We start from the raw sequence: 72,089 nt of genomic DNA, 5'->3' as shown, positions 1-72,089 counted from the left end.
ATCTCCCTGTGCTGCGAGGAGTTGTTGCACTTTCTTTTGTGATTATCTTGCCTTTTTGTCTGGGTTCTAGGTCTTCTCTCCTGTAGGAAGACCGTCCCTGATTAGGTGACAGCCCGGGGATGTCACTGTTAGTCCGTGTGTCAGCTGGTGATCTGGGGATATGTCTCACATAGCTTTGGCTAACATTTGGAGCTGGGTCTGCCTGGTTGTTTCTGAAATTTGAGGCAGAGATGATTTCATGGATTTCATTGATTTTTTCATTCTCTTCCCTTTTGAAGACACTCTGACTCCAAACTTCCAGATCTTTCTTTACAGACATAGTATCTTTGAGGGTTTGTGTGAGCCCTTTCAGACCTATTTCAGATTTCTCCAGGAGCATGCTGGTGTCTTGGGTAGCTTTTGACAGATTTTTCAGTAGATCTGCGCCACTTGAGCATTTTGTTGCTACCTGGCAGCTCCCGGTTGATTTGGTTGCAGGGGTCATCTCAGTTATCGTGAGTTTTAGCTCTTTAATCTCGGTTTTTATTTCGGTAAGAATAGAGCTGATTGACACATTAGACCTTTCCATCACTTCCAGTCTATTCTGCACATCACTGAGTTGCTCAGATGTAGCAGCGGAGAGATTATTAGGGTTCTTCAGGTGTTGAGTGATTCTCTTTTTCCTGATTTTTGAGCTTCCTTCACTACTCAGTTTGAGGAATCCGAGTTCCTTTGTGAGTTCGTTTTCTGTAACTGATTCGAGTGATTTGATGTAAGTTTCAAGTCCTTGAAAACTTAATCCAGAGGTGGTGTCAGGTGGTCCTCTTTTCCTCTTAGCTTTGGATTTCTGCTGGGTAGAGGAGTTTTTGTCCAGCTGCGATCTTAGGAAGTCCTTAGCGTTGGGCAGTGAGCTAGTAAAACAGAATTCGTTAGGAGACACAGCGTTGTTTGGAACTGGGGCAGTTTCGGAGAGTGGTGGTTCAGGGGAGTAAGAGAAGAGATCTCCACTTGTGTCCCGTGACTGTTCGGTGTCCCTAGTTAGGTATCTACCTAGTCTCTGTCTTAATAGAGCTACAGCACCATTGTTTTCCTGGTTGCATGCAGCCAGCTCCTCCTTCGCGTCTTTCAGTTTCATCTTAGTTAATATCACACTTACAGCAGCATAGCTGGGGGGTGAGTAAGGGTCTGCTAAGAGAGTTTCTGTTCTAGTTTTCATATCATTCAGAGAGTCGCTACTAGATGTGGGTTGATCCATGGCATCCAGTATCAGAGTAAAGTCAGCTAGGGTAAGCTTATCCAATATTTGTTGGTATATATGTACTTGGCCCATTCTGAAGCTTAGAGTATTACAGAATCTGGATGCTCTGATGCTCTCATTGGGAATGTCTTCACTGTCCCATGACAACGTGCCGTTAGGGTCTATTTTTGAGCGAAAGAAGACAAGTCTGAAAGAAGTTCTTGCATCGGTTCTTTTAGAGTTATCAAGTCCAACCCCTGACCGGACCTGGTGACGTTTGAGTGCATCTTTCGACAAGAATACCGCTGCCCCATGATCCGGAGAAAGCCTCCCTGCTTCAACTTTATCAAGCAAAGTTCCGGAGTGTGCCTTGGGTATGACATCAATAGCATTCTGTTCACCCAGACAGAGGATTGCCAGTGCGGAGTTTTCCTCTGCATATGAATCGAGCTCGGGGGGAAAGACTGTTGACTCTGGTGTGTGTTCATTCATTTTGATCTTTTCGACCAGACAGCTGTTGAGAGAGGGGTTCTCATCGATGCGATGATCGCTTATGATTTGGTTCATGCACTGAAGTAAGATAGGTACTTCTTTGAATTCCTTGGCATCATATGTGTCCCATGATTTGTTCGGGTAGTAGCGAGAGCTGAATAGACAGAACTCACGCTGGTGAATTCCATATTTCCTGAAGGATACTGTACTGTCTGTCGACCAGTAAAGGATGTTCGCAGGCTGAGTTGGGAAGAGAGCTTTGCAGTGGAATATGTCTCGAGGGGGCTCAGCAGAATGATTTCCTGAGCTGACCGAGGTGTATCCTGGAGATGATGAGAGGTTTCTCAGTCTGATGATAGGGTCGTTTAGCCCTGTTATGATTGGTAGCGTATTTAACCGTCTTACAGTTGTTATTTCATCACAAAAGCTGAGATTATCCTCCGTTGGTGTTAATCTGCAGCGTAGGTCCTCTTCAGACTCTTCAGGTCCAAAGTTGAGTTCTAGCTTTCCGGAGCAAGCCAAGGTACTCGTGAGAGAGTTCTTATCTTGACTCTGGATTTGGTTTGAAGTGTAGCCATCATGTTCACTGTTGTTGTTAGTAGGATGATTGGAGCTTTCGGGCTCCGTTTCCTCATCCTTGTTATCCTGATCGGGTGAGAGGCTGGTATCTTTAAAGGATTCTCTACCAGATTTTTTCGGGTCATCGTCGTCATCATCACTGTCCCCTTTGTCCTGGGGGCCGCTTGACGAAGAGTCCTGTCCTACACTGTTGGGAGAGTTTCCACTTCCGTTTTCACCTTCCTGACTTGAAGGTTCCCTAGAATCATCTTTGTTAGTTGGTGTTGAGGCGCAGGAGCCCTTTCCATCTGCATGAGATTTACCATCTGGTACCAGGAAGCATACTGTGCTAGCAATTGATTTCCGAAGAGGAAAACTAGTGTTAGAACAGGGAGAAGAGAGGACAAACGGAGATGGTACGCTGGCACTGTACACGGGCTTACAGACATTGGTTTTTAACTGCTTTGCGCGAGCGTGATGCTCACTTGAGCTGTCAAGGTCAGATTGTTCGTGACGGTTGTTAGTTATGCGGTATTGATCTGACTTGACCTGTCGGCGGTGATCGAAAATCGCAATCCAAAGTTGGCGCGGGTGTGCACTAGACTTTACCAGCTGGCACTTAAGAGATGTTTCTAAAAGTGTTGTGAGAAGATGACGATAAATGGTAACTAAATCGGTGTTAAGACACGTGATGTGGAGAAAGTATGAGTTGTTTGGATCGTGGAGCATGTCATACTGATCAAGAAAAATGTTGTCCAAGTAAAATAGTGAGTAATCTACAAAGATCGGCACCAGGTGACTTAACAAAAGAGGACGAAATCTTAAAAACACTAACATCATAAAACTTAATCTCTCGTCACACAAAAGTTTCAGATTGTTGAGGTGGCCTGATTGTCTTAGCATCGATAGATAGTTCAATAACATACGTTTGGTAGCTGAGAATGTCCACTTGAGCGAAGAATGTCCTAGCAGTAAAACTATGTAGGCCAACAAGCACATGGGTGCTGACACGAGGAGTGCAAGACACACAAAGTCCAGAAAGTGGAGACATGCAGTAAAATGTTCAACATGCAGCGTGGTCTCAAAATGTACTGTTACGTTGTAGCTATACATAGATAAGGGGTCCGATAAGCATTCACTGATTGTAGTTTGCATTAGTTGTTTCGGATTAGTTGTTTCGATTGAGTTGTTGTTGAGCCTGGTAGTAGGAGACAAAATTGGGCCCTGACTGGCCACCATGGCCACCAGGGCAACCGTTGTAAATAGTTGATGAGCCAGTCTTATCACGAGTAGAAATACGAGATAAGAGAGCTAAGCAAATGTAAACGTATTCGAGAAATATTTACAATAATGCGATGACTGCATTTTTAATAACATTTCTGGTTCTGTTTATCGGAAATATTGTTTTGTAATAATATAAGCTGTACAGTTAGCCGGTGTTAGCAGTTCGTAATTTAGTTTTAGTTTAAACATAAATCCCTCAATAAACACAACATATTCGTAATTTAGTTTTAGTTTAAACATAAATCCCTCAATAAACACAACATATTTGTAATTTAGTTTTAGTTTAAATCCCTTAATAAACACAACAAATTTCTTTAATCTGCCGTTAACGTAATTTGATAGCAAGCAAAGGATTGCTAGCTAAGGTACGTACGGAATATCGCACGTACGGAATATCGTCACCGTTAAAGCTTTAGACATCCGCACGTTTATATAAGTATGTTTTTAGCACCCAAATATTTGTTTGACGAGTTATATTTCTTGACGCTTTTGTAGTTTGTGAGCTTTTCTTGTTACCTGGTTACCTGGTTACCTGGTTACCTGGTTACCTGGTTACCTGGTTACCTGGTTACCTGGTTACCTGGTTATCTGGTTACCTGGTTACCTGGTTACGCTTATTTGATATTTAGTAGTTTGTGAGTTTTTCTTGTTACCTGGTAACCAGGTAACCAGGTAACCATGTGACCATTTGAGGAAGAAGGTTATGTGAGAAGAGGTTTGTTTTGATTTAATATAGGTAAAGTTTGAAACGTGTGTGCAGCCACAGATAATGGCAAATGCGGGCTAATGAAGATGTACCATCTATAGGCTTGTTACCATGACAACTACACTAGTTATAGGCTTGATCAGCATTTTGGATAGTACAAAAAAATCAAAAGCATTCCTTTTAATTATCAAGTATCCATTATATGTTCTGTAGTTGTGTACGTGTGAAACAAAGAGAACATCTGGTCAAGTTGAACAATGTTTATACTTTTCATTCTTTACTCCTTCATTGTAACAGCTTATTTATAAACTGGTCCTACCGTTTTTTACTTTAAAAGTTAACTGGAAATATTAATTGTAATTAAAGAGTCACAGAAGTCACGTGACCACAGAAGTCACGTGACCCCACAATGAACCACATGTTACTCAACTCTCAAACTTTTTACGTCGAATATATTGTATAAAGTATAGTCTATGTACTCCTACATAAAGGGAAACGTTTGTATAAACCCCTCTACATAACATAATATATATGTAACCATTAAACTAATTAGTGCAGATAAAACGTTAAAACGGTGAACAGCCCCACACATCTGGTCAAAGTCACGTGATTACCTCAGATCACGTGACTTCTGACAGTCTTCATTCATTGGTTGGTGGGGTGAAATACTGCAGCCTGATTGGCTGAGCGGGGCCCTCAATGGTGTCTTCTGTAAACTAAGTTAATGGAGGTTGTGTTATAGATATGACACAGTTTTATATTGGTAACACTAACTCATCCATAGAGAGAGAGAACGCATCCAAAACCCCCTCTTTGTCTCCTCCTCAAACGCTTCAAAGTTAATATTTGTTTCTGTTTAAAGGGTAGAAAAGAGACTGGTACATAGTAAAGGCAGAGGACAGTACCGGACAGTACCGGACAGTACCGGAGCAGCTGCGAGTCGTGGTGTTGATAATGACCCGGGCGGTGTATTAAACTTACCATAACTCCTCTCTCAGTCTCTCCCTCTCTCTCTCTCCCTCTCCCTCTCCCTCTCCCTCTCCCTCTCCCTCTCCCTCTCCCTCTCCCTCTCCCTCTCCCTCCCTCTCCCTCTCCCTCTCCCTCTCCCTCTCCCTCTCTCTCTCCCTCTCCCTCTCCCTCTCCCTCTCCCTCTCCCTCTCCCTCTCCCTCTCCCTCTCCCTCTCCCTCTCCCTCTCCCTCTCCCTCTCCCTCTCCCTCTCCCTCTCCCTCTCCCTCTCCCTCTCCCTCTCCCTCTCCCTCTCCCTCTCCCTCTCCCTCTCCCTCTCCCTCTCCCTCTCCCTCTCCCTCTCCCTCTCCCTCTCCCTCTCCCTCTCCCTCTCCCTCTCCCTCTCCCTCTCCCTCTCCCTCTCCCTCTCCCTCTCCCTCTCCCTCTCCCTCTCCCTCTCCCTCTCCCTCTCCCTCTCCCTCTCCCTCTCCCTCTCCCTCTCCCTCTCCCTCTCCCTCTCCCTCTCCCTCTCCCTCTCCCTCTCCCTCTCCCTCTCCCTCTCCCTCTCCCTCTCCCTCTCCCTCTCCCTCTCCCTCTCCCTCTCCCTCTCCCTCTCCCTCTCCCTCTCCCTCTCCCTCTCCCTCTCCCTCTCCCTCTCCCTCTCCCTCTCCCTCTCCCTCTCCCTCTCCCTCTCCCTCTCCTCTCCTCTCTCTCTCTCTCTCTCTCTCTCTCTCTCTCTCTCTCTCTCTCTCTCTCTCTCTCTCTCTCTCTCTCTCTCTCTCTCTCTCTCTCTCTCTCTCTCTCTCTCTCTCTCTCTCTCTCTCTCTCTCTCTCTCTCTCTTTCTATTTCTCGTGTAGCATACTCTCTCTAGTATGCTATGATCCTACATATGTTTAGTTATTTGCATTAATGTGCTGTTAGGTTTTTATTGGTTTGATCCAGGGGTAGTGTTTAGGTGTTAAAATGTTAACTTGATCTGGTTATATTGGCGACAAGGCCTGGGTTAGATCTGGCTAAATCTCAATGAGTGATAGGGGGGGGGGAGAGGGGAGGGGGCGTAGTGGGGGGAGTGGGGGGAGAGGGGAGGAGGCGTAGTTGGGGTATCGGGGGTAGTGGGGAGGGGCGTATTGGGGGTAGTGGTGGTAGTGGGGGTAGTGGGGGTATTGGGGGTAGTGGGGAGGGGCGTATTGGGGGTATTGGGGGTATTGGGGGTAGTGGGGAGGGGGCGTATTGGGGTAGTTGGGGTATTGGGGGTAGTGGGGAGGGGGCGTAGTGGGGGTATTGGGGGTATTGGGGGTATTGGGGGTAGTGGGGAGGGGGCGTATTGGGGGTAGTTGGGGTATTGGGGGTAGTGGGGAGGGGGCGTAGTGGGGGTAGTTGGGGTATTGGGGGTAGTGGGGAGGGGGCGTATTGGTGGTAGTGGGGGTATTGGGGGTAGTGGGGAGGGGGCGTATTGGGGGTAGTGGGGGTAGTGGGGGTAGTGGGGAGGGGGCGTAGTGGGGGTAGTGGGGGTATTGGGGAGTGGTTGTCGTTAACATTTTTGTATGATTATTGCTTGTTGGATCAGCTTGGATTTGATGTTAAGTTTGTCGATTTTAGCACGGGCGGATTTATTTATCGTTTTTGTATTTCACAGTTACTGTAACCATGGCAACAGTCGGTGTTTGAAGCGCAGCTGATACCCCATACCCCTTTTGTTAAGTTGAAACCATACTTTTATAAACTGGAGATAAAAGGTAACAATTATAAAGGTTAATAACACTCGGTATTCCAAGTGATCGGGTGCATAATATGCGCTTAATATGTGCTGGGTTACATCTAAGGTTTGATTAATTTATAACTAGACATATTTCTACTCCTTCTTAATTCGTATGATATATTTTCAAGACTGTTCCTCATTCACTGGAATCAATGGGCCGGAAAATATCTGACCTAAAATTCTTTAGGAAGCTTTTAAGTTTTTCCCCAACTCGGCTGTTCTACTTTATTGAACTTATAGTTGTTAATAACAGTTACTGGAGTTACCTTAGTTTAAGGTATGATGTGGCTTTAGAGTCTACCACTGCAGTAACCAGATAGACGAGAAAATGTGTGGTTTCTATAGCAATCTATAGTTTCTATACATATGTGGGGCAACCCATAGTTTCTATAAATATGTGGGGCACCCCATAGTTTCTATAAATATGAATTTGTGGAGCAACCCATAGTTTCTATAAATATGTGGGGCACCCCATGGTTTCTATAAATATGAATTTGTGGAGCAACCCATAGTTTCCATAAATATGTGGGGCACCCCATGGTTTCTATAAATATGAATTTGTGGGGCACCCCATAGTTTCTATAAATATGAGGGGCACCCCATGGTTTCTATAAATATGAATTTGTGGGGCAACCCATGGTTTCTATAAATATGAATTTGTGGGGCAACCCATAGTTTCTATAAATATGTGGGGCAACCCATAGTTTCTATAAATATGTGGGGCACCCCATGGTTTCTATAAATATGAATTTGTGGGGCAACCCATAGTTTCTATAAATATGTGGGGCACCCCATGGTTTCTATAAATATGAATTTGTGGAGCAACCCATAGTTTCCATAAATATGTGGGGCACCCCATGGTTTCTATAAATATGAATTTGTGGGGCACCCCATAGTTTCTATAAATATGTGGGGCACCCCATGGTTTCTATAAATATGAATTTGTGGGGCAACCCATGGTTTCTATAAATATGAATTTGTTGGGCAACCCATAGTTTCTATAAATATGTGGGGCACCCCATGGTTTCTATAAATATGAATTTGTGGGGCACCCCATAGTTTCTAAAATAAATTCAGTTGGGGGATTGAGTAGGTCACTGTGAGTAGGTATATTGCTGAGGGTTGCACTGCCTTGTCCAACCGCAACTATCGTCTAACCGCCGCCAGGACAAATTCACGGTTTTCTAAACGACTTAATTTCCTGAAGTTTATTTACTTACCAGGTTTACAGTAACGAGCCTCATGTTGCCATGGTTACAGTAACGAGCCTCATGTTGCCATGGTTACAGTAACAAGCCTCATGTTGCCATGGTTACAGTAACGAGCCTCTTGTTGCCATGGTTACAGTTACGAGCCCCTATGTTGCCATGGTTGCAGTAACGAGCCTCTTGTTGCCATGGTTACAGTTACGAGCCCCTATGTTGCCATGGTTACAGTAACGAGCCTAATGTTGCCATGGTTACAGTAACGAGCCTCATGTTGCCATGGTTACAGTAACGAGCCTCATGTTGCCATGGTTACAGTAAAAAGCCTCATGTTGCCATGGTTACAGTAAGAAGCCTCATGTTGCCATGGTTACAGTAACAAGCCTCATGTTGCCATGGTTACAGTAACGAGCCTCATGTTGCCATGGTTACAGTAACGAGCCTCATGTTGCCATGGTTACAGTAACAAGCCTCATGTTGCCATGGTTACAGTAACAAGCCTCTTGTTGCCATGACAACCGCGACATCAAGTAATCCTGGTCTATAAACCTGAGTAAGCTCAGTCTTCAAACGGAAATATTTAAGTCTATCAACTTTTCCTTTACATCACTAAAAATATCTTTTATAGTTGTCAAATAGTTGTCGATGAGACAACGGAAAACGTTTTTGACATAATTTGAAAGCTTTCAGCGGCTATTAAAAATACTGAGATACCATTACAAAGCGACCAAATATATATGAATATTATATATACATACATATTATATATATATATGCAGTTTCGTCATCATACTTTGATAATGACGAACTATAACGGAGACAGGTTCAAATACGTTCCTCTTATTACAAAAGTAATAGTTTATTAACAGTTATAGCGTGAACACTCAACACCTAGCTAGTAGTTACTAGTTAGTGACAATAGCTGTGGATTCTGGTGGTGAGCTGTGACTGTGAGGCATGTTTTGTCATGACACGTGACATGTTTTGTTTTGACACGTGGCATGTTTTGTCATGACACGTGGCATGTTTTGCCATGACACGTGGCATGTTTTGCCATGACACGTGGCATGTTTTGTCATGACACGTGGCATGTTTTGTCATGACACGTGGCATGTTTTGTCATGACACGTGGCATGTTTTGTCATGACACGTGGCATGTTTTGTCATGACACGTGACATGTTTTGCCATGACACGTGACATTGATTCTGGGATTTGATTGGTCAATGGCGGAAGCGGGATTGTTATTTGTGTTGTACGTGTCGAGGTGATAGGTGCGGCCTAAAATCCGGATAAAGTATGTCTCATCTATCTCCTCTACAGGGTTTCATTCCAGGACAACTGAAGATATCAGTTTCATGTTAACTTCCGTGTTAACTTTACCTAATGCACCTACTTAAAACTGGATAGTTTTGGTATCTCAAATTATCCCGGAACTGTGAAACACAGCTCAACACCACTCCCTAGTAACACCCTAGCAACACCACTCCCTACTCCCTAGTAACACCCTAGCAACACCACTCCCTACTCCCTAGTAACACCCTAGCAACACCACCCCAACAATGCACTTCCAGAATCACCTACCATTCAGCTCTACATGAGCACTAAAAGATAATCTACCCTCAATTGTTGAGGGAAGCCCCTAAAACCCTCCATAAATCACGGAACCCCTACGAAGTGCCTAACAAGAGTGCTGCAGCAATGTTTTATGTTGCGTAGCAACGCCAACACGCGACATCAACAGCCCCGACTCTTGCGACAGATTAACCCCCCGTGTATATATAAGGGGACCACGACTCTACCGTTCTGTTTATTTATCATGAGTCCATTTATTGAGTTATTTAATTTATTGAGTTATTTAATCCCGGTGATTGAGTTATTTAATTTATTGAGTTATTTAATCCCGGTGATGAAGAGCCCGATAATTATTATTAGTGTTTCCTAGTTGAACGGAACAAGTAACTGTAACCATGGCAACAAGGCGCATCTTCTTTTAACAATTTGCAGTTTTTCCTTTGATCTGTCCCTATCTGCAGTAGAGGAAATGTTTTAAATTCTCTGCTGTCGTTTTAGCGTTAAAGGATGGTATGTGCGGTAATTCTTTTTGACTGTTTTATTACCTTTTACCTGTTACCTTTACCTCTTTACGGTATTTTTAAAGAATTTGTTTCCTGTTTTTACTTTTTTACATCCATCGTCATTAATCTATTAATCAATGAAATTTAACACAGTTGTGTTATATAATTTGTGCCTTTATCAGGTATTAAAGTTTTTCAATGTCTATAATGTGTGAGCATTACTGGGCATGATATTCGACACCAATATATAACAGGGAACACTAACTTATAGATTATGTCCAGAACTCCAAACTATTACTGATCTATTACTGATCTATTACTGATCTATTACTGATCTATTACTGATCTATTGCTGATCTATTACTGATCTATTACTGATCTATTACTGATCTATTACTGATCTATTGCTGATCTATTACTGATCTATTACTGGTTTATTACTGATCTATTACTGATCTATTACTGATCTATTACTGATCTATTACTGATCTATTACTGATCAGTAATAGATCATTAATAGATCAATAATAGATCAGTAATAGATCCGTAATAGATCAGCAATAGATCAGCAATAGATCAGTAATAGATCAGTAATATATCATTAATAGATCAGTAATAGATCAGCAATAGATCAGTAATAGATCAGTAATAGATCAGCAAAAGATCAGTAATAGATCAGTAATAGATCAGTAATAGATCAGCAATAGATCAGTAATATATCATTAATAGATCAGTAATAGATCAGCAATAGATCAGTAATAGATCAGTAATAGATCAGTAATAGATCAGCAATAGATCAGTAATAGATCAGTAATAGATCAGTAATAGATCAGTAATATATCAGTAATAGATCAGTAATAGATCAGTAATAGATCAGTAATAGATCAGCAATAGATCAGCAATAGATCAGCAATAGATCAGTAATAGATCCGTATACCAGTCTCACCTAACTTTGTACTTGTGCTGTCACTCTCAACATGACGTCTAACTGTATAGCGAATAGTGTATGCAGTATGGCAGAATAATCTAATAATGTTTATATTGGTAATTGTAAAGTTAGAGAGGTCATAGTTACTAATCGTTACTAATAGTTACTAACCGCGGTGGTTCAATATTCCCAGCTAGTTGTCAGTTATTTTAGTAGCATTAACTTTGGAGTTTAAACTCTATAAAGCTATTTCATAGTTATTATAAGACATATGTATTCGTTATGCTCCCACTGCAAAGTTGTATTTACTCTGCAAAGTTATATTAACTCTGCAAAGTTGTATTTACTCTGCAAAGTTATATTAACTCTGCAAAGTTATATTAACTCTGCAAAGTTATATTTACTCTGCAAAGTTATATTTACTCTGCAAAGTTATATTTACTCTGCAAAGTTATATTTACTCACCATCTTGGGAAACTCTCCGGATAGTAATCAGATCTGAAAGCTTTTGTAATCTTTGAGGGTACTTTGGTACGATACATTGTCCAGTTTTCAGTTCTGATTAAGCTTGTATAATTTAATTATTATTATCAAGATATATAAAAGCTCATAAACGTAGTTTATAAACATTTATATTTGAAGGCACCACAAGTAATAACAGAATTATAACCGCCATCTTGTTTATAGGTACCACAAGTAATAACAGAATTATAACTGCCATCTTGTTTATAGGTACCACAAGTAATAACAGAATTATAACCGCCATCTTGTTTATAGGCACCACAAGTAATAACAGAATTATAACCGCCATCTTGTTTATAGGTACCACAAGTAATAACAAAATTATAACCGCCATCTTGTTTATAGGCACCACAAGTAATAACAGAATTATAACATAACCGCCATCTTGTTTATAGGTACCACAAGTAATAACAGAATTATAACCGCCATCTTGTTTATAGGTACCACAAGTAATAACAGAATTATAACCGCCATCTTGTTTATAGGTACCACAAGTAATAACAGAATTATAACCGCCATCTTGTTTATAGGTACCACAAGTAATAACAGAATTATAACCGCCATCTTGTTTATAGGCACCACAAGTAATAACAGAATTATAACCGCCATCTTGTTTATAGGCACCACAAGTAATAACAGAATTATAACCGCCATCTTGTTTATAGGTACCACAAGTAATAACAGAATTATAACCGCCATCTTGTTTATAGGTATTATGATCGATAACCCAGTAGGTAACCATAGTAACCCAGTCACTATGGACGATAACTCTTCCTGGGAGAGGAGCTTGTTCACTGTGCTCGTCGGAATCATCACAGTCCTCTGCATCCTCCTCAACGCCATGGGTCAGTTTCTTATCTTATATTTAGTTACCTGGTTACCTGGTTACCTGGTTACCTGGTTACCTGGTTACCTGGTTACCTGGTTACCTGGTTACCTGGTTACCTGGTTACCTGGTTACCTGGTTACCTGGTTACCTGGTTACCTGGTTACCTGGTTACCTGGTTACCAGGTTACCTGGTTACCTGGTTACCTGGTTACCTGGAAGTTTGGGTCAGTTTGTTATCTTATATTTAGTAATCTTAATTAAAGTATGGGTCAGTTTGTTATCTTATATTTAGTAATCTTAATTAAAGTTTGGGTCAGTTTGTTATCTTATCATTAATAGTCTGGAGTTTTTCGCCAAATGGACATGGACAATAGTGGACACGATTGATTTTTCACGCCAAGCAATTCCCTAGTCCCTAGTCCCCTACACACTTTTAAAATTGATTGAATATAGAGCCTGCTGATAAGGGACTTGGTCATCGGGGAAATAAACACATTTCTTTACCATATTGCAATTGCATAATATATTGTATCATGAACGTTCGTTTAGTCGCGGAATGAGCCTCACAAGGGTATTCCGTATCCGTCATACATCGGGTAACCAGATAACCAGGTAACCAGGTAACCAGGTAACCAGGTAACCAGGTAACCAGGTTACCAGGTTACCAGGTTACCAGGTTACCAGGTAACTATTAGTCGCGGAATGAGCCTCACAAGGGTATTTCGTATCCGTCATACATCGGGTAACCAGGTAACCAGGTAACCAGGTAACCAGGTTACCAGGTTACCAGGTTACCAGGTAACTATTAGTCGCGGAATGAGCCTCACAACGGTATTCCGTATCCGTCATACATCGGCATTTGTTGTTGAATTTTTGGCTCTCATATTTTAAACTCAACACATGAGACTAAGAAATTTCAAAGTGGGTATCAAACCGGTAGGCAATGATCTAAACACCCTGAATAAAAACGGTGTAAGTGTTAAAATAATGCTAAAACAATATAACTGTTGGAAAGTTACAACTAAAACATGGTCTCGTTGTTAAACGTTAGTAGCATATAACATAACGCTCGATTCCACTGTTTCATGGTAACTAGTAGTGTTACTATGGTAACTAGTGGGGTAGCTATGGTAACATGGCGCACTTAGTAGCATAACTCTGTGGTCACAAGTCCCTGCTGAATTCCACCTACCATTATACACCCAAACAGTGGCGTAACGATGCCTGTTTGCCCCCCTTTTGGCGCCCTTCCCTAAAATTGAACAAATTAGGTGATACGCCGGTAAAATCTCTAAAAAAGTGTGTTTCTAGAGCAAAACGCGCAGTTTTGCTAGTACCTCAGTTAAGTTTTTCAAATTTGTCCCACATTCAAACGACGATTTTTCGTTACGCCACTGCACCCAAACTGCAGTGGTGTAACCATGGTAACACTGCACCCAAACGTTGTCAGCTTTAGTTAAACAGTTCATCAGGCAGGCTTTAGTTATCAGGTAGGTGGGACTTAATGAGATCAAACAATGTTCCAGATCCGCAATTAATCACTTAAATTATCAATTAACAATGTCACATCTGGTACTCTAAATATAGCAGACTCAGGTATATATTTTACACCTGTGGACAGTGTCAAAACTAAAAACAGAGAGTACTCTACTTTCTCCTTTATACGTCCCTTTATCATCCGCCCTGTCAGCCATGTGTCACTATGGCAACTCATGTGTCACTATGGCAACTCAACTTTCAGTATCCAAAGTGGTCACTCACCCTTACAACCTCTTTTAAGAAACCTCCCTCTTCCTAATATCTAATATCACTCACCCTTACAACCAGGTAACCAGGTAACCAGGTAACCAGGTAACCAGGTAACCAGGTAACCAGGTAACCAGGTAACCAGGTAACCAGGTAACCAGGTAACCAGGTAACCAGGTAACCAGGTAACCAGGTAACCAGGTAACCAGGTAGCTAGGTAACCAGGTAACCAGGTAACCAGGTAACCAGGTAGCCAGGTAACCAGGTAACCTCCCTCTTCAAATCCTCTTCCTCTCCCCTGAATCTGATGATCCCTGTGGAGGTAACCAGGTAACCAAGTAGACAGGTAACCAGGTAACCTCCCTCTTCCTATCCTCTTCCTCTCCCTGAATTTGTCCATATATCCCTTAAAATGTTATCGAAAGAATTGTTTATATTAGGTATTATTCCTCAAATATGTACATCCAGCTGAGTAGAAAACGTTTCCAAAACGTTTGTATAGAGACTTGGGCGGCGGCATAAAATTCGCCAAAGTTCGTAAATAATTTTTAGATGAATAGGAAGCCACTAGTTACCATAGTAACACTACTAGTTACCATAGTAACCCCAAAAAAATAAAAAATAACTCCAAAGTCATTGGGCCGTTACGGCCGTAGTAAATTATTTCTAACAAAATTCTTCCCGCGCCTTGCCACAAGCCTATAAAGTTCCCTTCTTCTATCTGATCCCTGTTTAACCTTTAAACACACATTGTTTGGAAATACTTTTGTGGCCTTGTCAGAGGGGCCCATATCGGGATTTATAGACTAACAAATTGAAGGATACCATAGTCTAGCTGGTGATCTCGGGTCAGAAGTTGTTACCATAGTAACGTCATTAGCCTCAGAAGTTGTTACCATAGTAACGTCATTAGCCTCAGATAGTTGACGTCTCCCCCACCTCAGCCTCAAAGAGGTCGGCTCAATTTTGTTTCAACTATGCCAGGATTGTCTCTTAATTTACGATTGAATTCTTTTAACAACGTCAAATATCACCATAGTAACACTACTAGTTACCATAGTAACACTACTAGTTACCATAGTAACACCAGCTCGCCGAATGCTAGGTCCTAATTAACTTTCATGACTTAAAGTGTCCAAATCTTGCGGGATTCCTCATTTATACTCGTGGAGAGCAGCCACTAGACCAGTCAATACTTTGTCACATGACTTTAGGTCTGATTCAGCGGCGGGGGAGGAAATATCAGGCTTTGAATCAAACCCTATGTCGGGCGAGAGAGGGAGAGAGAGGGAGGGAGGGCGGCTCTCTGACAAACCTTTTCAAGAGTGCGGGTTGTAAGTCTTGGAATGTAGTGTTACCATGGTAATTAGTACTGGGAATGTAGTGTTACCATGGTAACTAGTACTTGGAATGTAGTGTTACCATGGTAACTAGTACTTGGAATGTAGTGTTACCATGGTAAGTAGTACTTGGAATGTAGTGTTACCATGGTAACTAGTACTTGGAATGTAGTGTTACCATGGTAACTAGTACTTGGAATGTAGTGTTACCATGGTAACTAGTACTTGGAATGTAGTGTCACCATGGTAACTAGTACTTGGAATGTAGTGTTACCATGGTAACTAGTACTTGGAATGTAGTGTTACCATGGTAACTAGTACTTGGAATGTAGTGTTACCATGGTAACTAGTACTTGGAATGTAGTGTTACCATGGTAACTAGTACTTGGAATGTAGTGTTACCATGGTAATTAGTACTTGGTATGTAGTGTTACCATGGTAACTAGTACTGGAAATGCTGTTTCATTGCGCGGTTTAAGTCGTAGGAGGGAGACAGAGAGCGACAGTTTCTAACATTAGTCACAATGTTAATGAGGGAGGAGAGTGTTTGTGAAACGTATTTAAGTTAGTCACGTGATACTGATAAGTTTGCCCGCTGTTTTTACTGACATAATATGTAGACAGTGAACATATAACTATTATATTGTAACCAGGTAACCAGGTAACCGGGTAACTGACATATTATGTAGACAGTGAACATATAACTATTATATTGTAACCAGGTAACCAGGTAACCGGGTAACTGACATAATATGTAGACAGTGAACATATAACTATTATATTGTAACCAGGTAACCAGGTAACCGGGTAACCGGGTAACCGGGTTACCAGGTAACCGGGTAACCAGGTAACCGGGTAATCGGGTAACCAGGTAACCAGGTAACCAGGTAACCAGTTAACCAGGTAACCGGGTAATCGGGTAACCAGGTAACCAGGTTACTATTGTTACCGCACACGCCCTAAACCCCTTCTTAATGGTTCTCAGCTTTAAATATTAGCTCTCTTCACAGACTACAGACCTTTAATTGTACCTGGTATAGGTATAGTAACACTACTAGTTACCATAGTAACACTACTAGTTACCATAGTAACACTACTAGTTACCATAGTAACACTACTAGTTACCATAGTAACACTACTAGTTACCATAGTAACACTACTAGTTACCATAGTAGCACTACTAGTTACCATAGTAACACTACTAGTTACCATAGTAACACCTGGTATAGGGTCATTACGTTTAGTTGAACACCAGATATAATTAATTATAATTATGGGGTGAGAAAAGGTAGTCGGGCAACTGGAAAATAGGGACAATTCAGTGTCATTAATATCACTGTCTTGATGGAGGAAGAGTCTTTGTTTTTGCGTTATTGGTAGCCCCTAACTGCTCAGTAGTTCGCAATGAAACAGTTCTTGTCTGGTAACCAGGTAACCGGGTAACCAGGTAACCGGGTAACCAGGTAACCGGGTAACCGGGTAACCAGGTAACCAGGTGACAGTTCTTGTCTGCAACTCACAAGACGTCTGTCAAACGTGGAACTGATATTGTGAGTGAAACACTGGGTGAAATTGAAAGAAATTGAAAGTGAAAGTGAAATAATAATATCGGTATAGTTTAATGGATCTATGTCTTCATAGTAACACTACTAGTTACCATAGTAACACTACTAGTTACCATAGTAACACTACTAGTTACCATAGTAACACTACTAGTTACCATAGTAACACTACTAGTTACCATAGTAACACTACTAGTTACCATAGTAACACTACTAGTTACCATAGTAACACTACTAGTTACCATAGTAACACTACTAGTAACGGTATATTTTCAGGGATCTATGTGTTCATGAGGCTACCCCGCACCCCTTCAAACCTCGTGTATCTCCACCTCTGCGTAACAGACCTCATAGTGGGCCTCTTCGTCACTCCTTACAGCATTGTCATTCTTATGCAGGTTAATAATTGAAATTACCCCTATTAATATCTGTTTAACTTTCTTTTTATATTTTCTGTTTATCTTTTTCTTCAGACTTGTATTGGTTTTATCTGTTGCCTCACTGTAAGGTACCGATGTCGTCAAATCAAATTGTATCGCATTACTAATGGAGTGAAGTGAAGTTACTGTAATGGGATTATATAATATTATAAATAGTTATACTAAAGTTCTGATCGCCATATTATAGTGTAGGTGGCATTTAGAATCCTTAAAGGGGGGGGGGGGGGGGTTCCTTAAAGGACACACATTTTATTTTATCGCGTTATTAGTGAACACTACTAGTTACCATAGTAACACTAGTGAGCAGGAGTAATACACTAGTTAATAAGGATGTGGTTAAAGCTATTATCAATTATATCATATACTGTTACATTCAATTTACCATATATATCGCAATCTACCATATATGTCGCATCAAACGGATCAATAGAGATTTACCCAAGAAAACATATATTATATAACCTTTATATGACAACCTTATCGGACAATGCGTGAACGGACATTAAAATAAACGCTCAAAAGCATTTCAAAATCTTTTTTTTTGGGATTTCAGAGTAACTCAGAAAAATGAACGAGGAAGCCAAAAAAGTCTTGCTGTGATGTAGCTAAAACTTGCTACTTATAATTAAAGCACAACAAAAACCATTATAATTTTCAAACACAAGGAAAAGTTTGAAAGCTTACAATACCCCAGCATATACACACCTCCCAGGGTAACCAGGTAACCAGGTAACCAGGTAACCAGGTACCAGGTAACCAGGTAACCAGGTAACCAGGTAACCAGGTAACCAGGTAACTAGGTAACCAGGTAACTAGGTAACCAGGTAACCAGGTACCGGGTACAATCCCCCCCCCCCCCCCCCCCCCCCCAGCAAATACACACCTCCCAGGGTCTTGAAGCCAAGAACGATGTGTACTGCATACTACAGGGGATCATGTTCGAGATCAGTTACACTACCACCCTCTTCATCCTAACTTACATCAGTCTGGATAGGCTGCTCGCTCTTTATCAGTGAGTTAACCAGGTAACCAGGTAACCAGGTAACCAGGGTAACCAGGTAACCAGGTAACCAGTTACACTACCACCCTCTTTATCCTAACTTACATCAGTCTGGATAGGCTGCTCGCTCTTTATCAGTGAGTTAACCAGGTAACCAGGTAACCAGGTAACCAGGTAACCAGGGTAACCAGGTAACCAGGTAACCAGTTACACTACCACCCTCTTCATCCTAACTTACATCAGTATGGATAGGCTGCTCGCTCTTTATCAGTGAGTTAACCAGGTAACCAGGTAACCAGGTAACCAGTTACACTACCACCCTCTTCATCCTAACTTACATCAGTCTGGATAGGCTGCTCGCTCTTTATCAGTGAGTTATTCAGGTAACCAGGTAACCAGGGTAACCAGGGTAACCAGGTAACCAGGTAACCAGTTACACTACCACCCTCTTTATCCTAACTTACATCAGTCTGGATAGGCTGCTCGCTCTTTATCAGTGAGTTAACCAGGTAACCAGGTAACCAGGGTAACCAGGTAACCAGTTACACTACCACCCTCTTCATCCTAACTTACATCAGTCTGGATAGGCTGCTCGCTCTTTATCAGTGAGTTATTCAGGTAACCAGGGTAACCAGGTAACCAGGGTAACCAGGTAACCAGGTAACCAGGTAACCAGGGTAACCAGGTAACCAGGTAACCAGGTAACCAGGTAACCAGGTAACCAGTTACACTACCACCCTCTTCATCCTAACTTACATCAGTCTGGATAGGCTGCTCGCTCTTTATCAGTGAGTTATTCAGGTAACCAGGTAACCAGGTAACCAGGGTAACCAGGTAACCAGGTAACCAGGTAACCAGGGTAACCAGGTAACCAGGTAACCAGGTAACCAGTTACACTACCACCCTCTTCATCCTAACTTACATCAGTCTGGATAGGCTTCTCGCTCTTTATCAGTGAGTTATTTCTGTGCTTTTTGTTATCCTAACTTACATAAAAGTACGCAAGCACCTGTTTATTTAAAACTGAGGAACTGAGAAATATTTCAGTTTGAAATTTTAATGATGTTGTGTTGTTCCAGGCCGCTAAAGTACAAGGAGCTCATGTCGGCACGTGCTGTGTTCTGGATTAACATCGGAACTTGGATTGTTCCTGTGATCAGACCAATCATTCGATACATCATGAGGTAAGTAATTGCTAATTATGACTAATTATTAATTGCTAATTATGACTAATTATCAATTTCTAATTATGACTGCTACTTTAATAAGTATTAAGGTCCATTATTGATAATCAGTAGTACAAAAAATGCAGTAAAACATAATGATCATTACTTTGGTTAACATTTGCAACTGTCCCCTTAGCAACGTTGGATGCCCATTATACATTGGATGCCCATTATCTAGAAGTTTCCAGCGTACGGAACACTGTTCTATCGCTAGTTTTGCGACTATAATTAGTAATAGTAGTAGTTTTGTAACACGTAATCATAGGTCCGTGGAATTAGTCGCCAGAACTGTTCAGAACTTTACTGGAAATTTCTAGAATTAGTTACAGTTCGAGTTTAAAACTAGTTTTGGATTGACGCGCTTTGCTTGTATGGTCTCATGTCCGGTTGTTCATACCCAAGTTACCAGTAACCATAGTTACCTGGTTACCTGGTTACCAGTTACCATAGTTACCTGGTTACCTGGTTACCAGTTACCATAGTTACCTGGTTACCTGGTTACCTGGTTACCTGGTTACCAGTTACCATAGTTACCTGGTTACCTGGTTACCTGGTTACCAGTTACCATAGTTACCTGGTTACCTGGTTACCTGGTTACCTGGTTACCAGTTACCATAGTTACCTGGTTACCTGGTTACCTGGTTACCTGGTTACCAGTGACCATAGTTACCTGGTTACCAGTTACCAGTAACCATAGTTACCTGGTTACCTGGTTACCAGTTGAACTTTGTCAACTGATAGTAGCACGGCCTCAGTCTACAACTTGCTGGTCTATTTTAAATCGTATAAATTTAATTACTGCGTCCTGTGATGTCTGTTTGAAACGTCAAAATATAATCCCTCTCAGAATTTGAAACCTTTTAATCGTAATAATTCATGATTCAGTAATCTTCGCCAATTCATCGCATATCATAGATCAAAATTTGAAGTGATCTTGCCACTGCCCTTCGTAAACCAGACAAAGCAATGTAGTAACCATAGTAACCATAGTAACCATAGTAACCATAATAACAAGTCAATGCCTTGTCTCATATTTAGACAGGGTTAGATATACCAGTTACCATAGTTACCTGGTTATTTCGCTCTCGTTCATAATCAACTGAGGTATAATTATGGAATTAGCAATTAGCGGGGGTGACATAATTAGCATGGTCACGGAACAAGATCTAGGACAATTGTTTCTTACAAGTTAGTCCCCCCCCCCCCCCCTAATTACAAGTTAGTTACCCCCCCCTAATTACAAGTTAGTTACCCCCCCCCCCCCCCTAATTACAAGTTAGTTACCCCCCCCCCCTAATTACAAGTTAGTTACCCCCCCCCCCCTAATTACAAGTTAGTTACCCCCCCCCCCTAATTACAAGTTAGTTACCCCCCCCCTAATTACAAGTTAGTTACCCCCCCCCCCCTAATTACAAGTTAGTTACCCCCCCCCCCCCTAATTACAAGTTAGTTACCCCCCCCCCTAATTACAAGTTAGTTACCCCCCCCCCCCCCTAATTACAAGTTAGTTACCCCCCCCCCTAATTACAAGTTAGTTACCCCCCCCCCCCTAATTACAAGTTAGTTACCCCCCCCCCCCCTAATTACAAGTTAGTTACCCCCCCCCCCTAATTACAAGTTAGTTACCCCCCCCCCTAATTACAAGTTAGTTACCCCCCCCCCCCCCTAATTACAAGTTAGTTACCCCCCCCCCTAATTACAAGTTAGTTACCCCCCCCCCTAATTACAAGTTAGTTACCCCCCCCCCCTAATTACAAGTTAGTTACCCCCCCCCCCCCCTAATTACAAGTTAGTTACCCCCCCCCCCCTAATTACAAGTTAGTTACCCCCCCCCTAATTACAAGTTAGTTACCCCCCCCCCCCTAATTACAAGTTAGTTACCCCCCCCTAATTACAAGTTAGTTACCCCCCCCCCCCCCCTAATTACAAGTTAGTTACCCCCCCCCCCCCCCCCCCCCCCCTAATTACAAGTTAGTTACCCCCCCCCCCCCCCCCCCCCTAATTACAAGTTAGTTACCCCCCCCCCCCCCTAATTACAAGTTAGAGAAATGTTTATAAGAAAACCAACCCGCTTAAAGGAGCAGATTTTAATAAAACTTCTATTGTTCTCAATTTATTTGACTAAGCGTTTAATAAATAGGACTCCATTTTGGGAGGGGGTAGCGTACCCCTATAATATGGGGGGGGGGTAGTGTTCCCCTATAATATGGGGGGGTAATGTACCCCTATAATATGGGGGGGGGGGGGGGTGGTTTTTAGGGTACCCCAGCCCTCATATTATAGCTGGAAGCATTACCAGGAGGAAACTAAACCTTCAGTACTAACCACTGTATGATATCACTACAAACTCATGATAAAGCTTACCTAGGAAGTATCAATATTATTCATTAATGTTATTATTTAATGTTATTAATTAATGCTATTAATTAATGTTATTAATTAATGTTATTAATTAATGTTATTAATTAATGTTATTAATTAATGTTATTAATTAATAAAATGTTGACTCCATCTTACTTTCAGAGTCTTCGGCCACTCGTTATGGACGAATGATGGGCTTCCTCAAAAGTATGGGTATTCTAATGACAAGTACCTCATGGTCTGCTACAACACGGACTACATTAATTTTGCCAAGGTATTAATTTATAAAGGAGCAGTACCTAGGGACCCCCCAATATATTGTTCATTACCTGGGGACCCCCAGTATATTGTTCATCACCTGGGGACCCCCCAGTATATTGTTCATTATCTGGGGACCCCCCAGTATATTGTTCATTACCTGGGGATCGGGACCCCCCAATATATTGTTCATTACCTGGGGGACCCCCAGTATATTGTTCATTACCTGGGGACCCCCCAGTATATTGTTCATTACCTGGGGACCCCCCAATATATTGTTCATTACCTGGGGACCCCCCAGTATATTGTTCATTACCTGGGGACCCCCCAATATATTGTTCATTACCTGGGGACCCCCCAGTATATTGTTCATTACCTGGGGACCCCCCAGTATATTGTTCATTACCTGGGGACCCCCCAATATATTGTTCATTACCTGGGGACCCCCAGTATATTGTTCATTACCTGGGGACCCTCCAGTATATTGTTCATTACCTGGGGACCCCCCAGTACATTGTTCATTACCTGGGGACCCCCCAGTATATTGTTCATTACCTGGGGACCCCCCAGTATATTGTTCATTACCTGGGGACCCCCCAGTATATTGTTCATTACCTGGGGACCCCCCAGTATATTGTTCATTACCTGGGGACCCCCCAGTATATTGTTCATTACCTGGGGACCCCCAGTATATTGTTCATTACCTGGGGACCCCCCAGTATATTGTTCATTACCTGGGGACCCCCCAGTATATTGTTCATTACCTGGGGACCCCCCAGTATATTGTTCATTACCTGGGGACCCCCCAGTATATTGTTTAGTACAAAGTAAAACAGTGATTCCAAGTTCCAAAGTAACCAAGTCAAAACATCCTGAATGATAACAGTTAATAACATCACATTATAACATCCCCCTATTTAAAATATGAACTCGTCAAACATTGAAATTCAATAAATAATAAATAAACATACGTGCTCAATGCGCGGCATGGCACGCTTAAAATCTATGCATACTGCAGCGCGAAAAACTTTCTATAAAATTAACTTTCATTTTGCTAGTAGAAAAAGATACGTTACAGTAATTTGTCCCACACATGGCGCAAAGTGCCTCACTTGACTCCAAAATTCGAGTCGAACCATAAATTATCGGAAAATTCCAATTTGTCAACGTTCTAAAATCTTAGTACTACTGATACAAATAAATAAATCTGAAATGTAATAATAAAACATCCTCAAAAAACACGTTTCCTTTGTTCAATTCGATTTGGTAGTAAAAATTCATTCACGGTATAAATTAAATAACATACGGTAAATCAGTTTTCAGTCCTGTCTCTTACAACATTAATTCAATAGTTAAAATCGGCAATACATTACAAGTAAAATATGATGTGAGTCCTGTCTCTTACAACGTTCAGTCTTAAAATTTATAGTGATTCTGTGACATTACAATATAACCTTAAAGGTTATTTCCCTCCTAACTTATCATAACTTAGCCGGTCAGGTGCAGTAACGTGGCGTCTGGGACGTGGTTCATGCTCTACTGCAATACCGTCAGGTTTAGTTTGCTCTTGTTCAACTACTTCAGTACTAGTCTGTCCCAGACTGTGGTCTACACTATCAGGCTTGCCATTATGTAATGCCATTTCTAAACTGTCAGGTTTACCATTATTTAATGCAACTATAGGAGGCTGTACGGGTTTACTCTCGCTTTCTACCCGCTTTACCACATGGTCGAGATGCTTTCGGACTAAAGACCCCTGTCCTTCTGCTTCAATAATCACAATCTTTGATCCTTCAAGTGACTGAACGACACCTTCATTCCACTTATTGTGGCGAACATCCCGATAATACACTTTATCTCCGACGTCAAAAGATCTTAAGGGTTGACTCCGGAGTTTCTCTCGCTGTTCAGCAACTTTTTCCTCATATTTAGAATCGTTTGTGCACGGATTCAACAAACTTAACGCAGTTCTAGGTCGACGTCCAAACATAAGAACGGCAGGCTCTATCCCGGTGGTGCTGTGCGGAGTGTTTCGGTACTGAAACAACCATTGTGAGAGTTTGGTTGTGATATCCCCCGGATGATCAGCTGTCATTTTCTTAATAGCACGTTTAAATTGAAGTACCTGATTCTCAGCTTGGCCATTACTACTGGGATGGTAACTGGGAATAGGGACGCACTTGATTCCGTTCTTCGACAGAAACGTTACAAACTCCGTAGAGCGAGATAACTGCGGACCATTATCCATTACACAAACCTTTGGGAGTCCAAAACAGGCAAATAACTCCCTCAATTTCTTAATCAGATTTGCAGCCGTCGTATTTTGCTTCATGTCTTTCACTTCCAACCACTTGGAATACGCACACACGACAATTAACCACATAGAACCCTGGAAGGGACCAGCAAAATCCAAATGCAGTCGTTGCCATGGTTGATCTGGAACGTCCCACGGGTGTGGAAGAGCTTTCTTCGGCAGTGGCTGTACACTTTGGCAACTCTTACACGTCTTAGACACTTTCTCTATCTCAGCATCCATCAGCGGCCACCACATGTACCTCCTGGCCATGTTCTTCATAGCTGATGAACCCATGTGGGTGCTGTGTAATAGCTCCAGAACGTCCGGTCTCATTTTAGTTGGAATGATAACCCGTCCACCCCACATCAAGCATCCTTTATCCACAGAGAGTTCCGTCTGTTTCTCATAATACGGTTTAAAAGCAGCCTCGAAAGAATCTCCCGAAATTGTCTTGTTCTTAACAACTTTCGGTCTTTTAGTCCATCCCTCCAGAGTAAACATTATAACTTTAGCAAGTAACGGATCTGTTCTCGACATCTTAGAGATCAGTGCAGAGTTCAACAACGGCTTATCCTCTCCAACAAAGACAGTGTAAATTTCATCTTTACACGTTTCACACTCATTTACACCGTCACAAACTAGACTGTCCGGGTGTGTACTAGCAGGTGTGTCTTTGATTTTCAATGGGAAACGAGAGCATACATCAGCATTTGCATGCTTTCCAGTCGGACGGTATGATATGGTGTAATCATAATTAGCTAGAATCAAAGCCCATCTTTGTAATCGGCTAATCACCATCTCTGGAATACCCTTGTTTTGATGCAGAATATATTGGAGAGGTTTATTGTCCGTCACCAACTGGAAGTGGACCGCGTAAACATACTTGTGGAACTTCTTTAGGGACCAAATAATCGCTAACGCCTCTCTGTCCAATTGAGAATACCTCCTCTCCGCATCAGTCAATGTCCTACTCACGAATTCAATCGGTTTTTCTGTACCATCAGAATACTTATGCGATATCACCCCACCAAGACCAACTGAACTTGCATCACAATCTACTTTTAGAGGAACAGAAGGATCGTAAAACGCAAGTACTCTCTCAGACGTTAGCATTTCCTTCAATTTGTTGAACGCTTCTTTCTGTTCTTTCCCAAATACCCACTTTGTCTGTGCCGATCTGAGCTGGTTGAGAGGTTCAATTACAGTCGACATGTTAGGTAGATACCTGGCGTAGTACTGCACGGCTCCGAGGAACGAAACCAGCTGTTCTCTCGTTTCGGGAAATGGAGCTTTCACCAGAGTCTCCACTTTTGAGCTGACAGGCTTTATCCCTTGGGCAGACACCACGTGACCCAAGTAAATCACCGAAGGTTGCATGAATTCAGATTTGTCTAATCGGCAGCGAAATCCAGCGTCCTCCAGTCTCTTTATCACCTGTCTGACATTTGACATGTGTTCCTCGTCATTAAATCCCGTTATCAGAATGTCATCCACCCGGCAACAGGTTTGACGAATCCCTGTCAGTACTTCATCGATTGTAGCTTGAAATTGAGCTCCAGCTGAGTTGATGCCAAAAGGAAGGCGTGTCCACATTAGTAAACCAAGCTGAGTATTCAGAGTCGTCAGAGCTTGATCACATTTCCTTAAGAGTAAGCTGTTGTAGGCACTCTTAATATCAATCTTCGAGAACAGTTTTCCTCCAACCATGCCAGCAAAGCATTCATCAACTGTCGGAAGAGGGTAAGTCTTGGTATCTAGTGCAGGGTTGAGTGTGGACTTGTAGTCTCCACACACACTGATCGTTTTATCTGGCTTGGCCACCGGCACAATGGGAGAAGCCCACTCTGAATTGTCAACAGGAACCAGCAGGCCCTCTGCTATCATCTGTTTCAATGTATCTTCTGTTTTCCCCCTAATCGAGAAAGCTGTCACTCTAGCTTTGCAGAACTTCGGCCTAGCTCCTTCTTTCAGGTTTAAACGGGCCTCGTACCCTTTCACAACTCCTACTCCAGGCATGAAAATGGGACTTTTCTTCATCTCTTCTGCAAATTTCTCATGACATTCACTAGTAGATACAGTTGCCGCATTAACCAGCCTACCGAACCACTCTGGCCCGAAAAGTCTCTCGATCCAGTCCCGACCCAGCAAGGTAGGAAAGCAAGAGTCCACCACATGCAAATTCATCTCTCCATGAGATGTGCCATTAAATTTGACGGATGTTTTGGCAATCATGCAAACGTTAACTGTTTGACCATTGGCTACACAAAGAGTTTTAACACTATCTATCAACTTGCAATCATTCAAATTTAGCTGTGAAAACTTAGGTTTAGAAATACATGTTAAAGCAGCACCAGTGTCTAATTCAAACTCGACTGGTTTCCCATTTAGTAATAACAAAATCATGGGTTTTCTACTTCGAAAATGACAAACCATATCACGGGATTCACAAACAGAAATTTGATTTTCAGAACAAACTCTACTCGACACAGTCGACATACATTCTACTGTACAATCATAACTTACAGCAGATTCAGCTTCACTCAAACTCGAACTCCCCATGGAGTTGGATGAGTCATTCTCGTCATGAGAATGTTGGAAATCAGGAGCAGAGTTCCCCTTGAGGGGATAGTTGACTGGATCAACAGGTAGATAGATGCAAGGTTCAGGTGACAGATCAGGATTACATATAACTGGAGAATCCTCCGATAAAACATCCACTTTCATCATATACTCATGTTCCTGATCCCCGTAAACATGTTCCTGATCCCCGTAAACATCATCATCATCTGCTTCACCCACATTGTTCTGTTTTGGGCGTTTCCCCTTTAAACAGTTTGCTCTGATATGACCGGTCTGGTGACAGTTTCTACATTTCACTTTGCAATCCGGAGCCTTATGGCCCTTCAATGTACATTTTGAGCAAACCAGTCCTTTATCACCAGGGCGATAACCTTTCATCTGACCTTGTTCCGATTGTCCCCCATAATGGTGTTTTTTATGGACAAAATGAGCAGATGGTGCTGACCCGTAACCTGACATGGCTGAATTAGCTGTCATCGCGTTTTCTTTTGCTATAGCTGCTGTTAGGACTTTTGCAGATGTGTCCAAGTTTGCTTTAGTTAGCAAATAAGATCTGATATTCGAATCTCTCAATCCATACAGAAAACGGTCCTTGACCATACGGTCGTAAAAAGTTCCGAAGTTGCACACATTTGCCTTTTCCTTGACTCGTGACATGTAAAGGCTTAGCCCCTCTCCAGATTCCTGCTTCATCAGGTTAAAACGATACCCTTCTGATACTGCATCTAACGCTGGAGCCAGATTTTCGGTCAGCAGTTTTACAAGATCATTGTATGTTTTCTTGGCAGGTTTGTCCGGTGCACAATATGATTTCAACACCTTGTACCCCATTTGTCCAATGTTCGACAACAACAACGATACTGAGTAACTGTTTTTGGCCTCTTCTTCTGTCAGTTTTTCTTGGACTATGCAACATGAAATTGCTTGGTCCAACCGCTCAAGCCAATCCTCTACGTTGTCCAGTTGCATGGGTTCTATAATCCTCGTCGCCATTTAGTACAAAGTAAAACAGTGATTCCAAGTTCCAAAGTAACCAAGTCAAAACATCCTGAATGATAACAGTTAATAACATCACATTATAACATTGTTCATTACCTGGGGACCCCCCAATATATTGTTCATTACCTGGGGACCCCCAGTATATTGTTCATTACCTGGGGACCCCCCAGTATATTGTTCATTACCTGGGGACCCTCCAATATATTGTTCATTACCTGGGGGACCCCCAGTATATTGTTCATTACCTGGGGACCCTCCAGTATATTGTTCATTACCTGGGGACCCCCCAGTACATTGTTCATTACCTGGGGACCCCCCAGTATATTGTTCATTACCTGGGGACCCCCCAGTATATTGTTCATTACCTGGGGACCCCCCAGTATATTGTTCATTACCTGGGGACCCCCCAGTATATTGTTCATTACCTGGGGACCCTCCAATATATTGTTCATTACCTGGGGGACCCCCAGTATATTGTTCATTACCTGGGGACCCTCCAGTATATTGTTCATTACCTGGGGACCCCCCAGTACATTGTTCATTACCTGGGGACCCCCCAGTATATTGTTCATTACCTGGGGACCCCCCAGTATATTGTTCATTACCTGGGGACCCCCCAGTATATTGTTCATTACCTGGGGACCCCCCAGTATATTGTTCATTACCTGGGGACCCCCCCAGTATATTGTTCATTACCTGGGGACCCGACAGTACATTGTACCTACTATTCAAATGTTCTAAAACATGATAATTGTTATTTTGTTCAAAAATGAACCTAATTCATAACAACAATAACAGAAAATTTGTACAAAATTTAGCTAAATGTTTCTAAATTTAACTAAATTTAACTTAATGTTACCAAACTCTCAGAACGCAGACAACAGTTTCTTCCCGATGATTGACATGTGCATAGTGGTGGTGGTGTGCCAGCTCACAACCCTCATCAGCTCTATTCTCGTTGTTGCGCGGGTACGTTATTTATTAGCTCACAACCCTCATCAGCTCTATTCTCGTTGTAGCGCGGGTACGTTATTTATTAGCTCACAACCCTCATCAGCTCTATTCTCGTTGTAGCGCGGGTACGTTATTTATTAGCTCACAACCCTCATCAGCTCTATTCTCGTTGTAGCGCGGGTACGTTATTTATTAGCTCACAACCCTCATCAGCTCTATTCTCGTTGTAGCGCGGGTACGTTATTTATTAGCTCACAACCCTCATCAGCTCTATTCTCGTTGTTGCGCGGGTACGTTATTTATTAGCTCACAACCCTCATCAGCTCTATTCTCGTTGTAGCGCGGGTACGTTATTTATTAGCTCACAACCCTCATCAGCTCTATTCTCGTTGTTGCGCGGGTACGTTATTTATTAGCTCACAACCCTCATCAGCTCTATTCTCGTTGTAGCGCGGGTACGTTATTTATTAGCTCACAACCCTCATCAGCTCTATTCTCGTTGTAGCGCGGGTACGTTATTTATTAGCTCACAACCCTCATCAGCTCTATTCTCGTTGTTGCGCGGGTACGTTATTTATTAGCTCACAACCCTCATCAGCTCTATTCTCGTTGTAGCGCGGGTACGTTATTTATTAGCTCACAACCCTCATCAGCTCTATTCTCGTTGTAGCGCGGGTACGTTATTTATTAGCTCACAACCCTCATCAGCTCTATTCTCGTTGTAGCGCGGGTACGTTATTTATTAGCTCACAACCCTCATCAGCTCTATTCTCGTTGTAGCGCGGGTACGTTATTTATTAGCTCACAACCCTCATCAGCTCTATTCTCGTTGTAGCGCGGGTACGTTATTTATTAGCTCACAACCCTCATCAGCTCTATTCTCGTTGTAGCGCGGGTACGTTATTTATTAGCTCACAACCCTCATCAGCTCTATTCTCGTTGTAGCGCGGGTACGTTATTTATTAGCTCACAACCCTCATCAGCTCTATTCTCGTTGTAGCGCGGGTACGTTATTTATTAGCTCACAACCCTCATCAGCTCTATTCTCGTTGTTGCGCGGGTACGTTATTTATTAGCTCACAACCCTCATCAGCTCTATTCTCGTTGTTGCGCGGGTACGTTATTTATTAGCTCACAACCCTCATCAGCTCTATTCTCGTTGTGGCGCGGGTACGTTATTTATTAGCTCACAACCCTCATCAGCTCTATTCTCGTTGTAGCGCGGGTACGTTATTTATTAGCTCACAACCCTCATCAGCTCTATTCTCGTTGTAGCGCGGGTACGTTATTTATTAGCTCACAACCCTCATCAGCTCTATTCTCGTTGTTGCGCGGGTACGTTATTTATTAGCTCACAACCCTCATCAGCTCTATTCTCGTTGTTGCGCGGGTACGTTATTTATTAGCTCACAACCCTCATCAGCTCTATTCTCGTTGTAGCGCGGGTACGTTATTTATTAGCTCACAACCCTCATCAGCTCTATTCTCTTTGTTGCGCGGGTACGTTATTTATTAGCTCACAACCCTCATCAGCTCTATTCTCGTTGTTGCGCGGGTACGTTATTTATTAGCTCACAACCCTCATCAGCTCTATTCTCGTTGTAGCGCGGGTACGTTATTTATTAGCTCACAACCCTCATCAGCTCTATTCTCGTTGTTGCGCGGGTACGTTATTTATTAGCTCACAACCCTCATCAGCTCTATTCTCGTTGTTGCGCGGGTACGTTATTTATCAGCTCACAACCCTCATCAGCTCTATTCTCGTTGTTGCGCGGGTACGTTATTTATTAGCTCACAACCCTCATCAGCTCTATTCTCGTTGTTGCGCGGGTACGTTATTTATTAGCTCACAACCCTCATCAGCTCTATTGTCGTTGTTGCGCGGGTACGTTATTTATTAGCTCACAACCCTCATCAGCTCTATTCTCGTTGTTGCGCGGGTACGTTATTTATTAGCTCACAACCCTCATCAGCTCTATTCTCGTTGTTGCGCGGGTACGTTATTTATTAGCTCACAACCCTCATCAGCTCTATTCTCGTTGTTGCGCGGGTACGTTATTTATTAGCTCACAACCCTCATCAGCTCTATTCTCGTTGTAGTGCGGGTACGTTATTTATTAGCTCACAACCCTCATCAGCTCTATTCTCGTTGTAGCGCGGGTACGTTATTTATTAGCTCACAACCCTCATCAGCTCTATTCTCGTTGTAGCGCGGGTACGTTATTTATTAGCTCACAACCCTCATCAGCTCTATTCTCGTTGTAGCGCGGGTACGTTATTTATTAGCTCACAACCCTCATCAGCTCTATTCTCGTTGTAGCGCGGGTACGTTATTTATTAGCTCACAACCCTCATCAGCTCTATTCTCGTTGTAGCGCGGGTACGTTGTTTATTAGCTCACAACCCTCATCAGCTCTATTCTCGTTGTTGCGCGGGTACGTTATTTATTAGCTCACAACCCTCATCAGCTCTATTCTCGTTGTTGCCCGGGTACGTTATTTATTAGCCGCATTGTTGTAATGTTTCTGGGGCACACATGTAATGTCCACGTTTATTGCGACAAGGATGAGAGCCTTTTTCTTGTCGGAATAAACGAAAATAAACGAAAATTTTGCCCCAGAAACATTGCGCAGTTACGTTAGCTTCTTAAAATGTTTTGTAGGTACTCTTTGATAAATATAGACCGCATAAAGCGGTACACCCTGTACATAAAGTGGTACACCCTGTACATAAAGTGGTACATACATTGGCGCTTGTTAAGACTTAGCCCAGACATGACATGACAAATTATCTAAATTTGGTTGTCTTGATCCACAATACTTGCTGGACAGTGTAGAATTACCATCCTGGCTATAGCCAGTTTATAAACTGACACTCATACCTACCTGTTCAGTTGTCTCATCGTCTTCATCTGAAGAAGACGAGTGAAAATGGAGCAAAACGACAGTCAACCTTGAGGAAATCAACTAAAGATACCACCAACATGACCTCCGTATCAGGGTTAGTGAGGCTACTGAATTTTTCCATTCACACCCTTTTGTAAAAAAGCAATAGTGAAAGGTTACGAATGGTCGTTTTTGCAGAAAAACGTTGATTTTGGCGATAGCGGTAGGTGGGTCTGAATATGTTGTGATTCCTTCCTTCCTTTCGTTAGTTACCATGTCAACTAGCCGCTTGCAGCGCGCAATTTTTGTACATTAGGGCTGCTGTTTTTTACACATTAAAGCTGCTGATTTTTACACATTAAGGCAGCTGATTTTTACAGATTAAGGCTGCTGATTTTTACACATAAAGGCTGCCTAATTTTACACATTAGGGCGGCTGATTTTTACACATTAAGGCTGCTGATTTTTACACATTAAGGCAGCTGATTTTTACAGATTAAGTCTGCTGATTTTTTCCTTTTCACCCTTTTGAAAAAAGGCAATAGTGAAAGGTTACGAATGGACGTTTTTGCAGAAAAACGTGGATTTTGGAGATTGCAGTAGGTGGGTCTGAATATGTCGTCAGTCCTTACGTTAGTAACCATGTCAACGAAAAAGTTGCGCGCGCGAGGATTGCTTGCGGAGATGTGATGTATAGATAGCCTGTGATCTATGAATGCGCGGCGCACCTGTGTTTTAATGTATACGATGTAATGTATAATATTAGGTTATAAGCCCAATTTGTACGTGGCACGCGTAGTGTATTGATGTGTACACGAGTATAGTTTACCTTTGCTTACAATTTAAGTTCTTTGCTTTACAAGTTAAGTTCTTTGGCAATTGAACTGAATTTCAAGTGTTTCCTGTACTTAATGCATAATTTATCAATATTATTATCATGAAGACAGAAGTGAGCTGATTGGAGCTTATACTTTATAGTAAATGTGAAATGGAAATCTAGCGTCCGCCAAAACGAAACAACGGGCGCAATTCTTGTTACACATAAAGGCTGCCGATTTTTACACATTAGGGCGGCTGATTTTTACACATAAAGGCCGCCGATTTTTACACATTAGGGCGGCTGATTTTTACACATTAAGGCTGCTGATTTTTTGCACATTAAGGCTGCTGATTTTTACACATTAAAGCTGCTGATTTTTACACAATAAGGCAGCTGATTTTTACAGATTAAGGCTGCTGATTTTTACACATAAAGGCTGCCGATTTTTACACATTAGGGCGGCTGATTTTTACACATAAAGGCCACCGATTTTTACACATTAGGGCGGCTGATTTTTACACATTAAGGCTGCTGATTTTTTGCACATTAAGGCTGCTGATTTTTACAGATTAAAGCTGCTGATTTTTACACAATAAGGCAGCTGATTTTTACAGATTAAGGCTGCTGATTTTTACACATAAAGGCTGCTGATTTTTACACATTAAGGCTGCTGATTTTTACACATAAAGGTTGCCGATTTTTACACATTAGGGCGGCTGATTTTTACACATTAAGGCTGCTGATTTTTACACATTAAGGCAATCCTACAGAGTCTGAGTCTTACAACCAAATTATCAGGAATAATCAAATTATCAGCAATACACTTATAGCCTTAAAGTAGCGTAAAAACAGTAGAGAATAAAATATAACGAATCCAACCTCCGGCAGGGAATCAAGTGTAAAAAAAGGGGGTCCGCCACTTCCATAGTAACCATAGTTACCATAGTGACTAACCCTCAGTAACCATAGTAACTAACCCAACCTCCGGCAGGGAATCAAGTGTAAAAAAAGGGGGTCCGCCACTTCCATAGTAACCATAGTAACCATAGTAACTAACCCTCAGCAGGGTCAAAAGGAAACCGCAACATGTGCGGAATTGCGATTTTTCCCATTATTTGCGACACATTTATAAGTGTATAGTCTTATGTATAGTCTGTTAAAAATCGCGGTATCGCGATTTTTGGGCAAAATAATCGCGATTTTCTTTTGTCCTTGACTCTCAGTAACCATAGTAACTAACCCAATCTCCGGCAGGAAATCAAGTGAAAGAAGAGGGGGGTCCGCCACTTCCATAGTAACCATTGTAACCATAGTAACCATAGTAACTTACCCAATCTCCGGCAGGAAATCAAGTGTAAAAAGAGGGGGGGGGGTCCGCCACTTCCATAGTAACCTAGTAACCATAGTAACTAACCCTCAGTAACCATAATAACTAACCCAATCTCCGGCAGGAAATCAAGTGTAAGAAGAAAGGGGGGTCCGCCACTTCCATAGTAACCATAGTAACCATAGTAACTAACCCAATCTCCGGCAGGAAATCAAGTGTAAAAAGAGGGGGGGTCCGCCACTTCCATAGTAACCATAATAACCATAGTAACCATAGTAACCATAGTAACTAACCCAATCTCCGGCAGGAAATCAAGTGTAAAAAGAGGGGGGGGGTCCGCCACTTCCATACTTACTATAGTAACCATACTAACTAACCCTCAGTAACCATAGTAACTAACCCAATCTCCGGCAGGAAATCAAGTGAAAAAAGAGGAGGGGTCCGCCACTTCCATAGTAACCATAGTAACTAACCCTCAGTAACCAAAGTTACTAACCCAATCTCCGGCAGGAAATCAAGTGTAAAAAGAGGAGGGGTCCGCCACTTCCACCCTTCGCCAGATGACAACTCTGCAGCAGGAGACCTCTCAGTTACCATTAGAGACGAGGAGAAAACAATCGGCAACGACATGGACGACAGTCTGGATTCGGGCCAAAACACCAAAAAAGTAGGCAGGAAGAAACGTCAAGCTGAGCGTCATGCCATCATCACCATGGTGACGGTGATAGCGTTTTTTATCATCACCTATACGCCGAGTTTCATTTGTTTCATAGTGCCGGGTATCTACGACATGGCTAAAGGTAACAACAACCTCTGGATCTTCCTCGTGGTAGATTACTGTACTTTTATAAACTCTACCTTTCTTCCCATGGTCCACTTTTCCCGGTCCGCCGGCTTCAAGAGACAGCTTAAAAACATCCAAAGTAAGATAATTAGAACGCTGAGACTAACGGGCAGCAAGAAAACCGTAGCAATAACCGATTCTAAAAGAGGGGCCACCATGAGGACAGTAGGGAGATCTGACTATAACGGGGATATTATGAGCGGTTCTGTTAACGACCAGCTAGACGAGAACAAAAGTAAAAACAATCTGATTAACAATTTACATAACAACCATTTCCGTGTGGATTCCCTGGCTCCAAAAGAGGTCACTCCGGTGACTTTGTGAGTGTGATATTTTATGGTAACTAGTAGTGTTACTATGGTAAATAGTAGTGTTACTATGGTAACTAGTAGTGTTACTATGGTAACTAGTAGTGTTACTATGGTAACTAGTATTGTTACTATGGTAACTAGTAGTGTTACTATGGTAACTAGTAGTGTTACTATGGTAACTAGTAGTGTTACTATGGTAACTAGTAGTGTTACTATGGTAACTAGTAGTGTTACTATGGTAACTAGTAGTGTTACTATGGTGATCACGAGTCAAGAACTGTGTAAGGGTTGCTTTCAGTGTTTTGAGATATATTGCGTATATTAATTATTATGTTGTATTTATTTTTGAATTGCAATATAGGTTTGCTCCATGTTCGGTTTTGTGACTGCCCTGAGGCCTTCCGTTACTTTATGTCGATTGACTAATAATACATCCGTCTATTACATCAGCGCATAAACGTACATTTTACGTACATTTCAATCCGTTATAAATTCCCAATGCAGCCAATAATTTTGATTTCTGTTTTGATTAATTTTCTTATTGTTAATGAAACTTTTTACCTACTATTTAAATTTTCCAAAATATCGTAACTGTTATTTTGTTCAAAAAACGAACCTAATTCGTATTATTAATAACAAACTGACTCATATATCCTCGGTAATAGTAGATCGCTTTATTTTTAAAGCTTGTCCCAAACTGCTCCTGAAAACTTGGCCGTTGACTACGGTGGAACTATCAAATAAATGCGATAACGAACCTTCATTCGAAAACCCCCCCCCCCCCCCTTGAATATTTTGATCGGGATTGAATTCAGTACCCTGTGTGGCGCCGTTCGACAGCGAGCGTGCTAAATCACTCTACAGTCAATCTTCGAGATCGTTCTAAAAGGACCCCCGACAGTTGAAACCAACTTCAATCGATGTATTTTTGGACGCTGATTCCGAATCACCCCCCATGACATAGGGTTTAACTTAAAATGCTCCCTGACGAAATATTGACGAAAACTGTCCAGATCACGTGATATGACCGTATAAGGAAGTTAGTCTAATTTCTCGTTAGGGTTAAGGTTTCAGCATTAATATTATATGCTTTTGTTAAGGATTGGGTTAGGGTTAGAGTTTGGATCAGATTAAAGGGTTAGGGTTTCGAAAAGTCGTTCAGGACCAGCTAGAGAACTGGTTGAAAAAGTCACGTGACAGTCGAGTGTAGAGCGCTCCTACTAAATCGCTCGCCCAAATTTTTTAAAAATTCTTGAGAAAAGGCCCTTTTGGTATGAAATTGATCTGATTCGGTGTATTTTTGGACGCTGATTCCAAATCACCGCCCATGACGTAGGGTAAAAATGCTTCCCTGGAGAGTTATGGGCAAAAAACCGTTTAATTGGTCACGTGACAGGCTAGTAAAACATGAATTCGATTGTTTAGGGTTAGGGTTAGGGTTAGGGTACGTTGTGGTAAGGGTTATGGATAGCTTCGGGGTTATGGTTAGGGTTTATGCAAAACCATAAAAACCAAAGTCACATGAAATTTTTGGGCGAGCGAATTAGTAAAAGCCAGTGTAGAGTGATTAATCATCATCCATTATTTAGGCCAAAAATCACAGTGCTGCGACATGCCAAACTAGGCAAAATCTTGGTTGACGATGTCAACCCATCGACATCGTTGCTCTGCGAAGAGCAACGATCGACGAGCAAGAATGGTAGTTCGCGCGGCGCGTCGAACCCACTGCGAGCTGATCATTCGCGAGGTGAAAATGAGCGCTGGGGACGATCTCTCTGAAATTTTACCTGTTGGTTCAGTGGACGATTTTAGCCACAGCGCCTTAAATTTAGCACGATCGTCCATAATCACACAAAGTTACAGCTAATTTAGTGATGTAAACACTCGTCGCAATATACTGGAATTGAATCGAGCGCGTTACTATGGTTACTGCGCGTTGATATGGTTACTAGATTTAGATTAGATTCATCGTTTTAGCGCGCGTAGCATGTAGCATTATTACAATTCTATCATATTGTCATATTATTATTAGATGCACGAGTTTAGCTGCATTTTACATTTAATTTCAGGAATCTGCAAGATTTGTAATCGATTAGATAATATTTAATTTCGTTCTTCATTCCTTGCTTGGCGGTCCTCATTTATGTATGTATTTTACCTGGGAGCGGGAACTCCAGGCTACGCTTTTCATTAACCGGGATGTAATTTTCATAAACCGATTAGAGTTTAGTCAGTATGACATGCTGATCGCCGCCAGACAGTTGAAAATTTGTTTCATACACATAAAATTGATTGTGTCATATCTGAGTTCTTGGCTGTATTTCGAAACCTCAGTCAGTTGTGGGTTTTTACCGGCCTAAATAAAAAGTCAAGTTTACAGGACATTTCTGGGGAACCTTACTATGTGTTTTACTTAACAAGATCAAAGATGCGAAGGTGAGGAAAAGGAAGCGTGCATTCGAGAGCGTATCATTTTGTACATTATAAATATATTACCCCGATCTGAAGCAGGAGGTGACCGGGATTGGCTATTTTGAGTTATCCCGGTCCCGGTCAACCGGGTCAAGTCACATTTTTCATCCCGGTCGCGGTCAAATGCTGATTTATGATCCCGGTCAATTCAGGATTCTTGGTCCCGGTCAATCACTCAAATTTGCCGGGATTTTGACCGGGATCTTTTACATAATTTCATTCACTGTGATTTTAAGTTTTTACTTTCATTCATTGTGAATTTCATCTTAAAACAACCTCTGAGCCAAATAAAACAATGTTTAAAATTGCTAAACAAGTTTAGGTAACTAATATCGTTACATAACTCATAAGTGCAAACTAACATCAAGTTTTCAACTCGGGCTACGCCCAATTGTCAATTGGAGAATGAAACTGTTGAATAATGAGGGATCATTGACTGAGGAATGAGGATGAACTTGAGTAATCAGTACATGAACATTATTGGTGTAGTACATTAGGCCCATGCCCCATATTGACGGGTTTTTTCTAGTTTTTTCTAATTTAATATTCTAGTTATTACTTATTCAAATTGTTCAATTATAATGTAAATGAAAGTTGCAGCTTTCAATATGAGAATACCAGTTTTGGTCCCGGTCATCCCGGTCATCCCGAAAAAATTGTATTGTTGGTCCCGGTCCCGGTAAGATAGAAATCCCAGAAATTATTGGTCCCGGTCCCGGTAAATTGATAATCTCAGTCCCGGTCCCGGTCAAGTCACATTTTGTATCCCGGTCCCGGTCCCGGTCAGGCCTAAAATCATGTCCCGGTCACCTCCTGATCTGAAGTTTGATGACTAGAAAACAGTGAATACAATTAATGTTTATTAATATTATTATCGAACTTCATATTATATTGTTTATCCTAAGTAAAGATCTGATAACTCTACAACAGGGAGCGGTTAAACTATAAATGGAAACAATTTAAATACTGAAACATAAACTAGTGTTAACATATCTATAATACGTTAACTTAAAACTTAATTACATCAACTTGCATGATTTAAAAAATTTTCCCTATAAAATACAGAGGCAATATCAAATATGGCACAGTTCAGTCAAATGAAAAAATCTGTTTGTTGATGGCACTGAAGAATATTTTGAAAAAAGCTACGATGAAAGTTGAAGGAACAGTTAAAGGAACACTATACCAATTTCAGAATGTAAATTTTCGTGTTTAAATATCATACTTTATAAGGTATAAAGTTTCGTATTATTAATCAAAAGTTGGTGTAATATCACACGTAACACGTTTTAGATATTAAACAGAAGAAAGTTTTTTGTCCTAGATCAAGAGCTGCTCATTTCTCACAAGCAGTGTGGTCGGGGTTCTGTTCTTCGATTCTTGCTGCCTTTGTCTTTCGCACGCAAGTAGGAGTACCCTGAGGATTAGAGGCAATAATAATAATAACGCTTTATTTGTATACCGCTTAGGCCGTATAATCAACCATGAATTATTAAAATTTTATAGTTCTACAATTGGAACCTGCGACTTGTTTTGCAGTGAATCACAATCCAGACGAAATGTGTAATTTTAAAAAGTATAGGTACACACCTGTCCGTAGTTTCTCGTACATCACGCGTGACGTCCGGCTAGAAGGAGTTTCTCCCAGGTCTGCTGTCTAGGAAGAGAGAATGGGAGATGAGAGCTGTTTGAGCTTTATGACTTCACTTAACAGCCAGAGGTGCCATAAGCTAACTCGTCGTAAATTGCGAGCTCTGGCAGGTATCCTCGGGTGATTGTCAGATGAGATGGTGGTCCAAAAGAAACTGCTGGGAGCCTGACAGAAAACCGTATTGCAAGCCCCGAAACGGTGTCAGGTTTGTGACTGAAGATTCTGATCAAGCTCAGGGTTGAGTCTACACAGTGTCGCCACTTGCCGATGCCAGTTGATGCGACAGGACACTGATTTAAGTGGGAAGTTGTGTCTAAGAAACAGCGTGTGGTTCGGGTGCCGGTTGAACGCATGTAATAGGGAGGGTATATCCGTATTTCGCTGCTAGGAGGTGGTCCGCAGATTGCGTGAAGATGCCTACTTTTGAACCTATCAATAGGTTCAATAGGTAGGTGCTAGTGAAGCAGTCCTTGACCCGGAAGTTAAGGCTTCCCCGTTTCTCGCTCATTTGTGCTCCGACGTTCTTGTGACCTCTGCAGGGGTCAAGTGCAGGATGAGGGACATGGCCGACCAGGAGAAGGTTGTTTTAGAGAGGTATTTTTATACAGTTTAACTGTATCATTACCCTTGGAAATCTCTCGACCCAAACGATGCCAAATTCTGCCTCCGAGCACAAGTACTTTGTAGGGGGTCAGCGAGTCATTTCATGTCTATTGTTCAATGTCGTTGAGTACAGGGGAAGTTAGCTGCTGTCTACTGCCGTTATTCTCCAATTCTTAGAGTTCGTCTTTCGCACGTGAGTAAGTTTCCTGGGGAAAATAAATAGTCAACCAAAAATTATTAATAATAAACATAGATGGACTTCCCACAATTATAACCAGTAAATCTGACACCTGCTAGCTGGCGTAAATTTAAAATTTAACACGCAGTGCGCGCGCCGCGCGCTAAAAATATCTCAAATTTGAAAACTGATGTGGTTTTTACCGAAAATCGAATTCGCGCCAGCCGCCATCAGAAAATGCAGTAGATGAATTCATAAATTTGGAACATGGGCACATCACAGTATTGGCCGTATTTGAGTGCTGGGAAGGCTCAGTTCGGATTTCTAAGATGGATATAGCCGTAAGCTAGGCCTAGGAACCATAAAAAGTCGTATAAAACTACCCATGGAATGACCAGAAATGAACGAAAATGAACATTCTTCTCAAAGTGCTCAGAATGGTTTAAAATGGGTCGGAAAGTGTTTATATTAGTCCTAGGACCACTCAAACCAAGTTTGAGAATCATTACATGTCTAGAACCGATGTTACCAATGTTCCAAAATGTCCCAATTTTGGCACAATAATCCTCCTGAGAATCCAGATTTTTGGAACATGGGCACATCGAAGTATTGGCTGTATTTAAGTGCTGGGAAGCCTCAATTCGGTTTTCTAAGATGGATGTAGGTAAAAACTAGGCCTAAGAGCCATCAAAACTCAAATAACATTACCCAGGTTCATGGAATGTATGGAAAATGAACAAAAATGAAAATAGTAGTTGAGATGGTGGAAACATTTGATACAATTTTGGAAACATGCTTTTACAGCCGTATTTATGCTTGTACTGACTTGGACATGTTCATAAAAAGGTGGCACTAGAGATTGATTTTTCACTGCCAAAATTGTGTGAAGCATTTTAAAATACTTGTATCTCAAGGAGTATGCTATGAAAGTTAACCAAATTTTAATGTGGTCCAAAAAGATCCAAATGTCACATAATAAAGTCATTCATCTCTTTATATCTGTTAATTGTGCAGATATGAGCCAGAAATCACAAAATATTCATTTCTTGCACCTCTAATCATGAATTTACATTCTGTGAGTGTGTCCTGCTTCTCAATGTGATTATTGAACCTTTTTGAGATAGCTGAGTTTTAAAAGTGCAAAGAATCACCGGTTAAATGTGGAGTTACGATGCAATTATCACATACAGGGTTAATTCTGACTAAGTATTTTAGAATGATGAATGTGATATGAATATCAACGGAATGATTGTAACAATGAACTCTATCAATGTCAATTATATCATGCTAACTAATATTTAGAGAATTTAGATGGTTAAAAGTGCCATAATGAGTCAAAAATCACATAAATGAGCATGTATTGAAATTATGCTGTATCAGGGGAATGTACACTGTCCATTTGAACACTGTCCATTAGTACTCCGATGAAAAAGCGATGAATGTCGATTTGCCGTGATTCTAGCTTTGTGTGTTATTGTGTGATTTCAATGCACGGCAATGAAGGGACTCAGGTACCACGATCTGGCAGACAAACATGTCTGAACAGTCAGATCTGGTTCAGGAAATTTTATCGTTAAAGAGATATTCATATTTCATATGAATCAATACTCAGGTTTCTAATTTTGGACTCGCCCGGGGTTTGATTATGATACTTTGAGGAATGACATTTGATTTATAAGTTGATTTCAAATCCCCTATGGGTACCAGAAATACTGGTTTCACAACAACAACATCACTTTTTGGCTCTATATCAGGTTGGTATTCATAGTAAATCTGCAGTGATTTGTTGTGACACTGCACTTGTTTATGGTCATGGAGAAGTTCGTTATTAGAGTAATAGTGGAATCAATAATCACAAAACACTGATTTTAAACTGATTAAACTAGGCAAGTACTTTTACTACTCAAGCCATGATAATTTTGTCTCCATACTGTGACAAATGAATCAATCAGTTACGTATAATACTTAATTGAATTTTTGAAATGTGATTATCGATTCATTACCTTTCTTTTCAAAATGTCATTACAAATTGAACATTACATATGATTCAATTGTCATACTTTAAAGAAAATTACATAGTTGGTAGCCAGATTTGTGTGATTTTTGAATCATTTAACCACCCAGATCAAAAATTATCGCTCAAAGGCCTTCAATATGGTATAAGCTTAGACATGGATTCAAAAATCACATAATAAGAACCATAGAATGGATATATGTTGTCATATTGTGCACTTAATTTAAGGCTTACTATAGTGAGACTTAATAGCGCACCAATAACGAAAATGTGATTTTTGAATCATATTAACTGGTTTTAATACTATTTAATACTATTTTGTACCCTAAAAAATGATAGAAAGCCAATAAAAACGTAAGATGATTCAATAATCACTGCTCAAAATAGGCTCATTTCCAATGTTTAAGTTGTGATTTTTGAATCATTTTGGCACCAATAACAATTTCAGATAAGACATTTTATTCCTTACATGCATTATAGTCACCATATCAATTTTGGCGTCTTTGTGAATAGTACTTTTCAGATTATCTAGTGTTGATTCATCTTGCATTTCTAATTGTGTGATTTTTGAATCATTGGCACACAAATAACGATAACTCCTGTGATATAAGCACTACAGACTCCGTGATTTCAGGATCATGAAATTTAATCGAATTTCTAAAGGTATAGATAGATATATCAACCAACAAAGAGCAATGACCATTTTTAAAACTCATTTAAAAAAAATCAATCTCTAGTGCCACCTTTTTTTGAACGTGTCCACTTGGAATCTATCTGGTATGGTAGAAGGACACATGTACTAACATTTCCAGCCACTTAGACTTGCAAAATACTCCCCTGGTTCATGGAATGAATGAAATGAACACAAAATGAACATTTTCCTAGAATCCCCTGAATTGGGCTAAAACCAATTGGAATCGGTCGGTATTGATACCAGGAGTGTCCCTGAGAAGTTTGGTGTGCCTAGCATGTTCAAAAAGGGCTCTGGGGCAATGTTTCTATTTTGGTTTCAGAGTAGTTGAGATGGTGGAAACAATTGACACAAATTTAGAAACATGCTTTTTAGCGGTAATTATGCCTGGACTGGCATGGAATCGATATTGTATGGTAGAGGGGCATATTGTTTACTAACATGTTCAGCAACTCAGAAGTTTTTTTCTTTGAAATTTAATACTCCACCGAAGGGATAGGGTGCGTCAAGAATCATCCAGTTTCACATCGAAAGCACTATTTTCACACATCAAATTGTGACATTTTTTGTTCAACTTTAAAAAAACCTTTTTAGTGCAAAATGATCCCCTGGTTCATGAAATGAACAAAAATGAACTTTACCCTAAAATCGCCTAAACTGAGTTGAAGGCGATCAGAATCGATTGGTATCGATACCAGGAGTGTCCTTGAAAAGTTTGGTGGCCCTAGCATCCTCAGAAAAGGCTTTGTGGGCAATGTTCCATTTTGGTTTCAGAGAAGTTGGGATTCTGGAACAGAATTGAGACAAATTTGGAACAGGCTTTTTGGGCAGTAATTATGCCTTGGCTGACTTAAAATCGATCTGGTATGGTGGAGGGGTATATTAACTACATTTGGGGTATATTAACTACTTTGGGTGTTTTCAAATTAAAGATTTCAAAGCCAGATTTTCGGCTTAAGTTGGCTGGGACATGCCCAAATTGTATATGCTTTGATCGTGATCGGGTTTTCAAAAATAAACGATTTACCTTTCGCATATGATGGACTTTTTCCCGAAGAAGGTGGGTATTTTATCCTTGTAGTTTTCCAGAGAAGGACGTAGTCTTTTCCACATCTCTGTCATCAGTGAAGTCCTCTCGATTAAACGGTACCTTTTTGGCACTCCTGAGATAATTGACTGTCTTATACACAATGGTTTTACCGTTTACAACATTTGCAGTAATATTTATTACCGAATTTAATTAGAATTTAACCCATACATTTTAAACACATGAACTGCTGTATCAGTAACCATCAAAATAGAGACAAACCTATGAATTTGATGTTTATCTTGTTAAGTGGGAGGTTAACCTCTTCTTGACACAAAATACCAAGTCGTCTCCTGAGATCTCCGACATGACAGAGGAAGCTACTGTCGAGTTCGATATTACAGCTAACCTAAGATAGTCAAACTGAGTGGGATCAATTTTAAGCATTACAAATCAGCAGTTATCAAGCAAATGTGATGAAAGAGCCATTATTGAAATGTAAGGCAGATCTAGAGCTAGGAATGTGTTTCGGGGCATCAAAGAATAAGTATCTGTGTACTGTTCTTTACCATACCATTTAAACGATTTAATACATGGAAGTATCACAATAATATACTTTTTCAAAAACATACACATTTAAAAAAAGGCTCGAATAGGTTATCGATATTTCCATATAATGCAGGATTGAAATAATCTGTTTAGGAGTAATACGTTCAAATTCGATCCTGATCTACAAAAGTGTAACATGATAGCAAAATCCGCTGTGCTTTTCTATACTAGAACAAGTTTTAGTAGTCTCCAGCACATCACAGCTTAAAGGCAGTAACACTAAATCGATTACATTAAATAACCTCTCAAGATCATTTAGTAATATCTGTATTTCAATGTTCAACGAAACGGCTTCTATACTACTTTACTACTTCTATACTACTTTACTATCAACTAGATATACGGTTTGAGCATTGAAGCTCTATGCTGTGAGCAGCAACGAAAAGAGATGGGATTGCAATATATCGACTCACTTGTGAAAATAATGATTAAATCTCAAATCTCACTTGTTCAGAACAATTACGATTTTTAACTGCGCGGCGTAGTGCGTACTTTGAAATCCAAATAAAAATTATTTTTGATCAAAATATTGGAAAACAAAATTACAACATGATTCAAATCTTGTGTAAAAAAATGTGATAAACAATATGCTGTTAAAAACTTTCGTGAAAAATTTTAAAAAGCATGATTTCCACCCGATTATGTGAAGTTATCATTTTTATGACTTTTACAGGTTATAATTTTTGTCAAGAGCTTAGCCATTTGTCAAAATTTAGGTCATGGTATCATGTTATGTGACTATACAATGAGATTATAATCCGTTGATGTATAATATCTTGGAGTTTATCAGGGGATAAAATTATTTGTAGGTTTATAAACTACCAAAACGCGCGCTGGGTTGGACTCGTTGTATAATAATAATGTATAACTATCAATACATGATACACGATAACGTAAAACTATATAAATCGATAACATATAAGATCAAATAAACCATATGGTACCAAGTTACATTAATTGATGAAATCTTTCCATGTTTTAGAATGAAAATCCATATTACACAAATATTCCTAGCTTTAAGTATGACACACATTATTACATGATAACGAATTGATTTAACGCGCATATGCAAAATATATTGTAATTGTATAAGAATCGACCTTGTTTTTTAAAGATTAGTCATTTAAAGTATCGATGAGAAAATCCCTGTACAAATAGCTTTTACTTATAATCCGATAATTTGTGTTGTATGATGCAATGAAAATACTCATACCGCGCGCGCAGCTTGAACTACGACATACGCAAGCGTTCAGTTGCAAATTATAAGGTCTACCGAAGTTTGTAGGGCGCGAAAAATTTTATGTTGACGTGCTCGCGCATTCTGAGTAGTCAGCTCGCGTTGGGAAGCGGCGAAGTCCTCCAAGGCAAAATCACAGCGAAAATTTTAAAAATCGCGACGAAATATAATGTATTTGCAGAGCAAAGTTAGATGTCATATATTCGTTAACTAGCTTGATATAGTTAGATTAGATATAAAGAATAAATACTGAGCAGAGCTTGCTTTTAGATCAGCCATTCCAGACGATCTCGAAAGTTCCTCCCAGCTCGCCAGACCTAGCCAGACCGGAACTCACTGTTCCACTTCTGTACTCATATTATATTAATCAACTATATACAGCAAACACAAGATAATAGAAAATAAATCATAAAATCGAGTGGCCGAGTAGTCTCGACTCACCCATAGCTTCTCCATAAGCGTCTATCATGAGCTTTGAGTTTGTACACTAAATCGTTGAAATTACTTAAACTAAATCTTTTATTTACAATCACAATAATGTTCTTTGTCATAATGTCTTTCAATAATAAATCAAATAAATTTGAACGAGGTCTGCCCCTTTTTCCTTTGTAGTCAAGACATCCTAAACATGCAAATCTGAAAGATAAGAAGGCGGGATCGGAGTGTCATCACTGCTTCTGAGAACGTGCCCAAGCATCTTCCATTTTGCTTTCTTGATCCTTTCAGTAAGGGGTCTGACGTTACATCTCTTATATAAATTCTCGTTACTGATAACCGTAGGCCAATAGGTGTTGATTATCTGTCTCAGATGCTTCCTTTGAAGAACGTCGACAGATGCCATTACGGTTTCAGGAGCAGCCCAGCTGCTACAGTTATACAACAACACTGAAGTGACAAGAGCTTCGTACAGCTTCAGCTTTCTACTCTCACTGATCTGAACAGAACTATTCAACCAGACTTTCTTGTAGGTGTAGAAGGCAACATTGGCTTTGTTGCGTCTGTTGACAATATCTCTTTCTGAACAGAGCTTTGATCCTAATAGCACTGACTCTCGCCACTCTTCATCTCCTCTAATTTTATTGCCATGGGCATCTAAAGCATCTGTATCTGCCAAATACACTCTTGTAAACACCGTCTTTGATTCGTTAAAGGATGAGGGGACCTTAGAATTTACTTCCAAATATTCGCGTTTAAGTCCTGTGAAAGTGTGTAGAATCAAAAAATACGCCGGACTGTGAAATCGATAATTCGTGCAATATCACGCCGCGCTCCTATTGGCTGATAGCAATTTTGGGCTGTGACGTCACTTATGTGTTAAGACCAACGTGCGCGCGCACCCTTTGCTCGTGTCAACATTTTGTTCTGTTCTGTTTTAATTACGTCGTGTTACCTTTGGCGTTTGCGAGAGCGGTATCTTTGGTTGCACTGAATTAGTCTAAGTTACGAATAATTCTCTTTAATAATAATAGTTAAATGTAACTCAGAAAGGCTTTCTTGTAGTTGTAGTAGGTATTTCTATTTATAAATAGCTAAGATAAGTAGCATCCGGTAACTAAACCACAAACTGCTATTTTGTTTTGACTTGTTTGAAACCCGATATGGACACAATTAAAAAGAATGTATGATGTAGTAGAAGACATTTTACTAGCTGGCCCTTGGCGCCTCTAGTCCTATCTGAGTACGCACGTGCGGTTTGACACTGCGCTGTACCGGCCTTTAGTTGTAAACTCATTTATAATTTACCGTTTTAGTTTGCTGTGACTTGAGTGTAAAGCGTAACGAATGTGGATGTGTTCGTCTGCTATGCTTGGTATAATATTGCTTGGTGTAATAGTTGCAAATCTTGCTTACGTTATAAGTAGTGTCACATAGTGAGTTAGAACTTAAAAGCTTGGTGCTTGTCCAACTGGAATGAAGACATGCATTTCATACCTACCCGATCCATTTTTATTAGGACCGTGTAGTAGATGGGAATGTATGAAGGCCAGTCATCAAGTGACTCCCAGCCACTCACAGCACGCCCTCAGGTCACATGACAACACGTCACAAGGGTCACGTGACAGATCACATGTCATGTAACCACGTGACAAGCTCGTTAATTAAATGTCAAGGTCACGTGACAAGATAATCGACCAATGAGGAGCCAGAACGTCATGACAAATCAATCAATAATCCCGACTAAAGGATCTAAAGTCTGATTAAACGGTCGCCAAGCAGGTTCCTGTTACTTGAATGTAATCATGTGACATGAATGTTATTGAACCTCGAGATCACGTGACAGGAGTCACTTGATTACCCGTCAGAACGTCATGATGAATAATTCAATAATCCTGTCTAAAGGATCTAAAGTCAGATTAAACGGTTGCCAATCACTTGGCTCCTGTCACTTGATTACCGGTCAAATGATTTTTCACGATTTACCCCGGTCCAGTCACCACTCCAAATAAGTAGAGGGTGACATAACGAAATGTGGTGTAGGGTTACCATCGCTCGACCTCCTGGAAATTACAAGGCTTATCATCAATTTTCTGACATTTAAGCAATAGCCACAGTATCTGAACCACATTTTTACCCTTTAAGATATAACAACTGTTAGGTAGCCTAGTGGTTAGAGCATCCGCCTTCTGCATAAAAGGTTCAGGGCGAATCCCATTGTCACCCTGCAGTCTAGGGAGTAGCAAAGGCTCCATACCATTGACTATTATTAACTACTAAATTTGCGTGTTATAAATTTGGTGTATTTCAAGAGACGAATAAAACTACCGTTTTATGATAATTTTTTTGTTATCACCATAATCATAAATTGAAATCATCAAGAGTAAGATTGGGTACATAAATCAATCTATAACAGTTGTACGTTAATGGGGTTCTAGTACAGGTAGCTAGTTCCACCAACTACTTATTCAGATAAAGTTTGAGAATCTTATCGACAATAGTTGTGTTTTCGTTCATCAGTTTGTTTACATCAGATAGACTTGTAGTGTTGATAACTGCATCCAATAGAGCTCGTTCTTCCAAACTTAAAATACCTGTTATGTCTTTTCCGTTGTCAATGAAACGCTGCTTCAAGTCCACAAACAATTCGGTTTTCATCATGTATGAGAATAACATGTCAAAACATTTATCTTGCTCTTTACACAATTTACTTTGTAACATGACGTCTATAGATTTAAGTAATTTCGATATCTTTTTCTTGTTTGGTTGTTTGATTGGTACTCCTTTCCGCTTGCCTACGTGTTTCCAGTCAGTATCAGATTCTAACTCTTTAGCACTATATTCTTTGTTGGACTCATCATCGCTACTTGTTACACCACTAAATTCATCATCACCACTACCTGGTACATCAGAGTTAGAACCACCTTGCTGAGATTCTTCAGAAACTATTGTATCAGCATCTGAACATACAGAATCAGGACCCTCCATTTTGACATCAGTCGCATCTGAGTTAGCTTTTGACAGTGGCTGTAGAATTGCAGAACTTTGATCTAACTCTCGGTTCTCTCGATGATACCTACTAATGTGTGAGGACAGACTATATTTATTGGCAAAAGACTTGTCACAGAATGAGCAGGTTACAGAATTCATAACTGCAGTACAAACGTTTTATAATGCTATGCAACAACCATTATATAGCAATAATCGCATAAAATCGCAAATAATCGCAAAATAATCGCATATAATCGCATATATTAGCATATAATTGCATATAATAGCATAAAATTGCAAATAATCGCATATAATTGCAAAATAATTGCATAAAATAGCATATAATAGCATATAATCGCATATAATCGCATATAATAGCATATAATAATAGCATATAATCGCATCTAATCATATATAATCACGTATATTATCTCTTAAAATCACATTTTATTATTTATACTCGCAAATAATTGCATATAATTGCAAATAATCGCATATAGTAGCAGGGAGAATATGATTCAACTTATACATTCAACATATTAAAGATCTTTTCAAAGATTTATTAATTATTTTCATGCTGATTGCCAAGCATCATCCTGGAGATGAAACTGTAACTCTTGAGTCTACCAAAGACTGCACCCAACATGTAGGAATACTTCCTAGTGGGGACATTAAAGAACCACACCAGACAGGACAAGGAGATCATGGTGAATTCTACGTCAACTAGCCAGACGGAGATCATCTTCGAGATCTATCACTTTCTGGATTATCATTCATAACCAGTAGTCAGCGCACCATTGATTTCTGCTTTCAAATGATAACTGCTAATACTCTTGTCGATTTTAATGCACAGAAACCAGCATTTGACCGGGACCGGGGCCGGGATAGCTCAAAAATTGCCAAACCCGGTACCGGGAATCCCGGTCGATTACTGGTGCATGCAACTGACCAGGTTTAGGTATCAGGTGATTCTGCAATTTGGTAGTTGTGAAACATCACCTTGGATTTCTGTTGTCACAAAACATACCTTTTTAGACCTTTTCTCAAAGCATATAAAAGCATATATTAGCATATAATAGCATATAATCGCATGACCAGGTTTAGGTATCGGGTGATTTTTCCTGCAATTTGGTAGTTGTGGAACATCACCTTGGATTTCCGTTGTTACAAAACGTACCTTTTTAGACCTTTTCTCAAAGCATATAATAGCATATAATAGCATATAATCGCATATAATAGCATATAATAGCATATAATAGCATATAATCGCATATAATCGCATTTAATAGCATTCAATCACATATATAATCCATTGGGTGGGCGAAAATTGTCCCCCGACAATTGACCCCCGACAATTGACCCCCCGACAATTGACCCCTCGACAATTGACCCCCCCGACAATGTAACTCAATACAACATCACCTCATACCATACTCCTCACGGTTCTCTTGATCTAGGAAGAATGCACCTTTGTTGTGGTGTGCCACACTCCACATGGACAAATCTCACGATACTCTTGATTTAAGAAGTAGGTACTTTTGTTGTGATGTGCCACACTCCACATGAACAAATCCGCTAAATACTGAATAAATGCCGAATACTGAATGAATACTGAATAAATACTAAATGAATACTTAATGGATACTGAATGAATACTGAATGAATACTGAATGAATACTGAATGAATACTGAATGAATACTGAATGAATACTGAATGAATACTGAATTGCAGTTCAATCGCCAGCATATAATCGCATATAATAGCATATGATAGCATATAATTGCATATAATTGCATATAATCGCATATAATAGCATATAATAGCATGTAATAGCATATTATTATACTCATACTCACTAATACTCATATATAATCGCATTCGGTAGACTCAAGAGTTATAGTTCCATCTCCAACATGTATTCATATAATCGCATATAATGCAATTATATGCTATCATATGCTATTATATGCGATTATATGCTGGCGATTGAACTGCAATTCAGTATTCATTCAGTATTCATTCAGTATTCATTCAGTATTCATTCAGTATTCATTCAGTATTCATTCAGTATTCATTCAGTATCCATTAAGTATTCATTTAGTATTTATTCAGTATTCATTCAGTATTCGGCATTTATTCAGTATTTAGCGGATTTGTTCATGTGGAGTGTGGCACATCACAACAAAAGTACCTACTTCTTAAATCAAGAGTATCGTGAGATTTGTCCATGTGGAGTGTGGCACACCACAACAAAGGTGCATTCTTCCTAGATCAAGAGAACCGTGAGGAGTATGGTATGAGGTGATGTTGTATTGAGTTACATTGTCGGGGGGTCAATTGTCGAGGGGTCAATTGTCGGGGGGGTCAATTGTCGGGGGTCAATTGTCGGGGGACAATTTTCGCCCACCCAATGGATCATATATGTGATTGAATGCTATTAAATGCGATTATATGCGATTATATGCTATTATATGCTATTATATGCTATTATATGCGATTATATGCTATTATATGCTATTATATGCTTTGAGAAAAGGTCTAAAAAGGTACGTTTTGTAACAACGGAAATCCAAGGTGATGTTCCACAACTACCAAATTGCAGGAAAAATCACCCGATACCTAAACCTGGTCATGCGATTATATGCTATTATATGCTAATATATGCTTTTATATGCTTTGAGAAAAGGTCTAAAAAGGTATGTTTTGTGACAACAGAAATCCAAGGTGATGTTTCACAACTACCAAATTGCAGAATCACCTGATACCTAAACCTGGTCAGTTGCATGCACCAGTAATCGACCGGGATTCCCGGTACCGGGTTTGGCAATTTTTGAGCTATCCCGGCCCCGGTCCCGGTCAAATGCTGGTTTCTGTGCATTAAAATCGACAAGAGTATTAGCAGTTATCATTTGAAAGCAGAAATCAATGGTGCGCTGACTACTGGTTATGAATGATAATCCAGAAAGTGATAGATCTCGAAGATGATCTCCGTCTGGCTAGTTGACGTAGAATTCACCATGATCTCCTTGTCCTGTCTGGTGTGGTTCTTTAATGTCCCCACTAGGAAGTATTCCTACATGTTGGGTGCAGTCTTTGGTAGACTCAAGAGTTACAGTTTCATCTCCAGGATGATGCTTGGCAATCAGCATGAAAATAATTAATAAATCTTTGAAAAGATCTTTAATATGTTGAATGTATAAGTTGAATCATATTCTCCCTGCTACTATATGCGATTATTTGCAATTATATGCAATTATTTGCGAGTATAAATAATAAAATGTGATTTTAAGAGATAATATACGTGATTATATATGATTAGATGCGATTATATGCTATTATTATATGCTATTATATGCGATTATATGCGATTATATGCTATTATATGCTATTTTATGCAATTATTTTGCAATTATATGCGATTATTTGCAATTTTATGCTATTATATGCAATTATATGCTAATATATGCGATTATATGCGATTATTTTGCGATTATTTGCGATTTTATGCGATTATTGCTATATAATGGTTGTTGCATAGCATTATAAAACGTTTGTACTGCAGTTATGAATTCTGTAACCTGCTCATTCTGTGACAAGTCTTTTGCCAATAAATATAGTCTGTCCTCACACATTAGTAGGTATCATCGAGAGAACCGAGAGTTAGATCAAAGTTCTGCAATTCTACAGCCACTGTCAAAAGCTAACTCAGATGCGACTGATGTCAAAATGGAGGGTCCTGATTCTGTATGTTCAGATGCTGATACAATAGTTTCTGAAGAATCTCAGCAAGGTGGTTCTAACTCTGATGTACCAGGTAGTGGTGATGATGAATTTAGTGGTGTAACAAGTAGCGATGATGAGTCCAACAAAGAATATAGTGCTAAAGAGTTAGAATCTGATACTGACTGGAAACACGTAGGCAAGCGGAAAGGAGTACCAATCAAACAACCAAACAAGAAAAAGATATCGAAATTACTTAAATCTATAGACGTCATGTTACAAAGTAAATTGTGTAAAGAGCAAGATAAATGTTTTGACATGTTATTCTCATACATGATGAAAACCGAATTGTTTGTGGACTTGAAGCAGCGTTTCATTGACAACGGAAAAGACATAACAGGTATTTTAAGTTTGGAAGAACGAGCTCTATTGGATGCAGTTATCAACACTACAAGTCTATCTGATGTAAACAAACTGATGAACGAAAACACAACTATTGTCGATAAGATTCTCAAACTTTATCTGAATAAGTAGTTGGTGGAACTAGCTACCTGTACTAGAACCCCATTAACGTACAACTGTTATAGATTGATTTATGTACCCAATCTTACTCTTGATGATTTCAATTTATGATTATGGTGATAACAAAAAAAATTATCATAAAACGGTAGTTTTATTCGTCTCTTGAAATTCACCAAATTTATAACACGCAAATTTAGTAGTTAATAATAGTCAATGGTATGGAGCCTTTGCTACTCCCTAGACTGCAGGGTGACAATGGGATTCGCCCTGAACCTTTTATGCAGAAGGCGGATGCTCTAACCACTAGGCTACCTAACAGTTGTTATATCTTAAAGGGTAAAAATGTGGTTCAGATACTGTGGCTATTGCTTAAATGTCAGAAAATTGATGATAAGCCTTGTAATTTCCAGGAGGTCGAGCGATGGTAACCCTACACCACATTTCGTTATGTCACCCTCTACTTATTTGGAGTGGTGACTGGACCGGGGTAAATCGTGAAAAATCATTTGACCGGTAATCAAGTGACAGGAGCCAAGTGATTGGCAACCGTTTAATCTGACTTTAGATCCTTTAGACAGGATTATTGAATTATTCATCATGACGTTCTGACGGGTAATCAAGTGACTCCTGTCACGTGATCTCGAGGTTCAAATAACATTCATGTCACATGATGCTTAAGCTAAACACGTGACCAGTGATCAAGTAACAGGAACCTGCTTGGCGACCGTTTAATCAGACTTTAGATCCTTTAGTCGGGATTATTGATTGATTTGTCATGACGTTCTGGCTCCTCATTGGTCGATTATCTTGTCACGTGACCTTGACATTTAATTAACGAGCTTGTCACGTGGTTACATGACATGTGATCTGTCACGTGACCCTTGTGACGTGTTGTCATGTGACCTGAGGGCGTGCTGTGAGTGGCTGGGAGTCACTTGATGACTGGCCTTCATACATTCCCTTCTACTCCGTGTTGTGTTGATATGACATGTTGATATATCAACTGTGGTACGAAACAGGGAGTTGCTAGGTGTTACGTTGGGAGTTATAAATATACATAATTTACATGCCTTTCTGTGTGACTTCAATCTTATTCCAGGTGTATCTCGGCTCATGGTTATCGTAGGGTGATAATTCTTTTTTCAACCGGTCATAAAAAGTCTCCTCTCCATTGGTTATAGGCTCGTTAGTATCGTAAATTGTTAATTTATTCTTAATTAGTAATTTAGTCGGCCCGCACGCTCATTTTACCTGTATTTCTATATGCGCGGATCAGAGCAACTCACATAATTGACGTCACAGGTTCAAATTGTTTTGGCTGGATATCTCGGCGCGCGAATGAAATACAACTTTGCGGATTTCACTAAAGTGGTTTATACGATTAATGTAATAAAAGGATTTGCACGAGAAAAAAACTTTTTCTAAGGTCCCCTCATCCTTTAACAAAGAGACTCCAATCCTTTAGTATATCACTGGCAATCTCTAGTATCTTCACCAGGCTCTGACCATCTTCACTCAGAAGCTCAGCATCGTCAGCATAGGCGGACTCTAACGGGAGGCCTCTATCAGAGACTGGGGGGTTCGGTCTAGGAATTGTGACACTGATCACGGCTCTGATGTGATTCAGGGCACCGGCAAGGGTCAATGTAAACACTTTACCTGCCAGACTGTCTCCCTAGTAAGCGCCAATATTAATCACAAATTCACCAGACTCAGATCTGTTGACCGTCACCTTGAGCTTTGTATTTGAGAGGAGGTACTGAACTAGGCGAATATCGTCTCTAGAGCAACCTGCATCAATGAGGAGGTTGATGATGGTCTGTCTGCGGATAGTATTAAACGCAGCGGTCATGTCAATGTTGATTTTACTATACTCAAACTCGCGCCTGGTAACCACTGATGTCAACATTCTCTGAGACCATACCAGGTCAGCACAACTGCGACCCTGCTTGTATGCCGCCTGCCAAGGTCCAGTGTACATATCAACGTGGTAATTGATTCTGTTCAAGGCTACGAGGGATAGGACTTTTCTAGTTCCATTTAGTAATGTGAGGGGCCGGATAGACTTTATCGGACCTCGGGGTTTTCCTGGCTTCTGAAGGGGTGTCAGGATACCTTCTCCAATAGCTGGGATGTATGTGTTGGTCTCAAAGGAGAGATTGTAGATCCTAGCCAACTCACAGTGGAGGGGATATCCAGCAGCTTTCATTAGCTCATTAGGTATACCGTCAGGGCCACACGCTCTACCGGATTTCAGCTTCATAACAGCACGGCCAACTTCTTCAGGTGTTATGGGACAGAGGAGGCTTCCAGGAGGGTCTATGAATGCTGGGAGGTGGGGTTCATCTTTGTCATTGAATCATTATTAAAGTATTCTTTAATAGCTTCTGCTTTTAATGAGTCAGAACCTAAGGTGTTGCCGTCTGCGTCGTGGACAGTCACTCCATCTTTCTTCATCCTACACTGGGCCAATGTTCTATTCGCTTCAAACATGCTTCTGCAGCTGTCGGTGTTGTTGATGACATCTACAAGGGCGTTAGCAGTGGCCTCGTTGATGGATTTCAACCTCTTTTTGATGGTACGTTTGAGATGGTTGATTCTTTTTCTGAGGTCACTCCTGTCACTTATCCCTGTGAGGCTACATTCTTGCTGAAGGGACTTTCTCTCTGCTGAAAGTTTAACGACAGTTGGATCGTCGCTGTACTGATGAGGCTTCCCCGGGGGCACTTTACCAACCACCTGGACGGCACATTTACTCAATATACCAAATATATCAGAATTTTCAGAAATGGCATTATTAGTTAAAACTCTACAATCAATATTACTTTTAAATGAATCAAAAAATTTAGACTTAATATCAGAATCATTAAGGCGATTGACATCAAACCTTATTTCGTCAGACCTGGGCCGCTTATGTAATGTACAATGTATTCACAACCAAGTTTAAAACGTGCGACCACAGGTTTATTGTCAGATTTCACAAAATCACCGCAAAAAGAGCGGGAGTCTGTTAAACAGACTTTAAAGTTAGTACGACATAAAATATAATCAATTTGTTTAAAATAGTTTACAGTGTCTTTTGAACCCTTGGGTCTGCCCTTGGGAACACATCTAGCCTTCCAGGTGGTAATATACTTCGCTCTGTGTTGGAACGCAGTATTGCACGCAAACAGACCATTATCAACAATAAAGTCCAGTAGAAACTAACCGTTCCTGTTTCTCAGACCATTACCGAACTGACCAATATGATTATTAAGGCCAGCATCATACTCTTTCCTACTGCATCTCCCAAGGCGGGCGTTAAAATCTCCAGCAACAAACAAATCGAATCGAGCTGGGATATTGATAGCAGTTTTCAGATCATTGAAATATGATTGTAACAATGGGGAGTTAACTGTGACCCTACTGATGTCATCATCGACAATCTTCTTGGATGGTCCGTACACGTTAACGATCCTGATCATACGATGAGATCCGTTGTGTTCTGTGAGTCTTATATCAATGAAAGCCACTCTGTTACTAAGTGATCTCCATGCAACAATAGAAGGTACAAGGGCTGGGCAGATTAGAAAACCGAGACCATAATGATACCAATTGTCTGATTGGGCTAGTGTTACAAGTTTGTGACCGTCAATAATTGTTTCCTCGAAGTCTCGGCATTTTGTCTCTTGGAGACACACTACATCGAAATGATAACGTTTAGCGTCACTTACTAAATGTTCTCTCCTAAGAATGTTACCTTTAATACCATTGAGGTTCCAACTTGAAATGTTCAGAGTCGAAGACATCGGCATAAAGAGACTTTACTGGTGGAACACGGAGTGTACCTGGTGGTGGGAGTATTACGAGACTTTACTGGTGGAACACGGAGTGTACCTGGTGGTGGGAGTATTACGAGACTTTACTGGTGGAACACGGAGTGGACCTGGTGGTGGGAGTAATACGAGACTTTACTGGTGGAACACGGAGTGGACCTGGTGGTGGGAGTATTACGAGACTTTACTGGTGGAACACGGAGTGGACCTGGTGGTGGGAGTATTACGAGACTTTACTGGTGGAACACGGAGTGGACCTGGTGGTGGGAGTATTACGAGACTTTACTGGTGGAACACGGAGTGGACCTGGTGGTGGGAGTATTACGCAACTTTACTGGTGGAACACGGAGTGTACCTGGTGGTGGGAGTATTACGAGACTTTACTGGTGGAACATGGAGTCGACCTGGTGGTGGGAGTATTACGAGACTTTACTGGTGGACCTGGTGGTGGGAGTATTACGAGACTTTACTGGTGGAACACGGAGTGGACCTGGTGGTGGGAGTATTACGAGACTTTACTGGTGGAACACGGAGTGGACCTGGTGGTGGGAGTATTACGAGACTTTACTGGTGGAACACGGAGTGTACCTGGTGGTGGGAGTATTACGAGACTTTACTGGTGGAACACGGAGTGTACCTGGTGGTGGGAGTATTACGAGACTTTACTGGTGGAACACGGAGTGTACCTGGTGGTGGGAGTATTACGAGACTTTACTGGTGGAACACGGAGTGTACCTGGTGGTGGGAGTATTACGAGACTTTACTGGTGGAACACGGAGTGGACCTGGTGGTGGGAGTATTACGAGACTTTACTGGTGGAACACGGAGTGTACCTGGTGGTGGGAGTATTACGAGACTTTACTGGTGGAACACGGAGTGGACCTGGTGGTGGGAGTATTACGAAACTTTACTGGTGGAACACGGAGTGTACCTGGTGGTGGGAGTATTACGAGACTTTACTGGTGGAACACGGAGTGGACCTGGTGGTGGGAGTATTACGAGACTTTACTGGTGGAACACGGAGTGTACCTGGTGGTGGGAGTATTACGAGACTTTACTGGTGGAACACGGAGTGTACCTGGTGGTGGGAGTATTACGAGACTTTACTGGTGGAACACGGAGTGGACCTGGTGGTGGGAGTATTACGAGACTTTACTGGTGGAACACGGAGTGGACCTGGTGGTGGGAGTATTACGAGACTTTACTGGTGGAACACGGAGTGGACCTGGTTGTGGGAGTATTACGAGACTTTACTGGTGGAACACGGAGTGGACCTGGTGGTGGGAGTATTACGAGACTTTACTGGTGGAACACGGAGTGGACCTGGTGGTGGGAGTATTACGAGACTTTACTGGTGGAACACGGAGTGTACCTGGTGGTGGGAGTATTACGAGACTTTACTGGTGGAACACGGAGTGTACCTGGTGGTGGGAGTATTACGAGACTTTACTGGTGGAACACGGAGTGTACCTGGTGGTGGGAGTATTACGAGACTTTACTGGTGGAACACGGAGTGTACCTGGTGGTGGGAGTATTACGAGACTTTACTGGTGGAACACGGAGTGGACCTGGTGGTGGGAGTACTACGAGACTTTACTGGTGGAACACGGAGTGGACCTGGTGGTGGAAGTATTACGAGACTTTACTGGTGGAACACGGAGTGGACCTGGTGGTGGGAGTATTACGAGACTTTACTGGTGGAACACGGAGTGGACCTGGTGGTGGGAGTATTACGAGACTTTACTGGTGGAACACGGAGTGTACCTGGTGGTGGGAGTATTACGAGACTTTACTGGTGGAACACGGAGTGGACCTGGTGGTTGGAGTATTACGAGACTTTACTGGTGGAACACGGAGTGGACCTGGTGGTGGGAGTATTAAGAGACTTTACTGGTGGAACACGGAGTGGACCTGGTGGTGGGAGTATTACGAGACTTTACTGGTGGAACACGGAGTGTACCTGGTGGTGGGAGTATTACGAGACTTTACTGGTGGAACACGGAGTGTACCTGGTGGTGGGAGTATTACGAGACTTTACTGGTGGAACACGGAGTGTACCTGGCGGTGGGAGTATTACGAGACTTTACTGGTGGAACACGGAGTGTACCTGGTGGTGGGAGTATTACGAGACTTTACTGGTGGAACACGGAGTGTACCTGGTGGTGGGAGTATTACGAGACTTTACTGGTGGAACACGGAGTGGACCTGGTGGTGGGAGTATTACGAGACTTTACTGGTGGAACACGGAGTGTACCTGGCGGTGGGAGTATTACGAGACTTTACTGGTGGAACACGGAGTGTACCTGGTGGTGGGAGTATTACGAGACTTTACTGGTGGAACACGGAGTGGACCTGGTGGTGGGAGTATTACGAGACTTTACTGGTGGAACACGGAGTGTACCTGGTGGTGGGAGTATTACGAGTCTTTACTGGTGGAACACGGAGTGGACCTGGTGGTGGGAGTATTACGAGACTTTACTGGTGGAACACGGAGTGGACCTGGTGGTGGGAGTATTACGAGACTTTACTGGTGGAACACGGAGTGGACCTGGTGGTGGGAGTATTACGAGACTTTACTGGTGGAACACGGAGTGGACCTGGTGGTGGGAGTATTACGAGACTTTACTGGTGGAACACGGAGTGGACCTGGTGGTGGGAGTATTACGAGACTTTACTGGTGGAACACGGAGTGGACCTGGTGGTGGGAGTATTACGAGTGGACCTGGTGGTGGGAGTATTACGAGACTTTACTGGTGGAACACGGAGTGTACCTGGCGGTGGGAGTATTACGAGACTTTACTGGTGGAACACGGAGTGTACCTGGTGGTGGGAGTATTACGAGACTTTACTGGTGGAACACGGAGTGTACCTGGTGGTGGGAGTATTACGAGACTTTACTGGTGGAACACGGAGTGGACCTGGTGGTGGGAGTATTACGAGACTTTACTGGTGGAACACGGAGTGTACCTGGTGGTGGGAGTATTACGAGACTTTACTGGTGGAACACGCAGTGGACCTGGTGGTGGGAGTATTACGAGACTTTACTGGTGGAACACGGAGTGGACCTGGTGGTGGGAGTATTACGAGACTTTACTGGTGGAACACGGAGTGTACCTGGTGGTGGGAGTATTACGAGACTTTACTGGTGGAACACGGAGTGGACCTGGTGGTGGGAGTATTACGAGACTTTACTGGTGGAACACGGAGTGTACCTGGTGGCGGGAGTATTACGAGACTTTACTGGTGGAACACGGAGTGAACCTGGTCCTTAACGGTCACGTGCATCACTATGAGAGGACCTGGCCAATCAGGAACCAGATATGAGAGGCCGTGAAATCGTGAGTTTTAAATTTTGTTATTTGTTGCTTTTAATGTCATTACTCCTAACTCTGGCAATAAATAGGATGTAATGTGATAGTTGTATACAATTATTTTTTAATACATTATAAATTTTACCTGTTAAAACCGAATTCCAGTTAATACCGAATTCAAAACGTACAGCTCAATCGTGAAGAATTCACACTCACGGCCAACTAAGCAAGTCATCAGTTCGGAAACGCTTAAAAGCGTAGTCAAACGTGTTGTTGAGGAAGAGGACCGCAGTCGCAACGTCATTGTATTTGGTCTGTCAGAAGGGAGCGATAGCGATCTTATTGACACAGTTAGCGAGATTTTCCAAAACATTGGACAGAAACCGAAGATAGTTGAAGCGTGCAGAATTGGCAGGACATTTAAAGGCAATTCAGTTACTGCGCGGCCCGTCAAAGTAAAAGTAGTAAGCTCAATAGTTGTTGATCAGCTTGTCGCCAACACTAAGAATCTGAGAATAACAGAGAAGATAACTGAGAAGAAAACTGTTTTCGTCTGTCCAGATCGATCTACTGAAAAACGCCAAATTCAAAGAGACTTACTCTTAGTCAAGCTAGGAGGTGAGGCAAAAGAGAAGGATAAAGTCTTTTTCATAAAGAGCTGATAAAATCCTTTGTAGAGATAAAATTGAAACTGAGGCCGATGGATAATATGGGTCAAATATATTTTGTGGTGAATTAATTGATTTGTCGAGTGTTTGCAACATGTTTTAGCGCACAGTTTTTTGCTTTTTAAAGTGATAATGCAGGACTAAACAGTTCTCGAGAGCCTAATTAGCATAATTAATTTGTAATATAAATATAACGGAGTTTTATATTAACAGGAAGCGATGTAATAACAGAGTCGATATATTTTGATGTTGCCATGGGGTGGCAAGTCCCCATACATCGTGGTCCGGTAGTTTCATTGCGTCCTAATTTACCTGGGGACCTCAGGCTATTATGTTCATAAAAATAATAAAGATTCGGCGGAATGACAGGCCATGAGCGCGGCCCAGTAAGTCTTAATATATTACATATATTTGAAGTAAACATTGGCCAGAAAGCAAAGCCAAAAGCTGGTCCCCAAATAAACAAAACTCTTTACTCATTTATTACGTAATATTTGTAAAACGTTCTTTATGTGGCCTTGATTGACTATTATTCGAATTTCGAAACTTTAACCCTCCAATCTGATTCCAACCGTAACCCAATCGCAAATCGACTGTAAATTAAAGGGATTTAGCACGCTCAACAAATTGCGCGCATTGCAGTAATTCGACCCGTGCAGTTTTTATAAAATTCGCGCGCGCATATAATCGGACAATTTAGTTGCCATCTGTTCTCTTTGCTTTGGTTGACAGTTTGATAACCGTTCATATCATGGGCAACGCGACGTTGCGTTGACCTGTTATCTACGATGTTTTTCAGTGGACAATTGTGAATTAATTTTATCGCTTTTCTAAGATGGCTACGTTTTCCGGACAAATGTTTTGCTTTTCTCAAAATCTAGTTTCAAGTTCTGTACTTTATAGAAAAAAAAATAGAATCTATTTTAGAATCTATTTTAGAATCTATTTTAGAATCTATTTTAGAATCCATTTTAGAATCTATTTTCTGCTATTATAACTGTAAGTGAATTATATTAATAACCAATAGCTAATAGATTATTAGGCAGACTAGTACCTTTTTTACTTTTTGACATTTTTCATAATTGGAGTAATTTTTCTGTTTCCAAACCACGAATGACAGTAATGTAATTACTATGTTTATTCAGGCCCATTCATATTATTGTATAAAACATTTCGATACAAAACACTGTAATATTTAGCAATAAATCAAAAAGGAAACACAATTAAATAATAACAATACTTAGGTTAGTGGGTGAAATTATCTACAAGTCATAATTGCTAGCCTAATATATTTGTACAAATGTCGCCTCAGTGGCGTAATTGGTTAGTACAATTGGTTAGCCTTGGCCCTTTAACCCGGAGGTTGCGAGTTCGAATCCCGGCTGGGTCAAAATTTCAAAAATCGTCAATTAATCAACGCATTGAAGGCTTGTGTATACATGTTTCTGAAAAATTGAACTAGTCACCCACCAACGTTATTACACAGTAATATATAATTTAATGCCGTATAATACGAGCAAAGTTACTCAGTTTATCTAACAAAGGTAACATGTGAGGTGCATCGTCTAATGTTCTACCCTCCAATGGGAATATAACAACAGAGCAGTAAACACGTGCTCTGGATAACGCTAAGTAAAGGTGAGTCAGGTCCAGCTCCTCACTACTGTACCACCTCACTGTGAGCAGTACTATTACAGCTGGCCACTCTGCAGAGGAACTATCCGCACTGTCACACACTGCAATCTTACTATCAGTGTTATCACATCTCATATTAACACTGTTCTTAACTAGTGACTCTACACTACTAGTGACATCAGTATGTACTATACCTATATCAGAATAATTTAATTCATCACACAATCTATCTAATTCATTATTAAATACATGCATAATACTAGTAACATTGAAATCATTAAACACATGCATGACAGGCAATGTACCGTGTATGAAGTGTCCTTGCAATTGTGTAGGTAAAATCATATCTAATACATCAGGTATTTCTGAAAATTCTCTTAATTGTTCTCGTATTACACATAAGATGTCAGATAAATCACATGTGTTCCTAAGGCTCATTGATAAGCGTACCAACTGAGTGGATGATAGTTTGTCAGATATCCTTCTCAGGTCGTCAATAATTCCCTTTTTATTCAAACTCCAAAAACCCTGTGCCATGTCACATGCAACCATGACAGTGCACTTTAATAATAACAACTTGTCCATCAGCACACTACACTTCTTAGTTGAGCTGTAATATAATAACTCCTGTATATCATCAATAAATATGTGACAGTTGGTCACAGCACTGATTGTGTCTGTTAACTTCTGTATATCCCCATGTGTTATCTCTACAATGATAACTTTACACTCACTCTCTGATATTAGAGTAACTAGTTCTGTGACGTCAGACATGCTGGTCTCTCGACAGTCGACATCAGCATTCTTTAATGCACTCTGATACAGCTCACAGTTATTACCTTCACCGCCGAATTTGAATAACACAACTTTATTGTCCTCATTAAGTTGTTGTACAAGTTGTATCATTCTACCGCAAAGTATCACACTTTTCCCCGCTCCTGCGGGTCCATTAATCCACAACAGATCCTCGCTTGATTCGAACGCTTTACTTTGTTCTGCTGTCAGGTTATCCACTTTGACATAGTTTTTGATAACAGCAGGAGCTGTTACAACTCCAGGATTCTGTGCACCCTTCTTCCCTTTTTTTGGTAAAAAAATAAATTTTCCTGATCTGAGCCGTTCATCAATGTTTGATATGCAGTTTCCTAAACTACATTTCGATTTATCGTAGTATTTATCGGTAGACCATATAGCAAGTAAGATATCTCTAACTTTTTGAAATGCATCATTAACTGTTGACGTTGTATCTTGAGCTATTGCTGCGTTGTTATTCCACCAAGAACCAAAACTTGATATGTCCTCATGAAATATCACTGTTGATAATTCTAAATCGCTTAGCTGAAATCCTATATTTTCACTAGCCAGGAACTGTCCTTTAAATTGTTTTTTGAAATTAGGATATGCAGTGAACTGACATATAGTTGTGTCCTTGTCCATACATTGAATCAGAGATTCTATCTTCTTTCTCTGCTTAACTGACTTTTTGAACGTACCAAATAATGCTCGATAGTGCTCTTCCTTGTTAATCGCAACATCATCGATCTCAATGTGAGACATGTTCTTAACTTCGATTATAACAATGGAGCCTGGACATAAAATTAAAAAATCGCACTCCCCTACAATATCTTTAGATCTACATGAACGACAACCCTTTTTCACATGATTTTTATCGCACAAATAGTATTGGAAGTGCGTGAATTGAAAGTTATGAAGAACGATGATCTTATTGTCCGGTAATTTCTCCAATGCCCTATACACCATAACTTCGGCCTCATAATCAGATTGTCGTCGTCGTTCATCTTCGAAGTCACTACTACTATCCGGGTACCTGTCTATATACGTCTGATCTGGAGCTCTCGGCAACATAGTGGGTCGTTTGTCATCAGTGGGTCGTTTGTCATTAGAGGTGCAGAACTTGAGGAATATTTCTTCTCCGTTCTTTAAATAGTTCTCCATTGTTCAGTAAATTAAGATATTCTGAGATAAATGAAACTGTTATAAATATAAGTTTAAAGCTAAATGTAGTTAACATAATTTGTAAATGAGATGAGGCACCGCAGGTGCTCAGGACAAAGTACGAACTTTGATTAATCAGAGCTGTGAGGAGTGGAGTATTACATTCATATTATTACCTTAATATTTAAGAAATTAATGTTAATCTTTACCTTACGAAAATATCTGAAACGCAGCTTAATCTCCGACCGGAATCTGGTACCTAAAATATATTATCCTGTCAATTATTGCGAGCAAGGTAGATCATTTTTTTATGAGATATCTTGTACTACAAATGTGTAGGGCGGAATATTTTAAATTGTTGTTTAGGATGAAGAATTAATCATTAAGGGTCGCTCTATAATAGGGATGATCAATGGTATTAAAATTCAAAACTTATATTAGTATATCAAAATCTTGTGAAACGGCCAAGTGCTATAGTAAACATACATATTTTTACCTTGATATTCTGATTCAAGATCGATGTTGATCTAATTGACGAAGAAATTGGAATAGGCTGCTTGATCGCTGACCTGAGTCTAGTACCTAAAATACGACACTGATATGAGCAGGTTAATCATTTTGTAATTAAATATAATGGAATACAAAATGTGTAACGAATATAAAAATAAAGTAAACGTCTTAACGAAAAAAGGTTAATACTAACCTTTTAAACTAGTAACAGAGATCGTTACTAGTTTAAAAGGTTAGAGGCTCTCTCAAAAACCAAAAAAGTGCAATTTTGTAAGATTAGCTGTGAACTGAACCGGGCACATGGGCAGCTATCAAACCAGGCCAGGAAGCAAAATTAAGAAATGGATGTCAGGAACAGGTGAAACACTACACAGGAATTTGAAGCAGCTTTACGAGGAAGCCACTCAGCGACCCACACTCCAAAAGTCTAATGCGTTGACGGCTGTCTATAAACTCTACTTGTAAACAATTTCGATGCTAACCACAAAGTTAGTCTGGCAAGCAACTGGTAAGTAGGTAACATAACTAGTAAGCTAGGTAACCAATAAGCTAGGTAACCAGTAAGCTAGGTAACCAGTAAGCTAGGTAACCAGTAAGCTAGGTAACCAGTAAGCTAGGTAACCAGTAAGCTAGGTAACCAGTAAGCTAGGTAACCATAAAGCTAGGTAACCAGTAAGCTAGGTAACCAGTAAGCTAGGTAACCAGTAAGCTAGGTAACCAGTAAGCTAGGTAACCAGTAAGCTAGGTAACCAGTAAGCTAGGTAACCATTAAGCTAGGTAACCAGTAAGCTAGGTAACCAGTAAGCTAGGTAACCAGTAAGCTAGGTAACCAGTAAGCTAGGTAACCAGTAAGCTAGGTAACCAGTAAGCTAGGTAACCAGTAAGCTAGGTAACCAGTAAGCTAGGTAACCAGTAAGCTAGGTAACCAGTAAGCTAGGTAACCAGTAAGCTAGGTAACCAGTAAGCTAGGTAACCAGTAAGCTAGGTAACCAGTAAGCTAGGTAACCAGTAAGCTAGGTAACCAGTAAGCTAGGTAACCAGTAAGCTAGGTAACCAGTAAGCTAGGTAACCAGTAAGCTAGGTAACCAGTAAGCTAGGTAACCAGTAAGCTAGGTAACCAGTAAGCTAGGTAACCAGTAAGCTAGGTAACCAGTAAGCTAGGTAACCAGTAAGCTAGGTAACCATTAAGCTAGGTAACCAGTAAGCTAGGTAACCAGTAAGCTAGGTAACCAGTAAGCTAGGTAACCATTAAGCTAGGTAACCAGTAAGCTAGGTAACCAGTAAGCTAGGTAACCAGTAAGCTAGGTAACCAGTAAGCTAGGTAACCAGTAAGCTAGGTAACCAGTAAGCTAGGTAACCAGTAAGCTAGGTAACCAGTAAGCTAGGTAACCAGTAAGCTAGGTAACCAGTAAGCTAGGTAACCAGTAAGCTAGGTAACCAGTAAGCTAGGTAACCAGTAAGCTAGGGCGAGGAACATTATTCATAAGCTGAGTGTGGGATCATTATCTGAGACTAGACGTGCTCCGGTGCTTTGTTATTTAATGAAACCAATAATCCAATTCTTGCAGGAAAGACAGCACCGCAGATACAGATATTATACAGGCGCAAACTGCAAGCTGTATCTCCTTTTGTTATCTTTAGTGGTGTGGCTTTGATCTTCTGTAAAATCCACACATGAATTAAATCAGCGTATCAGAAGTCTCCACCTGACGAACAAAAGGCAGGTTGCGATGAAACGCAAAGAAACGACTAATGAAGTAATGAGATAAACATAGTCTATTGTCTTGGTAGACGGTTACTAGTTCATCTTATTTGTGATACAGACTGTATTACAGTATATAATACAATGTATTACTCACTTCACGAGGAATGACGGATAACTTCATCCACCCTTACAAGTACAATTTCTACTGATTTGGTGAAGTTGTCGCCTGACAGTTAACAAGACGGAGTCTACTGCATTGTAGACGATATGGTGTAACCCAGGGCTGGGAGGTGATGGTCAGTGATCTGTTAATCACACACACTGTATTGAGATCGATTATAGAATATGATATTTGCATGAAATCACACATTCTAACAGTTTGAAAATGATCAGTTCAGTATGAGAAACGGCTGGGTCATATCTAGGGGGAGGCTAGGAGGGTGTTCCGGGTAAATTATTGTCACATCTAGGAGGAGGCTAGGAGGGTGTGCCGGGTAACTTATTGTCACATCTAGGGGGAGGCTAGGAGGGTGTGCTGGGAAACTTATTGTCACATCTAGGGGGAGGCTAGGAGGGTGTGCTGGGTAACTTATTGTCACATCTAGGGGGAGGCTAGGAGGGTGTGCCGGGTAACTTATTGTCACATCTAGGGGGAGGCTAGGAGTGTGTGCCTGTTAACTTATTGTCACATCTAGGGGGAGGCTAGGAGAGTGTGCTGGGTAACTTATTGTCACATCTAGGGGGAGGCTAGGGGGTGTGCTGGGTAACTTATTGTCACATCTAGGGGGAGGCTAGGGGGGTGTGCCGGGTAACTTATTGTCACATCTAGGGGAGGCTAGGAGGGTGTGCCGGGTAACTTATTGTCACATCTAGGGGGAGGCTAGGAGGGTGTGCTGGGTAACTTATTGTCACATCTAGGGGGAGGCTAGGAGGGTGTGCCGGGTAACTTATTGTCACATCTAGGGGGAGGCTAGGAGGGTGTGCTGGGTAACTTATTGTCACATCTAGGGGGAGGCTAGGAGGGTGTGCCGGGTAACTTATTGTCACATCTAGGGGGAGGCTAGGGGGGTGTGCCGGGTAACTTATTGTCACATCTAGGGGGAGGCTAGGAGGGTGTGCCGGGTAACTTATTGTCACATCTAGGGGGAGGCTAGGAGGGTGTGCTGGGTAACTTATTGTCACATCTAGGGGGAGGCTAGGAGGGTGTGCCGGGTAACTTATTGTCACATCTAGGGGGAGGCTAGGAGGGTGTACCGGGTAACTTATTGTCACATCTAGGGGGAGGCTAGGAGGGTGTGCCGGGTAACTTATTGTCACATCTAGGGGAGGCTAGGAGGGTGTGCCGGGTAACTTATTGTCACATCTAGGGGGAGGCTAGGAGGGTGTGCCGGGTAACTTATTGTCACATCTAGGGGGAGGCTAGGAGGGTGTGCTGGGTAACTTATTGTCACATCTAGGGGGAGGCTAGGAGGGTGTGCCGGGTAACTTATTGTCACATCTAGGGGGAGGCTAGGAGGGTGTGCCGGGTAACTTATTGTCACATCTAGGGGGAGGCTAGGAGGGTGTGCCGGGTAACTTATTGTCACATCTAGGGGGAGGCTAGGAGGGTGTGCTGGGTAACTTATTGTCACATCTAGGGGGAGGCTAGGAGGGTGTGCCGGGTAACTTATTGTCACATCTAGGGGGAGGCTAGGAGGGTGTGCCGGGTAACTTATTGTCACATCTAGGGGGAGGCTAGGAGGGTGTGCCGGGTAACTTATTGTCACATCTAGGGGGAGGCTAGGAGGGTGTGCCGGGTAACTTATTGTCACATCTAGGGGGAGGCTAGGAGGGTGTGCCGGGTAACTTATTGTCACATCTAGGGGGAGGCTAGGAGGGTGTGCCGGGTAACTTATTGTCACATCTAGGGGGAGGCTAGGAGGGTGTGCCGGGTAACTTATTGTCACATCTAGGGGGAGGCTAGGAGGGTGTGCCTGTTAACTTATTGTCACATCTAGGGGGAGGCTAGGAGGGTGTGCTGGGTAACTTATTGTCACATCTAGGGGGAGGCTAGGAGGGTGTGCCGGGTAACTTATTGTCACATCTAGGGGGAGGCTAGGAGGGTGTGCCGGGTAACTTATTGTCACATCTAGGGGGAGGCTAGGAGGGTGTGCCGGGTAACTTATTGTCACATCTAGGGGGAGGCTAGGAGGGTGTGCCGGGTAACTTATTGTCACATCTAGGGGGAGGCTAGGAGGGTGTGCCGGGTAACTTATTGTCACATCTAGGGGGAGGCTAGGAGGGTGTGCCGGGTAACTTATTGTCACATCTAGGGGGAGGCTAGGAGGGTGTGCCGGGTAACTTATTGTCACATCTAGGGGGAGGCTAGGAGGGTGTGCCGGGTAACTTATTGTCACATCTAGGGGGAGGCTAGGAGGGTGTGCCGGGTAACTTATTGTCACATCTAGGGGGAGGCTAGGAGGGTGTGCCGGGTAACTTATTGTCACATCTAGGGGGAGGCTAGGAGGGTGTGCCGGGTAACTTATTGTCACATCTAGGGGGAGGCTAGGAGGGTGTGCCGGGTAACTTATTGTCACATCTAGGGGGAGGCTAGGAGGGTGTGCCGGGTAACTTATTGTCACATCTAGGGGGAGGCTAGGAGGGTGTGCCGGGTAACTTATTGTCACATCTAGGGGGAGGCTAGGAGGGTGTGCCGGGTAACTTATTGTCACATCTAGGGGGAGGCTAGGAGGGTGTGCCGGGTAACTTATTGTCACATCTAGGGGGAGGCTAGGAGGGTGTGCCGGGTAACTTATTGTCACATCTAGGGGGAGGCTAGGAGGGTGTGCCGGGTAACTTATTGTCACATCTAGGGGGAGGCTAGGAGGGTGTGCCGGGTAACTTATTGTCACATCTAGGGGGAGGCTAGGAGGGTGTGCCGGGTAACTTATTGTCACATCTAGGGGGAGGCTAGGAGGGTGTGCCGGGTAACTTATTGTCACATCTAGGGGGAGGCTAGGAGGGTGTGCCGGGTAACTTATTGTCACATCTAGGGGGAGGCTAGGAGGGTGTGCCGGGTAACTTATTGTCACATCTAGGGGGAGGCTAGGAGGGTGTGCCGGGTAACTTATTGTCACATCTAGGGGGAGGCTAGGAGGGTGTGCCGGGTAACTTATTGTCACATCTAGGGGGAGGCTAGGAGGGTGTGCCGGGTAACTTATTGTCACATCTAGGGGGAGGCTAGGAGGGTGTGCCGGGTAACTTATTGTCACATCTAGGGGGAGGCTAGGAGGGTGTGCCGGGTAACTTATTGTCACATCTAGGGGGAGGCTAGGAGGGTGTGCCGGGTAACTTATTGTCACATCTAGGGGGAGGCTAGGAGGGTGTGCCGGGTAACTTATTGTCACATCTAGGGGGAGGCTAGGAGGGTGTGCCGGGTAACTTATTGTCACATCTAGGGGGAGGCTAGGAGGGTGTGCCGGGTAACTTATTGTCACATCTAGGGGGAGGCTAGGAGTGTGTGCCTGTTAACTTATTGTCACATCTAGGGGGAGGCTAGGAGGGTGTGCTGGGTAACTTATTAGATTTTTTTTTTTAGATTTAGATTTGAAAAATTTTCAAAACGGTATATACAAATCAACAGGATTATAAAACATAAAAATAAAAACCGCTTTGTCGGCAAATGCCAGGGCCCTAACAATCCACTCAAAAAAATTCAAAACAGGACCCAGAAGCTTGTAAGCCACTGGTCAAAAACAAAGTGAAATCTAATTAAATAAAGATTTTGTTCAAAAATCAAATAAAATCAAAATTACGCGACCAAAATTCAAAAACTCTCATAAATGTGAAAATCTTAGTATCAATCAATATCCATGATCAGAATAAATGAGGAAAAACGCGAAAATCACATACATTACTGTATTACAACAGATGTCAAAAATTGTTATTAACAGAGATCCAATGTGTCCATAATAAAATAATAAAGTTCAACTAGCTACCCAATCAAAAGGTAGTCAAGACAGGGTAACTAGAGTAGTAGGCAGTAACTTAGTAGTAATAGCAGAGTAGGGATAAATTTGCTATCAGTGAGAAAGATGAGGGAATAGTCAGCATCAGGATGCAGAGAGTTTTCCCGTATGCGTCCATGCTTTAGGTGTAGTGTCAAAGTTGTGACTTCCAGTAAGATCAGGTAATCTGGTGATCTTAAACCCGAGCATCTCGAACCCCGTTTGACTCTTCTCACCCGGTGTCGCACAATACATGTACTGTGCGACACCAAGTGAGAAAAGCTGCTGAAATAAGGTTACGGAAAATGGGGGGGTTATCAAACCCCCACATAGTAAAGAAACGGGGCGTTTAATGAGGGGGAAGTGTTGGAGCTATGCCCCTCAGGGGGTAATTTAAGATTCAAAATAGAACATTAAGCAAGGTAAAACAGCTAAAAACGCAGCTCAAATGATCACACACACTGAATAAGAATTGTCACAAATTGAACATGAACATGTACATGCAGTCGGAATTACCCAGCTTGAATAAGAATCTAAAAAATGTCCAATTTGAACATGTAAATGTACATGCAGTCACATGCCAAAATATCAAAAACATGCAATATGGTAACAACATGCATGGTGTTAACGTGTAACTGAGTATGACTCGGGGTTCTTAGATGCAGTGACAAAAAATGTTTGCGCATCAAGATTGGATGGTTCCCATGTGTTATTTGAACCATTAGATTGGACTGAAGTGTTTAAAGGTTTTGCCACCGGTTTGGTTTTCTTCTCCTGAGGGAAAACTGTAGTATATATTTCTCTTCAAAACAGTAGTCCCCCACCGGTTTTCTTTTCCTGGAAACTGTAAACGCACTAGTTCTCCTCAAAACAGTAGACCC

The 72,089-nt window shown here is 41.3% G+C and overlaps 1 protein-coding gene and 2 long non-coding RNA genes across 3 annotated transcripts; 1 reads left to right on the top strand and 2 right to left on the bottom strand.

The window, feature by feature from the left end:
• The first annotated feature begins 12,402 nt into the window (after nt 1-12,402).
• On the top strand, nt 12,403-35,804 carry LOC134813911 (probable G-protein coupled receptor No9). Its single transcript, XM_063821843.1, has 8 exons — nt 12,403-12,538; nt 17,447-17,568; nt 18,501-18,622; nt 19,690-19,794; nt 22,360-22,471; nt 29,201-29,299; nt 32,178-32,284; nt 34,827-35,804. The coding sequence occupies exons 1-8, from the start codon at nt 12,409-12,411 to the stop codon at nt 35,482-35,484; spliced, it is 1,455 nt and encodes a 484-aa protein (XP_063677913.1). The 5' UTR covers nt 12,403-12,408; the 3' UTR covers nt 35,485-35,804.
• A 4,320-nt stretch (nt 35,805-40,124) lies between these two features.
• Nucleotides 40,125-44,675, bottom strand: LOC134814401 (uncharacterized). The gene is made up of 3 exons (XR_010160154.1): nt 44,390-44,675; nt 44,108-44,243; nt 40,125-40,403 (listed from the first exon to the last, which is right to left on the bottom strand). It is a non-coding gene; the product is annotated as an uncharacterized LOC134814401 (long non-coding RNA).
• A 15,849-nt stretch (nt 44,676-60,524) lies between these two features.
• Nucleotides 60,525-66,143, bottom strand: LOC134814124 (uncharacterized). Its single transcript, XR_010160101.1, has 3 exons — nt 65,504-66,143; nt 65,222-65,266; nt 60,525-65,028 (listed from the first exon to the last, which is right to left on the bottom strand). It is a non-coding gene; the product is annotated as an uncharacterized LOC134814124 (long non-coding RNA).
• Nucleotides 66,144-72,089: the final 5,946 nt, after the last annotated feature.

This window comes from Bolinopsis microptera, chromosome 4 (genome assembly GCF_026151205.1).
Source record: "Bolinopsis microptera isolate Bmic1 chromosome 4, MBARI_Bmic_1.0, whole genome shotgun sequence".
Taxonomy (NCBI): domain Eukaryota; kingdom Metazoa; phylum Ctenophora; class Tentaculata; order Lobata; family Bolinopsidae; genus Bolinopsis; species Bolinopsis microptera.
Note: the sequence above shows the minus strand (reverse complement) of the source record. Positions and strands in the feature narration are given on the sequence as shown.

Excerpts from the sequence above, each read along its gene's own strand:
- LOC134813911 (XM_063821843.1), top strand. The coding sequence starts at position 12,409 with ATGATCGATAACCCAGTAGGTAACCATAGTAACCCAGTCACTATGGAC. Across the intron at positions 19,795-22,359 it reads ATCATTCGATACATCATGAG|AGTCTTCGGCCACTCGTTAT; the intron begins GTAAGTAATTGC and ends TCTTACTTTCAG. Across the intron at positions 32,285-34,826 it reads AACATGACCTCCGTATCAGG|GAAATCAAGTGTAAAAAGAG; the intron begins GTTAGTGAGGCT and ends AATCTCCGGCAG.